This window comes from Phoenix dactylifera, chromosome 17, assembly GCF_051530095.1.
Source record: "Phoenix dactylifera cultivar Ajwa chromosome 17, Ajwa_hap1_PhDact_Kaust_v1.1, whole genome shotgun sequence".
NCBI lineage: Eukaryota > Viridiplantae > Streptophyta > Magnoliopsida > Arecales > Arecaceae > Phoenix > Phoenix dactylifera.
The window spans coordinates 18912505-18983035 of NC_143206.1; the positions used below are offsets into that span (position 1 = coordinate 18912505).

General features: G+C 43.7%; 6 protein-coding genes and 1 pseudogene across 16 annotated transcripts in view; 4 read left to right on the plus strand and 3 right to left on the minus strand.

Annotated features, from left to right (window-relative positions):
• Positions 1–1735: 1735 nt before the first annotated feature.
• LOC103699288 (dof zinc finger protein DOF3.6-like) lies at positions 1736–4009 on the plus strand. Of its 2 annotated transcripts, none has more exons than XM_008781324.6 (2): positions 1736–2165; positions 2356–4009. In XM_008781324.6, the coding sequence occupies exons 1-2, from the start codon at positions 2115–2117 to the stop codon at positions 3361–3363; spliced, it is 1059 nt and encodes a 352-aa protein (XP_008779546.3). In that variant the 5' UTR covers positions 1736–2114; the 3' UTR covers positions 3364–4009. The 2 variants fall into 2 exon arrangements, with proteins under 2 accessions (XP_008779546.3, XP_008779547.3); XM_008781325.6 differs by having other exon boundaries at positions 2359–4009.
• A 9444-nt stretch (positions 4010–13453) lies between these two features.
• On the minus strand, positions 13454–17795 carry LOC103721975 (U-box domain-containing protein 13). Its single transcript, XM_008812370.6, is given in 8 exon segments — positions 13454–14346; positions 14349–14474; positions 14477–14581; positions 14584–14694; positions 14697–14865; positions 14958–15389; positions 15566–15682; positions 17294–17795. Coding segments are annotated over 8 exon segments (1992 nt in total). The 5' UTR covers positions 17603–17795; the 3' UTR covers positions 13454–13723.
• Positions 17796–21664: 3869 nt separating this feature from the next.
• On the plus strand, positions 21665–27233 carry LOC103721976 (putative clathrin assembly protein At2g25430). 3 transcript variants are annotated; one of them, XM_089928191.1, is made up of 2 exons: positions 21665–22282; positions 24800–27233. In XM_089928191.1, exon 2 carries the CDS (start codon positions 24946–24948, stop codon positions 26842–26844), a length of 1899 nt encoding a protein of 632 aa, XP_089784317.1. In that variant the 5' UTR covers positions 21665–22282; positions 24800–24945; the 3' UTR covers positions 26845–27233. The 3 variants fall into 3 exon arrangements, with proteins under 3 accessions (XP_089784317.1, XP_026666180.3, XP_008810593.3); XM_026810379.4 differs by having other exon boundaries at positions 21703–22282; positions 24612–27233; XM_008812371.6 differs by having other exon boundaries at positions 21786–22282; positions 24792–27233.
• An 810-nt stretch (positions 27234–28043) lies between these two features.
• Positions 28044–31574, minus strand: LOC103721977 (large ribosomal subunit protein eL36x-like). Of its 2 annotated transcripts, none has more exons than XM_008812373.5 (4): positions 31418–31574; positions 30996–31094; positions 29039–29238; positions 28044–28277 (listed from the first exon to the last, which is right to left on the minus strand). In XM_008812373.5, exons 2-4 carry the CDS (start codon positions 31092–31094, stop codon positions 28247–28249), a joined length of 330 nt encoding a protein of 109 aa, XP_008810595.1. In that variant the 5' UTR covers positions 31418–31574; the 3' UTR covers positions 28044–28246. The 2 variants fall into 2 exon arrangements, with proteins under 2 accessions (XP_008810595.1, XP_088569996.1); XM_088713870.2 differs by lacking the exon at positions 31418–31574 and adding an exon at positions 31284–31308.
• Positions 31575–50764: 19190 nt separating this feature from the next.
• LOC103721978 (E3 ubiquitin-protein ligase XB3-like) lies at positions 50765–53943 on the plus strand. The gene is made up of 8 exons (XM_008812374.5): positions 50765–51123; positions 51226–51285; positions 51385–51456; positions 51565–51686; positions 51803–51943; positions 52059–52166; positions 52791–53049; positions 53258–53943. Exons 1-8 carry the CDS (start codon positions 50941–50943, stop codon positions 53633–53635), a joined length of 1323 nt encoding a protein of 440 aa, XP_008810596.2. The 5' UTR covers positions 50765–50940; the 3' UTR covers positions 53636–53943.
• Positions 53944–58471: 4528 nt separating this feature from the next.
• On the plus strand, positions 58472–62224 carry LOC120112917 (very-long-chain enoyl-CoA reductase-like; annotated as a pseudogene). The gene is made up of 4 exons (XR_015974484.2): positions 58472–58647; positions 58759–59235; positions 60935–61627; positions 61923–62224. The product of XR_015974484.2 is annotated as a very-long-chain enoyl-CoA reductase-like (transcript).
• A 7774-nt stretch (positions 62225–69998) lies between these two features.
• Positions 69999–70531, minus strand: part of LOC103721981 (pectin acetylesterase 5-like) — an 11208-nt gene continuing 10675 nt past the window's right edge. For all 6 annotated transcript variants that reach the window (XM_089928197.1, XM_089928193.1, XM_089928194.1 and 3 more), the window contains one exon: positions 69999–70386. In XM_089928197.1, coding sequence (XP_089784323.1) covers positions 70264–70386 — 123 coding nt within the window. In that variant the 3' untranslated portion in view covers positions 69999–70263. The remainder of the gene's footprint in view (positions 70387–70531) is intronic.

Below are 70531 nucleotides of genomic sequence, written 5' to 3' on the forward strand. Positions count from 1 at the left end.
GTTCGGCGGTCAAGTGGTGGCGACGGCAGTGGGGCTTTTCGACAGCCAAAACAAATCTTGAAACAGGGGATGGCCCACGAAGGGGCTTCGGATGGTTGATCGGGCGGGAGGGCATGCCGGTCACCAAGGAGAGGAGGAGGAGGGAGGAGGGAGGAGAGGCTCGGGGTGGCCCTAGGGGAAGGAATAGATGGGGTTTTATCGCCCCATCGTAACGGTCCTCCGCCGCGAAAATCGCGGCGGTCGAGCGAGATCCACGGCCGTGAATCGGCCGCGGATGGACTGGGAGGGGTGCTGCGGGATTCCCGCGGCGCCCTTGCCCCGTTTGCCCCCCCGGAGGAGCCGGAGAGGATCGTCATCGCGATCCTCTGTTCTAGCTCCTTTTCCTAATTGAATCGGGGTTGAAGTCGATGAGGGCTGCCGACTTCAGCCTTGTGTCTCACAACTGGGTTGCCTCCTATGTTGCCCGGCACTTCGGAGAGATCATATGGACATCGGTCGGAGAGATACCTCCTACTTTGTACTCTTTTCTTTCTTCAGATATGGCTGGATGTACTCACGTTAGAGCTATATGAAATGCCATTTTTATCCCCCAAAAAAAAAATATGTATGGTGTTTGGCATCAAACTGGTAAATTATCATGTTGAGCTATATGATGTTTGCTCAAGTTGCCAATGTGGATTTTTTAAATTCTTTGTGAAGCTATCTGGATTTTGTTACTTCCTAGCACTCTTGGTGTAATGATACACATCTGTGCTGTTTCTGCGCCATCTGTTTCGAACTCTTTAGGAAAGAGGACTCTACGATAAACTTAAAAGAGAAAAGTTTTATTGATTAATATAATCTTCTAAGGCTACTGCCCCATTCTTCTTAGAATTTGGAGTTACAAATCTATAATAAGAACTTGATTAGCGAACGTTCACAAAATATATTTGTGCTGCTGCATCAAATATGTAGTGAAAAAATGGAGACAGAGTTGCACCAAAGCAGAAAACTTTCTAATGGCCAACAAAGTCAGAAGAAAAAGAATTTAGCTTTGAACGAATTAAGAACTCTTAATAACATATATACATTGAAGCATATATTGATATTTTAGGCTTTCCTTCTCAGCAACAATAGTCTAAAGCATTGGATTTATGCTGGACAAAGGTAGCTCCTCGCCCTTATCTATTAAATTATTTTTAGGAGCAATCCCTGCAAGCCTTCTCCATTTTTTCTTCCTGTTTGCTGCTGAGTACAGCTTGCTTTTATTCACAAAAAAATGAGTTAGATCAAGTGAGGATATGTTATGCTGCACTTAGCTTAATATCACATTCATAGTTACAAGTTACAGTCATAAAGCTTTATAATATGAATATTTTGCAATCGGGATTTCCACGTTCCTGACTTTAGCAAATAATTCACACAGAGCATGACATGTAGAAATTCCAGGTGTGCATTGCTTTCCGAACATTTTCTTAGAGAACTATATATGTAGAGTTTGGAGAAAGGAAAAGAATGAAAAAGCAAAAGCACAAAGAAAACATGGTAGAGGGCTATGATCTTCATATATATATATATATCCTACATGCAAGCTAGGAGAGAGGAGAGAGAGTCGAGGATGACCCTTCCACACCCCACCACCAAGCCCAACCTTTTTCCTTTTCGTATGTTTGCTTACTGTTCCACCATTTTTTTTACCATTTCTCATCAAATAATAATAATAATACTATTAGGGCTTCCATGGACCCTCCCCCTTGTACCCGTTTCCTATCTCAACTTTCCATGCATGAAGTATCCACTCACCCCTCCCACTGATCCACAGCAATTCATTTAGAAACTTAGTGACTAAGGAAATCTCTCCCTCTCTCTCGCTCCGTCCCTCCCTCCCTCCCTCCCCGTATCAGCTCATTCAACCCTACCTCAGAAAATAAAAATATAAAAGCCACCACAGAAGAAAGGAAATAAATTCCCTCCTTTTCTTTTCTTTCTCCTTCTCTCTCTCTCTCTCTCGTTGCTTTCTTCTCTCTGAAACCCCTTGTGCGTGTGATTCTCCACCATCTATAAACCCCATCAACCTTTTGCAAAAAAAAAGAAAAGAAAAGAAACAAAGCCAAAAATAAACCCTCCATCCAACCATGGTTTTTCCATCTGTTCCTGTCTACCTAGATCCGCCTAACTGGAACCTGGTGAGTCCCCTCCTCTCCTCTCTTCTTCCCTTCCTTCTTTTTCCCCAAGTTTCAACTTATTCCGTAGCTTCTTCATCAATAAAGCATAAAAAAAGCCAGAAATATTCTCACACTTTTCTCTTCTTGAATATACCAGTAACCATAATTTCCTTTATCTTCTGTTTTTTTTTGTTATCATCAATTGATGTAGCAGCAAGCGCATCATCAGGCCGGGAGCAGCAGAGGTGGCGGCAGCGGCGAGGCTTCCCAGCTCCCTACGGGAGCGGTCGCACCGCGCCCGGAGGGCCCGATGGCTGGCTCGATCCGGCCTGGATCCATGGCGGAGCGCGCCCGCCTGGCCAAGATCCCCCAGCCGGAGCCGGCGCTCAAGTGCCCGCGCTGCGACTCCACCAACACCAAGTTCTGCTACTTCAACAACTACTCCCTGTCACAGCCCCGCCACTTCTGCAAGACGTGCCGCCGCTATTGGACACGCGGCGGGGCGCTTCGCAACGTCCCAGTTGGTGGCGGCTGCCGCCGCAACAAGCGAACCAAGTCCGCCGGCAGTAGCTCCTCCAAGTCTTCAGCTGCCGCCACCACCAGCGCTGCAGACCGCCAGGCCTGCGCCTCCTCTTCGACCTCCTCCACTGCCGCATCGGTCGGTATCGGCGGTGCAATCCCATCCAACCTCTCTATGCCGCCCCAGCTGCCGTTCATGGCTGCCTCGTTGCACCCACTGGCAGACTACGACGCGCCCAACATCGGGTTGAGCTTTGCCGGGATCCAACCGGCCGATGTGGTCGACTATCAGGTGGGGATCAGCAGCAGCTCGGGCGGTACTGGCGTTGGGTTGGAGCAGTGGAGGCTTCCGCAGATCCAGCAGTTCCCTTTCTTGGGAGGGTTAGAACCCACGCTGCCACCACCGGCACCAGCTCCTGGGCTTTTCCCTTTTGACGGAGAAGGTGGCGGGATCGTTGGCGGAGCGTTCGCCGGGCCGGTCCACATGAAGGCAACTGGCTCTGGGCTCATCACGCAGCTGGCTTCAGTGAAGATGGAAGACAACCGACGGGGGCTCAGTTTGCCTAGACAGTACCCAAGCGTTCCCCGAAATGATCAATATTGGGGCGGCGGCGGCGGCGGCAGCAGCGGCGGCGGCGGCGGCGGCTGGGCAGCAGACCTCTCGGGTTTCAACTCTTCATCAGCTGGCAATCTCTTGTAGTTCGTGGTAACCATATACTTGGAAGCTTAATTTTTTCAATGGCTTCACGGAAGGAACTGCTTGACTGGAGAAAGGAAGAAGCAACGGTAGCCGATTAGTACTACAAAAACCTTTCTGAACTTGCATCGATCGGTCTCAATAGGTCTAAAATGGTGGGTGACATCCGTTCAACAAGTTGTGAAAAACTTTAGAAACGGTAGGCAGCTCTTGTCTTTGATTTATTTTGGGTTGGTGTTTTCCTACGTCTTTTTTCCCCCGTATCTCATAGTATGGTTGCAAAAATGTGGTGCATGCGCAAGTTCATGGAACTTGGTATCTCTGACATGCAGAGCTAGTTGTTACAAATGAGCAGGAGCATTGTATTTCAATTGTTCTGGAATAGTTATTTCCTGTGAACATCAGCACTCATTGTTTTGTCATGTGATGATCTCTGTCAACAGTAGCACCCCAATAGTTTTACAAGTATCTCTATGCGAATTGTTCATTGAAGTGTATGCTTATTTATCAGATGCAATTATAACTAATGTGGATGTGAGAAGCAGGAGTTGTGTCTGCTCTGGTGTGCTCAAGCAGGCTTCAGCATTTCATTGACTATGGAAGCTGGAAAACATAGGCTTTCTCAATTTAGACATCATTTGGGAGTAAATGTCATCTATGTTAGTATAATTTGAATATGGATTGGTTTAGATTCTTTTTTGAGATGGTTTGGTATAGGAGTAGCCACGGTTTCGGCATTTCATGATCTTGCAACTTTAGTATTTAAAATAGCGCTCTCTCTCTCTCTCTCTCTCTCTCTCTCTCTCTCTCGCTGCCTATTCGTTCTTTGGAGTCTGGAAGGTGCAGCTACTCCCCACACTTTGGTATCTCTACCTTCACAGAAAACTCTAATTTGAGATGATGAAGCCTAATTTGACATAAAACTCTAATCTGAAATACTTCTCACAACTTTAAGATTGATGCAACCTACTTTGAAGCCTTTCCTGGTCTTTAAGTATGACCGCACGCAGATTAAAGCTCTGTTGCAGCATTCTTCTCATCTTTTTAACACATTGCCAACTCGCGCACTCATCTTTGACCAGCATTTCTTTCATGTAACTTTGTATTCATTCATGCGCTATCATGCATTGCACATTTGTAGTATTTTAGAGATAGATTGCCTGCAAACTCAGTTGGTCTATAACGTTATGTTCTGATCATTTGGAGGCGGAAAATTCCCTATTCCGCAATCGAACAAAAAAAAAAGAAGCCCTAGTATTACAGATCCCACCATTTCAATGTTATGTAATGTTATATTGAATCATCGAGTCTGTCTTTCTAATTCCACTTAGCATTTTGTAGGGCATGTTCTTATATAAATACATATAACATAATACGTACATACATTTATATAATGTATGTATATATATACTATGTCTGAATGTAGAGAGAGAGAGGAGGCGGGGAAGAGAGAGGGGGGCATGGAGAAAGGGTTGGGGGGGGGATGATCAATTATTTGATATATTTAAGTTTGTTTAAAAGATTAGAATTAGTGCTAGGAGGAAAGTATATATATTGCGGCCATGGACTGCATCTGTTCTCTTTAATCTCCAATGGCTATTTGTGCTCATCGGCTACCAAACCTATATTGATGTGCATACATGGACATCCCCACACACAAACAGGAGACAGAGCGGCAACCACTTTATTTGAGCAGTACGTTGTTGGATTGATTTGGGCTCTGCCTCGAATCACTGCTTTTCCTCACTTTTTTCCTCTTTAATCTGACCCATCATTTAGACTCTTATTTATTTACTCGGCCCTGTACCAAAGCCGCAAATGTGGTGACTGAAAAGAAGCCAAGATCTCACTAAAATCCATGCAGCCCCAAGAATCCGTTAGAATATGTAACCTAAGACCGATGCCAGTCGTAGAAGCATACCCTCACGCACACATGCACTGAAACAAAGAAAAGCAAAGAAAACAAAAAATACCAAAGAAGCAAAAGAATAGGGAAAGAAAGCGCAATGGTGAAATGCCCAAAGACACCCTCCTTTGTTTTTATGGGTCCGTGCCACAGGGAATCTGGGTTCTCGTCTGCTTTCGCGAGGACCAAGGCAGTCTCTCCCTTCCCCCACCCTTAGTGAGAATAAAGGCAGACTGCCCACGTACAACTAAAAAGGGAGGGAGGAGGGAGGAGAAGCGATATCAGTAGAAATGGAAACCTGGGGGAGAAATGAGAAGAGAGAGAGTGAGGAAAATAAAGCAAGGGAAAGAAAGGGGTGTATGAGTGGTGCAATCCAAAGGAGAAGAGGCTCGGAATTTCAAGGTAAATGCCAAGATGCAACCCTTGTTGGGGCTGCGAGCAGTAGCCCACACGGTTATAGAGAGGGGATGATCTTGGTGGTGGATTTGTGGGGTTACACCAAGAGAGAGACTAATAGGCGTGAGAGGGGGCCGGTCATCTTCTGTTAAGGGAGCAGCTTTAGCTTTATGAGTTGGCCCTCCTCTCCTTGGTGAAACAGGAAAGGAAAAAAAGAGAGAGATGGAGAGTGGGAAAGAGATTCCCATGCTCTCTGCTTCACGTTGCCTCGCATGAGCACCATCATGGCCGTCATCGTATGCGATCCGGTCTGCATTAGATTCCAAGTATGTAATATAGTATATATTATGCTTAACGATGGAGATCTATCTCCCTGTATAGCTCCAGGAGAGCTCACGGATGGTGGTCCGCGGTCTTTATCTTATGTACATTAGTTGTGTTGGTTTCTCTTTTCTTCTTCATATATGGGGTGTCGTGCCTAAGATGAGAGTAAGTTGTGAAATATAAAAATAAGGTGATATTAAAGAATGGAATGTAGCGCTGACAGTGTTCAGGTATTTCTCTGAACTGAAGGAAAGTATGCAAGAGAAATAAAGCAAGAGCAGCAGGAATAGACGAACTGTTTCGTGGTTGGTCGTGAAGCATGGGCCTGGCCTTAATTAGGACACCCTTTTATACACTAGGAAGTAAACAGATATATGGTTGTCAAGGGGTCTTAATTAACTACACTGTAAGCCGAGTACTGTTGTTACTGCACCCGAGCAAACCGGCAACCAGCACCAACCAGGTTCGGTGAATCATCTCTCCATGGGTTCTTCCTTGCATTCAAGTATCAAATGGTGTTTATATTACAACTATGTGCGGTTGTTGAGCTCCCGTATTGATTTCAGCAATGGACTGTTATGATTGTATGGATGTAGACAAGTGAGTATCTGCATTACAGAGAGTAAAAGATAGGAAATGTAGAGAAAGAGAGAGAGAGAGAGAGAGAGAGAGAGAGAGAGACCTTGAAGAGCTATTCAGTTCAATCAATAGACAGGATATGATTCAATCAATGAACTGACCTTTTATTTTACCATCCCGTATCTCTCTCTTCTGGCTTCTTGCATCCTAACTCTCTGCAAAGGTGATATTTTCGGAAGCTTCGATCAGAAGAATTCCCTTGCTATAATTACTAGCACTACGAAGTATTATTATATAGAAGCATGTGCTTAGTTGGCAGTTGACTCTCATTGTGACATGGATGTTCAGTTAGACGTTTTGTCCAACAGTAGAATCTTGTAACCTTTAATTGAATTGTCTCAGGGTTAGTCGATGAGAAAACAAATAAATAAAGGTGGCATATATCGATAGCAATCCTAAATTTTATTATCAGAATTCTTAATTCTTAAAGAGATTTGAGTAGGTGAAGGATGTAAAAGGGTTGCCTAATTATTTAATTTTTGGGAACATTTTATTGCTGTCCAAGGATGCCTTGAGCCAATTCATCGTTTTTAGCATGGACTAAGTATCTTCTTTCTTTCATTGAATATGAATATTTTAAGTCTAAGAATATTAATCTTGTTCATTTTCAGTAAGATCCAAAATCTTTCGTTGATTACATGTAATCTTTCAAATAATGGGTATGCTAGGCATGTCACCGGACCGCAAACTTAGACTTCAAATTAATACAATAGCCAACCATATATGAACCCTAATTAAGCCGATTTCCACTGTATATATAGGCCGGTATCGCTGATACTAAATTAGTTTATATAAAACTAGAACAAGTTTAATTGGATATATTTGGCAAAACTTGTTCAAAAAAACAAACTAACAAATCATAAAAACCTCAGTATCCAGCTTTTCGAGAACATACCGAAATCAAGTTTTGTAGTCTAGATTTGGCTGTTCAGCTGTCACTGTTGCATGCGACCTTTGGTTAGGTCTCCAAGTATCCTCAAGGAGCCAAAAGATTGGGATAACAAATAGAGGACTTAGACGTCAAGAACAATCAAAGCAAAATAGAATAAGGCAGGCCAGTCCAAAACAAGAGCTTTGTCGTCTCCACTACTGATTTGATGGTGGAATGTTGGATCGTGGGGGTTGCTTGGAAGGAGCCTTCACGTTGATAAGGACGGGGTTTGAGTGTCGAGGGTTTGTGGGGTTGATGGCACCCGCGAGCTTTTCTTCTGTTTATTTGCATGGCATCATCCCCACTATAATCTTGTAGGCCATGAGGCCGATTGCATGTGTGCAGGACAAGCAAGTTTGGAGGCAATCAAATATTCTTAGGCATATATCTTCTCATCTATTTAGAAATTAGTGGCTGCATGGCCTCTATCTTTTAACCCATCTACATTAAGTAGTTGATCTTTGATCACAAAGTTATATATGTTTTAGATTTGTTTTAGAGGTTTGCAAGAAAGATCGAGTACATACAATATCCTTTTCCTGATGTACAAATTTATATTCACCTTAAACTCGAGAGGTACAGGTCCTGAGTCCTAACACTGAGCGCACATAGCCCGATTGGCTCTATCAGTATTTGCTACGTGCACCAAGAAATCCTTCACTGCCCATCTCGGTTCATGTCAGCACGATTCACTCCACATAACCTTACATATGTGTAAGAATTGTACATCGATAATTTGAGAGAAGTTTCTTTTAGAATTCCTTATAAGCTATTGCCTGACCCAGTCAAAGAGCATCAAGATCTCCAAGAAATCTTGGCCGCTTTTGAGTCAAAAAGAAGGAACGTAGAGAGAGAGAGAGTCTGCCATGGCATTGCACTCGTCCTGTAACTTCTTACTGCTCAATGCTAAATCCTTTTCTACCCAAAAGTTAAGTATCGTATTTTTATGGCTTGGCTTGTCCTCTTGTGTCTGCTTGCATGTTTACTTTTTCTTGCGACAACCCTCTTTTTTTTTCCTCCTCTCTTTCTCTTTTGATGTTAACTTTTTTTTTTAATTTTTTTCCTTTCTTTTATGATAAAGATAGGCTAAAGGGGAGCCATCCGGCTTTCATTAATATAGACAAAAGAATTTATAACCCGGAACAGAGAACAAAATCACACAATGGAAGGGTCTTTTGTTTTCAGTTGGGGCATATGTATCCCACATTCGCACTCGATTACCATCTCCTATTTTATTACCATCACAAAGTTGGTCACCATGGGATTGAGATCGAGCGGTCAGTACTGTTATAGGATCACTTTTGGATCTCATCGCCCTAAAGTTTCTTTTGGTGCACCGAACCTGTCACGATGTAACAAGTTGGGCCAAGTGGACCCTTGTCATGGATGATGGGTGTGAAGGTCGGTGCCGTATCCTCCACATTACTTGGCTTCTGATCACCCTCTTGAACCTTTGTGGAGTTTGTAGACAGGGAGAGCTCTCGTGGCCCAACCAGCCACCTGGCAGCTGGGAGGACACATTTTGATGACAAAATGCTATGCTTAGCTGAGACGAGTGTGGATGGTGGGGTGGAACCACATATATTCTTGTCGGGTTCGACAAAGATCATGCATGCATATTCAGTTGCAAACTAATTAATTATACCAACAAAAATAGTAGTTTAAGATTGAAGCAATTAAATAAACAAGGAACAATAAATATATATATAGAAGGTGCATTATATTTTCTCAAGATGGATATGGTTGTAAGGAAAGCAAACAACCTTGCTGGTATTGTAAAACATATGATATAAGGACTAATGCATCGCAGGAGCAAAGGGTACAAGATAAGATTAAGTTCAACAGCAAGGCTGGCAGCGTGTCGAGAAAAGAGAGAGTCTTGATTCTCTTGACTCATTTTTTTTCATCCAATTATTGCTTTTCTTGGAAGAGTGTGGCATAAATAATTCGACATGATTGAGCTTTTAGCATTTTCTTTCTAACTTGTGAACAGCGCAATGTAATACAATTATGATGTTCTAAGGTTTGTCCGAGTGCGCGAAGATAAGTTTTTTCTATTCATGACTTTTACCCTGAAAAACAGTAATTTCCATTCCTGATTTTTACCCTGAAATGCATGATTCTCCGGTCTTTCTCTAATCTAAGTTGTCTTGTAAATTTTTGAACTTTCGTGGATCTTGTAACTTCTTGTTACCCCGGCATCAAATAACTTTTAAACCCAAGATACGCCAAACCAGACCGAACCGTCCGATTTGGCCTGTACCAAGCTAACCCGGTGCAAAATCGGGTCAGTTCGTTTATTAGAATCGATTCCGGCCTCAAACCGGCCGGAAAAGGCTGGAACTGGCTAGAACCGACCTTGAACCGGCCGAAACTGGTTGGTTTTGCTCGAACTCGGTGCGAACTGTCTAGTTTGTACTGAGTCGACTTAGATCGAAATCGGGCCCCCTCTCTCAAAGATATAATCGAGAGATGCTTAGACAAGGCCACTACGTTACCCAATTGATCGATCAAAAGGGTGACATACATCATTCCAACATGGTGAGGCAGAGAGTGACACAAAGGGTAAGCAGGCAGCGAGTGACACGGAGGATAAGAAGGTAGCTGCCCAGCACACCTAAAAAGAAAAACAAAAGGCACCTGTAGCCTCAATGGAAAGTATCGAGGAAGAGCTAGTTCATTGATCTGCTGGCTAGGAAGAAAATGGAGAACATGAGACTGCCATTTATGAAACACAGTCGTAGGGTAGTCTTCGATTCACCAGTGAATCCTAGTTTATGCATGCTATACAGGATAAGGGACCACGGTGCATGATTTGGTGGATCCCATGAGGATCTGATTGCATATAAAAGACAGGCTCCTTGAGGTCATTCACGAGATCACAATACAGTTGTAGATGACCTCATACGTAAACTAGGATCCATAGACGTATCATATTTCAAGTCGTATACTAGATCTTATTACTGCAGCCACAACAATCTATGATCCATACGAATATAGATATAGATATGGTACGTCTGAGGCATCTTCCGGTAGCTACTATCCTATGCAGTCTGGAGTATCTTATAGATCGGATTTTGCTGCAGATAGGCTCCTTTACAACTATTTTATCAGTCAGTTTATAAGTCATAGGACATCTCTCGGAGCTAGAACTTTAGCGAGAAATCCGAGAGTGCTGATAACCCGAAGCGCGTTCCTTATAGGATGAATATATAAGACTACAACGCTGCTTCGTTAGAGAGATGAGCTGATATGTCTTCAGACTGTACTAATAATCTGAATATCTACAAAAGGCATCGCCATTTGATGAGTTTTTAGATAATCGTATATATGTTGTACTTTAAATATATGTAATTGATTGTATTATTTTAAATTTTTACCTCACTACTTGATTTGAGAATATTTCTTGTTGCTTATTGTAGTATGCAACATCTCACTAATCATTTTATGTTTTGTATCATTTTGAAACAATAAAATACATTATTTAGGTTAAACTAGAATCATAAAAATATTAAACAAATATAAAAAATAAAAAATAAAAAATTAGACTTAAAATTATTGAAAACGTTTAAAAAATTTGATTACCAATTAAATCAACTTGAAAAATTTCCAAAAAAACGAATGTGTCGGTGTGGAACCAGCACTCCCAAGCGTACCGTGTGTCGGTACAATACCGAACTGATATTGTACCGACCCGTCCACCGACTGGTACGAGTCTCGGTACTGGTTCGACGGACCTTACTAAAACTTCTTATTCTTCCCCCCCCCCCCCCCCCCCCCCCCCCTCTCTCTCTCTCTAAAAAATAAATAAATAAATCTCTTTTGTTTTTGTTCTTTTGTTTTTTCTAAGGGAATTAACTCTAAAACTGTAGAATCATCCCAACATGTCATGCTTCACAGGGCCAAGCAATATGTAATTTTTACACATCTTTTGAACGATTCCATTTCTTTCTATGTAAACAAAGGACTAAAAAACATTCGACCATTTTGATCATCAACAAATGATCGAAAACATCACTTCCATTGTTCACTTATGCAAACTCAAAAATTTTGGCATTTAATATGCTTGGACTTGCTCCGAACAAGAACACTTCTTCCAACAACAACAGCATGACAACTGCCCTATTATTTAAAGTTGGATTACATTATCTTCGTTTAGCATATGCCTGGGTCTGTTGGTGGGCATTCCTTTCCTCGTCGAATGCACTGGAGGGAGATCTCAAATTGGAACCCAAATGATAGCATTTCCCAACATACTTATCAAGAAAAAAGAGAGTGAGAAATTCATCTGTTCTCACCCAAGGCTTGGGAACAATGAACATCACTTTTCTTGGTAATCATGACATGCCATTATATGGTCAAACCACAAAGGATAGATTGTTAACTGTGTGAACGAAGTGATGTAAAAGGCAATCCAGGATCACCCTTTCTCCACACCTGCATCAATTAATGCTTCGCGTAAACTCGATATCCAACACTTCAAATACTCTCATCCTTCTACCTACTTCAGTGCACCAATGATACTAATTCCTACTCTGTTCTGAGTTACTCCACTGTGGCGAAGACCAAGCCATTTGGCCCTTTTGGAATGACCGTAAGTGAAAGAAAGCAGCCAACGGTCCTTATCACAGCTAGTTGTGGCTGCCATCAGCTTTACAAATCGATATGTGCCATTCATCCGCATGACCCCTTAGTGATCACCAAGCTTCAAGTCATAGCGTTACTTCAAAATAGTCAGTTGACAATTCACCTGACTTCAAAGAATACAGACAACTTTTATCCAAACAAGGCTTTGGACTTGTACGTGACATAATTGTCGCAAGTGTTTTGCAGTAATCTTGCTTGATACTGTGAAAATATGCATCATACGCATATGATGTCTTACTATTTTACCTAACACAGTATCCTGACGTTTCACCTGGAGTAAATAAATCCAAGTTTCCATTTTCATTTCCTTCCACCAGCCCAGCATCAAAAAACTCAAAACAGAACCATAAACCGCCAAGCAAAAGAGGGAGAAAAAAAAAGCAGTTACATATTCAAATGATCGACTTTTATTAGCTGAGTTGCGAGCGGCATACCGATGAAGGCAGGCTGCATGGCAATGCGAACAGTAGTTGCTCAATCTATGCTTTAAGTCCAGAAATCATCAGCAAGTCTTTCCTCCTACCTGTCGTTTGTCCTGAATGGACCACAGGTGTTTCTAAAACTCCTATGAACTCCTTTATAGCCTTCAACCTGAATCATGATGGTCTCACTCTCACAGGCTGGTTGTAACAGCCACTTCATTGTATGTTCCTGTACTCAACAGGCGTATGATGATTTATTTGCCAATCACCATGGAAACTTTAGAAAAAGAAAAATCCAATAAATATTGCAGGTTTTTTGCCCAGCACTGCCAAAGAAGACCATGCAGTTTTCGACCATGTCTTATTATCAGAATCTTTATTGCATGATTTCATAACTTACAACAGTTGTTGGTGCAGTTCAGTTTCTTAAGATCACCCGGACAATAGCTTTCCTGGAATGAATTTCAAAATGTTTACCTGATACATACAATCAGAATCTGAATTTAAATCTTCAAGCTATTCCCTGTTTGTTCCTCCTGCCTTTCACTTGTTGCAATAATAAAATAGTTGATCGAACCCCCAGTTCCGAACTGGTCATCAAATTTGAGACAAGCATGGAAGGCAAGTTTAATCAACCATCCTTTTAAGCCAGCTGCAGCAGGACAGAAAAATCCAACCAGAAAAAATAATGAATCAAAGTAACTCTCATATATAAAAGAATCAAAGTAACTCTCATATATAAAAGAATCAAAGTAACTCTCATATCTAAAAGCTTTCATCAGTATTCCTTAAATAGACATTTGGTGAAACCTTAGATCCGGATCCCAATTTGGCAAAATCGGAGGCATTTTCTCCATAAAAAACAAGGATGCTACCTTACAACATGGACATAGTACATTCCATGGCTGACTCTTCAAGACTCGTTATCCTTCCATTTCCTTACTCTTGAAGGCTCTATAAAGTTACCCTCCCCAGCTCAAACATTACAAGAAAGCATAACTTAACAAATCAGACTGGCAGGTGATCTTCCACCTCCCAGCGTCCAAATCAAAACAACCACCCTTTTCACCACAACAAACAAGCCAGCAATAAAATACCTTATCTATCAAGAAAGGCCGCCAAAGATGGAGACCTTGACTGCTCCGCTCGAGTCTGTGCCTGTCCCCGTGCCTGGGACTGAGCCTGAGCATGAGCTTGCTTTTGCTGTTCCAGGAACCTGTTCATGCACTGAAGCAACTGTGCTGCTTTTCTTTTACCCCCGTCTGTGCCACTCTGTGCCAGTTCCTCCAATGGACCCATCACCCTGCAGTCCCATGCCTCAGCCAAATGCTGCTGCTGCTGCTCCCCATTACAATGGTGCACCAGAACAGCTGCGGCATTCTCTTTGTTCCTAGGTGACCCACTTCTTATAACCTCCACCAGCACGGGCACTGCCTCATCAGCCCCAATTGCCAAATTCCCCTCAAGATGGCTTGACAGGATGGCCAACATAGCAAGTGCCTCATTCACCATTCCTCCTGGCTCTGTCAATAGTCCCATGGGTGTTGGAACCACGCGAGCGCTCACTGACTTTCCCTTGTTATCTTGGTATATGACCAAGTTGAAGAGTGCTGTTGCTGCATCCTTCTTCCCTCGTTGGCTGCCATCACTTAACAGCATAACAAGGGGTGGGATTGCCCCAGAAGCCACAATTATTACCTCATTCTCATCAACAACTGAAGGCTGAAGAGGGTGGCTGCAGCATTCTCCCATGCTTCCATGCTGCCCCTCTTTAACACGTGAACTATTTCGGGCACAGTCCCTGAGGAGATTATTTTCCCCTTGTTCTCCTCGCAGATGGAGAGGTTAGAAGAGCAGTAACTGCATGCTCCTGGGTCCATGCATCAAATGTAGATGGTAAACTCACAAGAAGAGATATAGCCCTGGCCTCAGCTATACAGACGCAGTTGTCAGCATGCGCTTGGCAAGGAGGCGAAGCTCGCCGGCAGCTAATCTTTGGTCTTCAATGTTTTGGGAAGATAATTTACAGAGAAGTTCAATAATTTTGGCACATTCACCCAAGAAGCAGGCTGAGCGGAGCGCTTAGGTGGATCCATGCCATTGACCTCGCACCACTGAGCTATGAAGCTGCAGAGGACATAGTTTGGGGTTAAGGATGTGTTGGGGAGCTTCTGCTGCTTCTTCGGGCATGTATCATGGCCAGCCTCCAGCCATTTCTCAATGCATCGCTGGTCATAAGTCTGTAAAAATAATGTAAATATATGACTGGAAACTTTGAAGCATGTGAAAAGTGCATGCCAACGGAGGAAAAGATGAAGAATCATTCAAAGACCTGCCCGGCGGCCACAGTTACTGGATCTTTCATCAGCTCCAATGATATGGGGCAGCGAAAATCATCTGGAGTGACAGGAATTTTGGACTTCTCATTGGAGGGAAGAACCTTGAGATCTGCTGCTATTCCTATTTCTGCATTCTGAGTCTGCACGAAATCTTTAATAATCTTCAATAGCATTGACAACTTTTCGATGATCACTTGGGGATCTCCACCATTGGCAACAACAATTTCATGCAATGCAAGTGATTCTTCTTTGAGATCAGATATGGTCATTAGCTGTAACCTTTCTGCTAATCTCCTTAGGACAGCTGGTTTCACATTAGCATCACTGCTCATACTGTAAACAGATAAAACATCATTGTAAAGCTCATCATCAGGTGTCTCAAACTGTTCTTTGGCCCTTTTGAACTGAGTATGGACAAGTTCAACCTGGATAAAATCACATACTCATTAAGCATCACTTAAAAAAGGATCTGGGTCTCCAGTCATTGCAAAAGTGCGGAGGGAAAAAATTGAAATTACGAAACCACGTCAAGCTCCGTAGGAACAAGTGTTTGCCGATAATAATGTTAAAAGGGAACATGTTTCTTAATGGATGATTCTACCTGTTCTCTAACTTCATTTGATATGTCAAACTCATCCAAGGAAATCTCACGCAACACTTGTTCCAGTTGAGCAGTAACTTCCAGGAACTTTTTCATTATTCAATCCCTCTCCAGAACCTGCAAATATGTAGACAGATATCGGTGATTATGGCATTGCACCAAATATGCAACATGCAAGCGCAAGCACACAGAGTAATCTTACAAACACATCATCATCTTCTGTTCACGCTTCCCTAATCAGAGGGTAGTTCACACAATCATGAGTTACACATTGAAATTTAGCATGTTTACAAAAGAGAGGCTGATATCTCCTTTCATAAGCTTCAATTGCGAAAATTACATTCACTAAAAGTCTGAAAGATGTTGCAAGAAGACATGCAAACCAGCACAAGATAGTTAAACAAGGAACTCTATGCACGCCAAAATGCCATTACAAAGCTTAATCCATGCCCACAGCAACAATCACAGAGCCTTTGTTTCTGATACCGTATGATCATTTTAAAAGACAAAAAAGGGGAAATTTGTATGACATGGAAACAGTCTTTTCATGGTAGGAAATTGTAGCTTCTAGCTAGTCAAAGATGCATCTGTTTGAGTAAATGTGCTTGACAATATATAACTATGTAAGCCACTAACTTGCACCTTTCATTCTATATCATGTGCTTTTCTTTAAGCTTCTGATGGCCGTTCAAAAAACTTTCTTAACGATGTACATTATAACAGAAGATGAGTCGCAGAAAAAGGTCAGATATCACGAGACACTAGATTAATGCCCAAGCACAACCCTTGACCTACCAACCTATTCAATTAAAGAATGACACTCCATATGCAAGTCAAATAGTGCAACAGTTGCCACACAGCACAGTAATCCAAGCTTCAAAAAAAAAAGAGCCCTTTAACATTTTAACATTTTCCTGAAGCAAGCTTTACATAGACATATAAATTTCTAAGCCTGAAAAGATAGCATTTCAATAAATCCACTGTCAGGGAGACTATCTTCATGATCAAAACATTTCCAGAAAAGAACCATAGAAGCTCCGACATTATGGCACTCTGGATTTACAGTGGACTCACAAAAATTCGCTCAAATTTGATAATCTAGAAGACCCCAAATCCAAAATCAGGGACACAAAAGTTGAATTAATATGAAATTTTGTTGTTACATCCAGAATCAAGTTTCGGCATCCTTCGATGTCGACCTGTTTAAAAGATTCTTCTGACAATTAATCTCATCTTCAACTTACATCACCATTTTTGATATTTATAAGTTGTCCTGGACCGGATTCAAAGTCGAAATCTATGGAATTAATGCCATCAAAGGCAATGGAAACACTACAGAACCACAACATGAAGTCTTCTCTCCCTTGAAACTACATAAGTTGCAGTCTAGATATCACAAGATATACAAATTTTCAGCCAAAATACCTCCAAAGATCGGCATCAGCTGAAAACCCTAGATACTCCCGACCCTAGTTGCAGCGAGCGACAATTCAAGCAAAAGCCAAGAACCCCTTTTTTCTTTGCTGAAATGGAGACGCTTTCAAAATAAAAAAGAAAGAAAAAAATATCAGATCGATCATGACCGAATTCAAAGTAAAAGTATTTTTTTTTTTTTTATAGCTGAAACAATCAATACGAAGATTTCAAGAAAAGAAAAGATAAAAGAAGCCGCATTCCACGGAAAAGAGAAAAAGATTAACTGAACAATACCACGGGTCATCGGCATACCAGGAAGATCTTGCTCCCTTCGCTCCCCAGCCGGAGGAGCTCCTTGGCCGAGTCGAGAGCGCGCTTGAGCGGGGCCAGCGACCGTGCCGCCCGATCGGGGACGGGGTCCTTTCTCTCCTTGAGCTCCTCCAGCATGGGCGGCGGCAGCTTGATCCGCCGCGCCAGGTTACAGAACTGCTTCTCGTACGCGTTTCGGTAGTCGGAGACAGCCGGGATCTCTTCCACCGCCTCCACCAGCTTCTCCACCACCGCCACCGCCTCGGCCCCCGCTGCCTCCGCCACTGCCGCCCCATTATCTTCGTCCTCCATCGCTCTCGCTAACAGCAGACCGCCGCCGGATCAGATCGGGCTCTGCTCCACCGACCAAAATCTATAGACCGATCGAAATCGACGTAGAGATAGAGGGGATTGCCCCCGAGTTCGGGAAGGCACCGGAAAGATTATGGCTACGAGAGGGTTTGCATGCCGAAAAGGGAGGGGAAGAGGAAGAGCAGCAGGATCAGCTGGTTTTTTTTTTCTTTATTTATTTTTTTAAAAAAAATTTGTTACGTGGAAATTCTTTCAATATTAGAGGTGGCTTTTTATAAAATATTTGTTTTGTATATTTTTTTTTCCCTTTTTGTGTATCCATATCATCACCGAGAAAAATAACAGTTTACCACCAAGGTGGTAGCACATTAGGAACAAGGCTTTGATTTCACCAGAGTGGCCCAGGCTTGAAATACACGGGCATCGATTAAATGGAGGGACCTAATGCTCCCCGCCTGATTGGCCCACAGGTAATGTTCTCCTCGCCTTCCTTCCCTTCTCTTAAGCAAAAAAAAAGAGAAAAAAATAGAATTAAAATAATTAAAATATTTTTAATGGTTGTATATATAAATAAAAATTATTTATTATATATATAATAATAATTTTGCAAGGTCTAAGAAGTTGCTATAATTTTATAGGCGCGAGATTTTGACATCGAATCATTAATATACGGTCGATAAAAAAATGGCACGTATACCATTACATATTTGCTGTACGTCGAGTTGTACGGTTAGTACGATAAGAATATAACCCATGCAAATCTAAATTATCCCGCGAACATCGATATCGCTGGATCTGTATAGTGGCTAAAATTTTTGGTGGGCTAGAAAACACTTTTTGACTCTCTAAAAGTACTTTTAAAAAAAATAGAAATATTTATTAAAAAAATTAAAAAATTATTTTTGCTTTGCAAGAAAGCTAACACAGCTTCTTGAGAGAATTTCTAAAATGGAGCTTATTGGAAAAAGCTTTAAAATTGAGTTTCTTTGGAAAAACACTTTTAGCATGCATCGTAAAGCTTTTGATTTATATTTTTTTTTTGAATCAAATACCCATGATAAAATATTATAATTATAGAAAATGTCCCTTTATATTACAGAAATCTGCAGAAGTCCCAACAAAAAAAACAAAAAACCCAAAAATTAGTTCCAAAAAATATTATATTAATAAAATATTAATATATAATGATAATAATTATAATATTTTATATATTTGTTATTATATTATACTGTATATATAATATTATATTACATTATATCATAATACATTGATATGTTATATTATATAATATCAAATTATGTTATATTTTTATGTTATAGTATACAATATTATATTATTATATTATCATAATATTATACTATATTACAGTAATATTATATTATATTATATTTTTATGTATCAATATAAATTATATATTATTAGATTTTGTTGTATAATACTATGCAATATTTTTTATGGTCATTTTGTAATATCAAAAATATTTTCTCAGTTTGCTTATCAAACATATATGAAAGTTTCATAACACTTTAGAAATATAATTAGCAAACAACAAATAGCTTTTTATAAAAGCTCTACTGCCAACAGATTTGCCAAACGAGGCTAAAAAAAACATAACAACGGTTTGCTTGAATTGGTTGGACCGTCAACTGATCTAGATTCCATTGTATTTTCAATGAATCGCATAAAACTTGTGATTTATTTTAATAATTAATGATTATAATTTCTCTACATACTTATAGCTATAAGATATTTTGTATAAATAATTAATAATTAATATATTTATCATGTTATCATGAAGTTGATTTTGGCACGGGTTGTACCTAAAGTGAAACAGGCGACCTGTGCTCCAATCCCTTTTTCTAGTTCGACAAACCGTCCAATTTTTGCTCTTGCCATTAAATAAAAACTTAATAAAAGATTCTGCTTTGGCTACTGTGAACCACACCCGGGCCGGTAGATTTTTTTTTTTTTTTTTTTGCATGCATAGAATTTAACGATGGAACAGAGGTTGCAAGCATCAGTTGGATGCAGAGCATTTTACGCATTTCTGGACGAGGTACAGGCTTTGTACAGCATTCTTGACCCGATTGCACCATTTTGTATAGCATAAAAGACACCTCGAGACACCTCGAAACTCACCATTGATAAAGTAAACTGGACCATAAAAGCTCGCCACGTAGCTGCAGACTAACCATTTAAATTTATAAATGCTTGTCTTATAATAAATTTATAGAAATAATATCTTAGAGAGTATATATATATATATATATATATATATATATATATATATATATATATATATATATATATATATATATATATATATATGCGCATATATAATGTATAATACATAGCATTGCATTTTGAGGTTTATATTATCTTAGCGTATCATTCTAAATTAAAGCGTGCTCAAGTATAAACACATCTCTCCTCGCAAATTAAAAGAAAATGTGCGAGAGAGAGAGAGAGAATAACTTGAGCACTAAGATACCATCTCTTTTTAGAGTGATCGCAGTATCTTTATTGTATAATCATGTGTGACTGGGATGCTCCCAATGATACCACCTGGGAGCATGCTTTTGTTTTTCTTTTTTTCATCTTTTTTGGATTGTGGTGGGTTGGGGAAAAGGAGGGGACCGTGGGGAGTGTTTCAAGGACAAAAGAGGTGATGCGATGAGAATGCTTTATCAAGTTGTCTGTAGGGCAAGTGAACTTTGCTAGAGACGGTACAATCCCCTGTTTCCTAACCTGCAGGTGGGTTCCATGCCGCCAAACCTTAACGTAGATGCATGTTTAAACACATCACCATCTCCCATATGCATTATGAACTTGGATCAATTTTTACCGTTCTAGCAGCTGATTGTTCGATTTTAGTAGCTCAATCAGCTCAACATTTCGCTCGGACCTATTTCCAATAGTAATACATACATGCATGCTTATGTGTGTGTATATATATGTATATATGTATATATGTATATATGTATATATATATATGTGTGTAGGTTGGTGAGAGCTGTCTCCCTCTGCAATTTGTGGTTGAGCAGGCCTGGAGCTAGGTAGCTGAGGTTATTCAGTCGCATTTATCGGATGGACCATTGATAGCTCGGGACACTTGGGCTCCTCTTTTGCTTATGGAGCACTCTGTACGATGTTCTTCACCTAGGAGCTCCCACCCCCCGAGTTTTCTCAAGGTAAACTTCGATGGATGTGTACTGAATGGCGGGAGTAGAGGAGGGGCGGACTTTGTCACCAGAGGTTCAGACTCCAAGGTGATTGCGGCTGGTGGCTATTAGATCTTCGACATCTCGTTCCGAGAGTGGAGCTGAGGGCAGTCTAGTCCGGCTTGAGTTATGTTCAATACTTTTTGCTTGCAAGTGCGATAGTGCTGGAGAGCGACTTGATGACAGTTATCGATTAGATCCAACGGAGTGTGGATAGTGTAGGAGATAGCCATCCGCTGCTTATGAATATTTGGGCCATGGTGTGTAAGGGGATGGTTGTTCAAGCGAAACATGTGTATCGCGAGGCCAATGGGGCAACAGATTGGGTAGTCTCTTACGTATCTAACTATTTTGGAAAGACTCTTTGGCTGGGCGAGGAGGACTTATCTAGAATTCGAAAACTATTATCTTTTGATCTTTTAGGTGTATTCGTACTTGCTGTGTATGATGCATCCATTGTAGAAAAGAAAAGAAAAGAAAAGAAAGAAAGAAAAAAAAGGAAAGAAGGAAGGAAGGAAGGAAAGAAAAAAAAGGAAAAGAAAAAAAGGAGAAAAAAAAAAAGAAAAAGAAAGAGAGAAGCAGCAGCAGCACCAACGGCATCACTCTTAAATTATTATCATATTTTTTACTCGCAGTCTGCCGGATTCAGCGAGCCCAAGTGGAGGACAGCGATGGGATTCTCTTATATTGTTTTGTTTTGCTTTTATTCTATTGATTATTATTTTTTTTAAATGTATATATTCTTTGTCGTCGTCTCCGTTACGCCTCGACCGTCTCCGTTTGTCGCTCTCTGGTGCTCCGTGCTCATTTAAGTCCACTGGCTTCTGTTGGCGGGATGCTTGCTTATTATTGGTGGATCACGGTTGGGCGTCTCGTTTTGTCCGAGCCTGACGCCACGCGGAGGGCAGAGATGGCTGCCGCGTGGAATATTTTTGTGGGGGCATCCGGACCACGGTAGTGATGAGGATGAGGTCAGGAAGGTTATCTGGGAGACTGGGGTCGGCGGACGGTGAGACGGAATTAGAAGGAGCGAGAAGAGAGAGAGAGAGAGAGCTGGGGAGTGGGGGAAGGTCGGTGGACGGCAAGAAGGCGATCTCCTCTCGCGCTCGCATTGTCTGGGGAGCAGCTGTCGCCCTCCCACCTAGATTTCCGCCATCCGCGGCCGCTGCTGGTGCCGAGGCCGTACCCCGATCTCGTTCCGTTCCGATCCGATGTGCTAAGAGCGAGAAGAGAAGGAGATTATTCCTGGTCTTCCTTCTCGAGTCTTGACTTGGGATTCGAGAGAGAGAGAGGGAGGGAGGGAGACGCAGATCTGAGCTGATAGATAAATAGGTTTATTTGCCTCACAGATCGGAGGAGAGCAGATTCACGCGCCCCATCAACACGGATCGCTGCTTTCCTCCCAGCCCTTTCCCTCCGCTTAACTAAGAGACGTCGTATATGCGCCGCCGGAACAAAGGTACTTCTCTTACCCCTTCGCCCCTTTATTCGGTTCATTCCTACTTGGTTTTGGACTCCATCTTCCTTATGGATCTCCTCATCTCAATTTCGTTTCATTTTATTCGCTACAAATTCTCAACTCCTCGGTCATGGCGCACATTCTTCTTTTTTTTTTTTTTTTGCGTGTTGTTGGAACTAAGAATATGGATTGTAACTTTAATTGAAGGAAACCCATTGCACCTTTATAACCTAATTAGAGGAAACGCCGCCCGGGGCGACTTCTAGATCTGGTGCTGCAAGGACCCAGCCATTAGACCATCGCATCCTTCTCTAGCCAGGTGGGGAATCCGCTACGAGATCTATCTCAGGGTAGTTTTCTGAGTCTGATGTGATCCAGAGATCTTCCTTTTTTTAGCGGTGGATTTGCAAAATACGCAGATCATATGTATGTATATATGGACCAATGATATTTCAACATCATATTCATCCCGATTTTGGTGCATCCGATGATACCACCAATGGTATTCTGATCGGATCGGTCAGAGTTAATCCTAGCCTGCCTACTCGGTGCAATTACCCAACCCAGTGGTATTGCCGTCTTATTAGCGACCATAATGTATCTAAACGGTGGTTAACAAACTACTGTTAAAATAATTTCGTTCCCAATTTTTTTATTGTCTTGTTATTCTGGTTTGATGTTATAGATCAGATCTTCACTGCTTCTTGACTTCTCAACTTACTCTGCGCTCAAGTGGAATCAAACTATGGACTTGTTTGGTTCGCAGAAAGAATTTTCACTGATGACCCGTTCGGTTTGCGGGAAGAATTTTCTATTATTGGAATTTTGTTCCTAGAAAGCTGTGCACGATGCCTCGGAAAGTGGTTTTCCACTGTTTGGTTGACCATTGAAAAGTGGCACATTTCAGAATGACTGATATTTGGTTATCTACTTTTCTAGAAAAGTAATGTAAATTACCTGTTATATCCTTAATAAAAGGAAAGACTTTATCCTATTCTATCTAAAGCTTAAGAATTCTTTTGAAAAAAAATTTATCGCAATTCCCAACCAATGGGAGTTGGACTTTTCTATGTCTTATATAAATTTTTCTTTCTCATGAAATATGGGAATCTTATCCTATAGAAAAGCCACTTTTTTGTCTCTCTCCTTTAAAAACTCCAATCAAACATGAGGCATTTCTACATTTTTCTGTTGAACCCACTTTACCCTCTTCTCTTCTCTCAAACCAAATGAGTTCTATATCTTCATATAGTTTTTTTTTTCCTTTACCATTCAACAGCCTATTTGGATGTTCTTCAGATCACATATTCAAATTCAGACCGAACCAGAATTATACCTAATGCCAATTCTTTCATCGATGTTACTGTCTCTGATTCAGACTATGAGTTGCTCTAACTGATCCTCAGCTTTCAACTAACGACTGGAAATCATCAAGGTTAGATTTTGGGGCATGTCATCCTTGTGCAGTCTTCTAGGAGACAATCATTGGTGTTCTCTTTGATGGTCTCAATACCTCAATCACCCATGTACTATCATTGGTGCACTATCCAATTTTTCCCCAATACTCAGCAAATGTGGGATGTTTAAGTGAGACTGCAGTAGCTTAAGCTACTCCCTGTGACTTGCTTCCATTTATGCCTCTGTCAGCTTTGACCGCAAATACACACCCCCTGAAATTCAGGGAGCTCGCTGCTAAACTCCTCGATCAAAGAGTTGTGTCAGGCGATAGGTGCTGGGATAAGGACAGCTGGGCTGTTGTTAAAATGGAGAGTTAGTAGCTTGATGTTGCTACCTAGGTCGCATATAATCCACTCCCTAGGCAAACAAGGTTCTTTATTCAAAGGTAAACAGTCCATCCAAAGATCATCCTGATTAGAAAGATCGGTATGGATGAGCCCGCTCCAACTTTCCTTTTTTATACTGGCTTATAGAATGTTTAGATGTGCTAAAACCCTGTTTTATGAGAGAGAGATTCTGTTCTTTCTTCTATTAGTTGTGAACTCCCAAATTCCAGTCTTGATGATGAAACACTGATCTACCCTCTCCATGAGTTAGCTTGTCGGACTAGCTGCAGTGTAGGTACCAGATTCATGTCTATGCATTCTTTTGTAACATGAAGCCTATTCGCTTGTTTTCCCCTTCTAAGCTAAAAAATACTCAAGCTTTAAGTTCTTTCTCATTCTTGTTTGTGCCTTTTCGCCTCTATTTGTTTGCATTTTGTTATTTGTTACGTTTTTGTTGAGTATGATAATCAGAATATTCATCTAAATTTTGTATCAAAAGGTAACAATTTTCAACCCAGTGGTCATTGAAAGTTCTGTCCTTGCAGTTAAAGATTGTTTAAAACATCAAGATGTCATAGCTCGCGGTATTGATCAAATACCCTTCCACTAAACCTTGAAACCAAATCTCTCTTTGAATGAGCCACCATCCATGCTTGACACATTCAATTGGCAGCATCTATTTCCAATTGCTAACTACCTGCTTGCTGGATTTTGAGGGGATGTAGCATATCAGCCTATCAGGTCAGGACTTGTGGTGCAGGAGGTCCATCCAGTGCATCTACTTCTAGCAACCAGTAGCTCATTGCATTCACCACAGCAGCACAGAGCATTTGGGAGTGATTGAAAGGAAAAAAGGATTAACTTGTCGTCTTAGAGAAAATGGCACCCAGCACCATCAGAAAGGCCCTTGGAACAGTGAAGGACCAGACAAGCATTGGTCTGGCCAAGGTGTCCAGCAATATGGCCCCTGACCTTGATGTGGCCATCGTCAAGGCTACGAGCCACGATGACGAGCCTGCTGATGAGAAGTACTTGAGGGAGATCCTCAACCTGACCTCCTACTCCCGTGCATATGTCGGCTCCTGCATTGCAATGGTGTCCAAGAGGCTGGGCAAGACCCACAACTATATCGTGGCCCTCAAGTGCCTCCTGCTTGTACACCGCCTCCTGGTTGATGGAGACCCAGCTTTCCAGCACGAGATCCTCTATGCAACTCGAAGGGGAACTCGCCTCCTCAACATGTCTGACTTCCGTGACGACGCTCACTCCAACTCATGGGATCACTCTGCCTTTGTCCGGACCTACGCACTCTACCTGGACCAGCGGCTTGAGTGCATTGTCTATGAGCAGAAGCAGCTTGGTGGTCGCAATGGTAACAGCCGCCCATACCAGTCACCAAGGGGGGAGCCTGATCCATACACCTATGGGAGTTACGGGAGGTCCTCATACTCATCCCCACCAGGAATTGGGAGCGGTGGGTATGATGAGAGGCAGAGGGGGGAAGAGAGGAAGCCACCAACTCCCCTGAGAGACATGAAGCCAGAGAGGGTGCTGGGCAGGATGCACCATCTGCAGCAGCTACTTGATCGCTTCCTTGCCTGCCGTCCCACCGGCGCTGCCAAGCACAGCAGGATGATCCTCATCGCTCTCTATCCGATTGTCAGGGAAAGCTTCCAGCTCTATGCTGACATCTGCGAGATATTAGCTGTCCTTCTGGACCGATTCTTTGACATGGACTACCCAGACTGCGTCAAGGCATTCGAGGCCTATGCCAGTGCTGCCAAGCAGATCGACGAGCTCTGTCTTTTCTATGGTTGGTGCAAGGACACAGGTGTGGCCCGTTCATCGGAGTACCCAGAGGTGCAGCGTATTACAGACAGGCTTTTGGAAACATTGGAGGAGTTCATGAGGGACAGGGCAAGGAGGCCCAAGAGCCCTCCGAGGGAGCCAGCCCCTGAGACTGGGGATGAAGAACCGGCACAGGATATGAACAGCATCAAAGCTCTCCCGGCACCTTCAGATTGCGCAGAGCAGAAGCCGAAGCCAGAGCCAGAACCAGAGAAGGTGGCGGAACCGCCTAAGAAGCAGCAGCAGGAGGAGACTGACTTACTGAATCTCAGGGATGATGCCCCTTCTGCAGAGGATCAGTCCAACAAGCTTGTATTGGCTCTTTTCTCGGGTCCAGGGGCGGCAAACCGTGCCAATGGGTCATGGGAAGCCTTCCCCTCGAATGGTGCCCCCGGACAAGGTGAGGTGACTTCTGCATGGCAGACACCTGCAGCCGAGCCTGGGAAGGCAGATTGGGAGCTTGCCCTCGTGGAGACAGCAAGCAACCTTGTGAAGCAGAAGGCGACATTGGGCGGTGGCTTCGACCCATTACTCTTGAACGGAATGTACGATCAAGGAGCGGTGAGGCAGCATGCGAACGCCCAGATGAGCACCGGGAGCGCAAGCAGCGTGGCCTTGCCTGGGCTTGGTCAGAAGACTACTCCGGTGCTGGCCCTGCCTGCACCCGATGGCACCGTCGAGACCATCGGGCAGGATCCATTTGCTGCGTCTCTCAGCTATCCCCCACCTTCCTATGTGCAGATGGCAGACATGGAAAGCAAACAGCAGTTTCTGGTGCGGGAGCAGCAGATGTGGCAGCAGTATGCGAGGGATGGAATGCAGGGCCAGGCGAGCTTGGCCAGGCTCAACAACAGCTACTTCCCCAACCCAGCCATGCCTTACGGAATGCCACGAGCCTATAATGGTGGATACTACTACCCGACTTACTGAGTCTTGGTGCTCTTCATTCCTTGTATTTATGGTTTTGGGTTGCCCTGCGGCGTCGGTTAATCTCTCATCTCTGGATTGAACTGTTTCGTCTGTATTCATGATCGCTTGGTACATGCATTCGTTGTTGGGACTCGCTTCGGATGGAGGCGATTTGAGATGTTCTTTATTTAGTTTCTTCCTTTTATTCCCGCTTTTCTTTTTATTCCAGAGATCTTGTTTGCCTGCATGAAAGCGGGATGTTGGGATTGACTGGGTTCGGATGTACGACGATGTGAGGCATGGTCTCCTGCACTTCCAGTAGGAGTCTTCCCTCGTCATGAGTCGAACATCTGGCAGACGCTGACCATGTATTATTATACTCTGTAGTGCAATATCTGGTGGAATTTTTACCTCTCCTGTTTGTGAATCCGATAGTTTATTATGTAGTACACTCGTAACACAGTTCGTCCTTTCTTTGGTTGTTAATAGAGGGAAAGGACCTCTCGCAACGGAAGATATATTATCTTTTGAACCTGTTACCACCTCATTTACTAAAAAAAATTATAATTGAGACAGTTCTATAGCTATGTAACTAAATAAATTTGCAGCAATGTCCAATAAATATTTGAAAAAATAAAGACTTGTTTCGTATCTGTTTTTTTTTTGTGATTTTTTTCCATAATTAGTGAAATTAGCAACTGAGATTGATGATGAAGATGTGATCTTCACAAAACTACAGCTATTCCTAGCTTTTATATTCACTATTTTTTGAAAGCAATAAATCTTTACTCACAAAAATTCTAAAAATTTAAGAAATGGTTTCACAAAAAAAAAAAAGATTTCGTCCAGAATAGATTTCAGCTCATTTTCTTCTTAGGCTTCATTAAAAAAAAAAATCTTCTTAGTGGACTAGAAGAGGGAGAGAGAAGGAAAGAGGCAATGAACCATGGCACTTGCGAAGAGGGAGAGGAGGCGCGAAGCAGCCGACTAGAGAAGCTCCCATGGTGATCGCTGGGGCCTCCGGAACCCTAAACCACAAATATAAGCATGCTAGGGAATCTGAATTCTTTTTATTTTTTTTGGTAAGCACTAAACCAACTGGGGAGTATGCAATCACAATACATAGCTCATTCAGATATTGAAATTCAAGTCAAATGGTAATATGGCCTCTTCCATTCGGTTTGAACCATAGCTGCAACCATCCATGACTAATTCAATACTACCAATCAAACAACAATGCTCTCAAATATCAAAATAATGATTTCGTACAAAATAGTCAAATTTCCAAAATAAATTTTCTCGCTGTCTTGATCAACCTACATTAGAGGGGCAAACAATGAAACCAACTGCATAAGCTAAAAGACTCAATAGCTGAAACTTTGGGATACTCTATACCACGACTACAGGAGTCCCCCAACAAAATTTATTTCTTCTTCTCAGTCACTCCAGCAGACCTGCATGTGGTAGGGCGCCACAAGAAACCACAAATAATAATAATTAGAATTCCTACAAGCTGTAAACAGGTCATTATAAAAGTTACAGTATTGGATGTGATCAAACAAGACATTCTTTTTTTTGAGTGAAAACTGAGGAAGTGAGACGCTTCCCCCGAATTTATTTATTGTAGAAATTACTTACAATAGCTGTTAAAAGATGATGAATACAAAAAAATCATACAAGACATTCAATGGATTTTTTTATGTCATGTTTGACTTAATATGCTAACAATAGCATAAAATCTGAAAGTTTGAACATAAAAAAATCCAAAAATCTCAACTCATTGTCGTAATTTACTGAAGAATCTAGGTTCAATTGATTAGAAAGTTCTTGCTGATAGCTATATGTTAGCAATTAAATCAGTTCAAATGCATGCAGACCAGCTAACATGTTGGATTACAATTTCTCACACTCACACTAGAACAAGACCCAGAGTCAGAACCCACAATCTGAATTTGGTTGTCTCCCCAGCCACCAAAGTAAAAACTGACAAGCTAAATAGATAACCGTGACATAGTCAGGATTGACGTTATGGTGCTTATAATACTAAAATCTATCATCAACTTATATCTACAAGTAAATAACTACTCTACAACATGCTGCCCTGAGAATTTTTCAATAGAACCTTACCACACGTTTCTTGAATGGAAAATACTATATTTTGATACAAAGTGGAAAAAAATGAAATAACAGTCAAGTAAGAACAATAAGCAATTACCTCATCTTCCTGAGAACATTGGCCATCTCCTCGCGCTTCTTCTTGGCTCTCTTGTGTGTACCCAACTTTCTCTTTGCTACTTTCAATGCACGCTTGTCCTTTCCAACTTTGAGAAGCTCAGTGATCCTCTTCTCATAAGGAGCAAACCCAGCAACTTCCCTGATTAAGTTCCTCACAAAGTGCACCCTTTTGCTGGTTTTCTGGAATGACACAAAAAAGTCACAAGGCATCATACTACAATTTTGTAGGATACACAAAAAAAAAGGAAAGGAAGATAACATATATATAGCAGAATTATGCATCCAGTAAACCTCCCATAACCAAAAAAATCAATATTTATCAGGTCAATAGAATCATTACACGTAAACATGCATAACATTCTCCAGCATGCACATAGCTGCATCTCATTTTAGGCAATAATAATTTTCTTTTGCCCAACTAAGATAAAATCTGAACAGAACACAAAGCAAGGCCTAAGTGAGACATTTTTAACACTCCAGAACCATGCACAAACAATGGATCTGTCATCTTGTCACATCAGGTAAGTAAGCAAGCTATGAGATTAAAGGCTTGATGTTCTGAAATGGCCACTGTTGAATACTTTCAGTTTGTGAGGAAGAATTCCTATATACTACTGCTTCAAATAGATCAAACAGGAGAAAAAAGTATGAACACCGAGCAATATCGGATGCAGCATTGGGTCCTTTCCAATTATAATATCTAGATTGACATTCCAAGTAGTGAAATAAGGTTTTCTGCACAGGTCATTGCCATAATTTTTCTAAGCAATGGAAGACACCACATGGAGTTTTCCAAGAACTAGGCTTTTTTAATGGAGGAATTAGGCTTCTTACAAATATGAAACCAATGGAAATGCGTATCATGACAACTTTCAACCATTTCATATGATTCAGTGGAAATTAAACAAATACAAAAAGACGCATCCAGGCTATCTAAATCAAAAGGACATATGTTTGTTTTCTTAAAGAAGAGTTTTTAAACTGGATTTTCTCAAAATGCAAAACGAAAATGTCAGAACACATTCTAATCAAACTGAAAAGAAACTACCAGAGTCTTATTTCTTAATTTTTCTAAATATCAGCAAATATTAACATGAAAATGAAGCAAATCATGCTCAGCTATGAACAAGGATCGTAATTCGTTTTAAAAAAAGTTTTAAGTTCGGCATTTTTTTTAATTAATCTCCTATTTTGAATAACCAAAAAATAATAGACCTGTATGAGACAAGTCCAATATATATCAGTTAAGACCCACTTTAGAATTAGTTTTGGCTCAACACTGCATCCTTACATGTCCTAAAGTTCCTTGGCCAAAGTCTAGTAAATGAAATTATAACTTTTTCATACCCATCACCAAACAGAGCACCTAATTCACTAGGGATGGCACAAAATTGAAGATAAAAAAAATTCACATTTGGGCACTATCATATCAACGTCATTTCAACATGCAAAACATGCCTAGTTAAACATTCGTTGTAAACTACCTGCATTTCCTATTATCTTACAGAGAACCAGGATCTGGTAAAAGAGAATAACTAAATGGGGTAATAAAAGTCATTCTCCACTTAAGCAACATCCATCTTCATCCTAACGTAAATTAACAACCAAACAATCCATATTAATCCAAGATAGTTTCTTTTGTACATATATAAAAAACCTTCATCAACATACATGCGTTCTGCCATTTGGGGATTCTGATTACGGTTCATTCAAGCATAGACTTCTAGCTTAACTTAGCCTAGTGATAAACTATGCATGTCTCTGCGTCGATGTATGATTTAAGTTACAGTAAGGATTCCCTACTGTTGTCTTTTTTCCATCTTTTTTCGTTTCACATAAAACTAAACATAAACAAAAGGTAACTCTTCCATGCTCTGTTTTATATGACCCAGAGAAAACAGTGAAATCCGTTCTCAACGTTGACTTGGGATTCTTACTCCTTTTCTGCTGGAAGGACGAGGAGGCAGCTCCCGCTTGGTGACGATGTGGCCTTTGTTCAGCCCGACAAAGAGACCCGTGTTCGGCTGCGGAGCCATCTGTATAAAATCCACCAAATCCAGCATCAAAAAAGCGATCAGCGTCTCCTTGAAACAGGACCTTAAAGCAAACCGTGAATAGCTACGAGGCCAAAAAAAAACTACTAAAAAAATCCATCGAGAAAATAAATAAGAACTACAGAAGAGCGGATCGGATAATCAAGGATTTCCCCTGAGATATGGAAGCACCTTCGAGAGACAGAGAGAGAGAGATTTCTAAATGCCACCAAAACTAGGGCTTTGAGATCGGAAACCGGAGTAACAAGCATCACTACGAGATAAAATATCGAAGAGAAGGAATGGGGGAGGGATCCATCTCTCACCTCTGGTTCAGAGCCGAAGAAACCCTAGCGGCCGTCGAGGAACCCTAATGGCGGAAGAGGGAACCCTAATAAAGACCGCCGCGCGCTACGTTTCCATAGCTCGTTATTAACGAAAGTAACCTTTCCAGATCACGACCGTCCGATGCTCGCTGGTTGTCGAATTGGACGGCCCACGTTACTAAAACTTCTGCGATTCGGTTCGAGTTGAGATGGGATGTGCACAATGTTTCGAATCGGCTCCAATTTGGGTTGAATTCCCACCAAGAGGCTAAAATTAAATGATGTTTAACGAATACAAGCACATAGGGACGTGACATATGGGCTGTTGCGTCAAATGTTTCGAGCCCACTCCGATCCCAATAGGGCCGGGCCGCTCAAGCGTGGCCACTTGATGACGTAGATGTGAAATCGGCAATCAAGCCTGGAGCTGATCACAAGCCAGGTTTGGGCATAGAAAAATTAAATTTCAAAAAAATCCGGCCCAAAATCCTATTAGACATAAACATAGCTTAAGGTCTGGCCCGTGATCAGCTCTAAGATTAAAGGTCTAGCCCATTGCCTTTGAGATGCCAAAGGCCTTGGTAATCAACGATGATCGAATATTAAAAAAAAAAAATCATCAATCGACTTGTTTTTTGTGTTTTTCAAAAGACAGCAGATTCAACCTGTTTGGTTACAATGTCCAGCTCTATTCGATATAGATTGGGCATAGGTTAAGCAAATTATATGGTAGGTTTTATTATAGCCTGCATTGTTATTTTTAAAAAATTAAAGAGGTCATTGGGGCAAGCAAATAGCCAAAAAAAGTTTAAGGCATTTTAACCTCCCGTCTGCTTCTTTCTCGATCTCTTTGATATGGATCTTGTTAAAATTATAGTTTGTAGGAGATTGGTTAGCTAGCTTGACTTCGAGGAATAACTACCAAGCTCATTCTATATTTCCTCCGAATCTTTCGCCATTGCTGCAAATGGATGTTGTTGATGTTTCTTATCTTCATCCTACCTGCAAATAAACGACAAAGACAATTTGTGCATCAACATGAATTAAGGTGGTGCTTGATATGGGGGATGATTCCAGGATTAATGGCAATGTAGATGGAGATAATGAGATTATCGCGTTTGATTGTAATCTTACATGGCAATAATCTCAGACCACTATCATTTTTAAACTCACCATCCAACCGAGTGATGCTAAGTACATCTTTAAGAACAGGTTTGCAATATCCCCCCATGACAATTATATAGAGCTAAAATTTGGGGATAAAAATACCCCTTAACCTAGTTCAAAAATTTGGTCCAACTCTTCTCAATCCCTTCATTTTCAATTAAAACGTATGGAATATATTGAATATATTAGAGATAGTTTGGGTATTATTATGGAATACTAAACAAATTAATCATTGAAACATAGCATTTCAAATACGATAATCATAGGTCATAGGGATCTGGTTACCTTGGAATAAGGATAGTGACCCCATTTGGGTCGTCAAATGCTACCTAAACTTTTTATGGATAAGAAGATATAGTTGCATGGATTATTAACTTCTTCTCCTCAATCACCTACCCTAATTCCATTAAATTTTAAGCTTTATTATAAGTCATAGCTACCCCTTGGTTTCTATTCTTCCATGCAAGTTTGATTTTTCCCCTTCCAAAAAATTAGGGGATGCTGTGGTTGAATTTAGTGGGATACCCAACTTGACCTAACATCAAGTTGGAGCGCTTCAACCAACGCATACTTGTCTATTGGTCAAGTACATACTTGTCCATTGGTGAAGTAATCTTTAGTCGGATGTCCGACCCTTCCACATTGCAACCTCGTTTACCAAATACTGCACTCCATGACGTTTATAATGGATACGATTTAGCCTGCCTGACCTAACCCTTCCAATTCTTGATGACTTTATTTTTTTTCGAGATGAATTTAACAACTAACACTAAAAAGTAAATAAAACCACTGCCAAAAATAAATACTCATCAAAGTTCATAATTAAACATGAATTTAACTAGTGAGCCTCAAAAAAAAACTATGGTTCTGGGTGTGGTCAAAATTCTAAAATCTAGTTACAGTCTGTATCATATAATTTAGGATCTTTTGTGCACTTATCCTCCTAAAATATAAAATTTTACGTGAATACCCTTCTAATTTTAATATTTGCATATATATTTTCATAATATTTAGAAGGGTATGTATGCAAAAAAAAATTTATAATTTAACATGTTACAAAGATCAGAGTTGGGATGAGCGAATTTTTGCCGGCCTTTCTAAAACTCTCTTAATATCCATCTAAACGCTCCGAAGAACACCAACCATGCCTAAGAATACAAATTAAGATGCTTGCAGAAAGCAGAGGAAACAGAGAACAAGCGATGATTGATCCGTAGAACACGAGAACCACACTGTTCGTTTAGAAAGCTGGAGTCCTTAAACTTCTCTGCTGTAATCACACTGTAAATATCTCTTCCGTTCTCCTGCATTGGTCTGAGAAAGATGAAGCTTCTTCTCAAAGCTGAGTAAAAATCCCAGATCATGCTTAAACGTGGATATTCCTTTTAAACTTCTATTAATAAATCGGGGTGGCAGTACCTCCCTTCTCATCAAAAAAAAAGAAAAGAAAAAAGATCTTGTTCCTGAAGCTCTCTTGCTGAAGTAATTTTTCTCGTGATTTGAACATAAGATTCATTTTGATTCAAGTGTCAGTGCATTGTCTGTCTTTCCCTTTGTTTGCATCAAAAATCTTATCAATTCGTCTCTTTCGAGCACACGAATATGTTTCATAGGAGCCCATGCAAGATTAAAAAAATGCGATAAATTTATATTTATTCTTTCGAGCACGAGTCTGTGCTTATTGTAATCTACTTGGACCGTTACTCTCCTCATCCTCGGATACGAACTACTTGAAATATAGATGGGTCCTAAGCCTTTCCAAACAAAGTAGGTAATGAAGGAGGCCAAGAGCATATAAACAAGCAACTGAATATTTTAGTTATGGTTGTAACTGATGATCAGGTAGGGATAGGTGAGATCTTTTTAGTTCCCCTTGTTGAAAATTGCAAGTTGTACTGAGAGTCTACTCCCACTTGTTCTGTCTTTTTTCCTTAATATTTAATGGCCAATTTAATAGATAATTGTTCTAATGCCTGAAATTTGTGATCATATCTATAAATGCCTAGCATGGTTGAGGAAACTTAGATCACCACGATAGGTCCGTAGTCAGCCTCTATAAACCTGGGTTATAGTGTTTCCTAGTCCACATAGACTATGAGTCGAGTTCGCTTTGATATCATTTGTCACAATTCAGAATTTCATTAAAAAAAATGTATTTTTTTTAGCTCCTTAGTTCTATATAAATACCTAAGATCTTCTTGATATGAACAAAATATATGTCTGCACAGATTGTTACAATAGAACAATGGCATTTTTCAATCTCTTTAGTCTCTCTCAAAATTAGAAGCTACTTTTTCCGTGCTTTTCGCCTTTTCACCACAGACATGGTATGAGTTGCTACATTCCAGCTGCTTGATTTTCAAATAGTTTTATCATTTATTATTAAGAGAGGGAGGAATAAAAATCTCTAAGGTTAATAATGTAAGGATGGAACAGACGGCATTTTTCAATCTCTTTAATCTTTCTCAAAATTAGCAGAGCTCCATGGGCGGTGAGTAGCGTTACATATTTGATCAAAGCTAATTGGGTTCTTTGAATTTCCGATAAATTCTAACATAGAGATCATGATTCAAATGCGTTACAGGGAGATATTAGAAAACAACCAGAGTCTCAGAGCCTTTGCACCAATTGATGTGAATGCATACTGTTGGGGGGAATAAAGTTTCCCCCCAAATGACATAAATGCCCCAGAGAAGCCGTACAACCTCCGACCCCGGACAGCAGAAGTCAGCGTCCGACCTCGGAACACTCGGCCACGAGACGACCGACCCCGAGACCTCCGACCTAAGAGAAACCCCGATGTCCGAGGACCGTACTCTAACATCCCTTCGGCATTTATTGCGCATGGCCGCTGTAATCTTCCGGCACACTCAACAATAAATGCGGATCTCCGGCTTACTCCACCATTAATGCGGATCTCCGGCTTACTCCACCATTAATGCGGATCTCCGGCTTACTCCACCATTAATGCGGATCTCCGGCTTACTCCACCATTAATGCGGATCTCCGGCTTACTCCATAATAAATGCGCGTGGCTCCTGACATCTACGGATCCCCAGCTCTCCACGGCAAATCGACCCAGCAGGGTCTAGTCGACTATGATAAGTCTCTGATCTCGGCCATACCGCCAACATCAGTGCAATGATTCGCCTGACCGAGCACCGACCTGAACAACATGCCGAGCCATACTACGGCCTCTCCCTGTTACATCACAGGTAAACCGACCCCCGCATATAAAAGGGAGCCTTGGCCTCTCAAGAGGGGATGGGAACATTGGTACCCCCAAAAAATCACTGTTTATCTTCCTTCTCCATACTATTTGCCCCCCTCACTGACTTAACCGTCGGAGGGCCGGCGCCGGAAAACCCGGCCACCGGTTCGTGTGCAGGCACCCAGACAGAGGACGCCGCCAGCCGACGGATCGCCACCCCGCAGTGAGAACCTGCTACTCCTTCTCACCGACCGGCCCCGACGGAGGACGCCGCCCGCCGACGGACCGCCGCCCCGCCGTGAGGACTCACATCCGCTCCCTCTCTTCGACCGAAGATTGCCCCCGGGTCCAATTTCCAGCAACAGTTGGCGCTAGAGGAAGGGACCGAGTAGCAGTCATGAAGTTGAGAAGTAAGGGAGCCTCTAACATCTCCCGGCGTCCCCCGCAAAGTCCTGGACACTCCGTCCAGAATTCTCCAACTCCAGCTGATCCAGTTCCTCAGGTCCAGCCGGAACATTTTAACGCCCTGGTGCAGCAAGTCCAGGCCCTGGCCGCCGTCGTTCAAGGCCTACGGCGCGAGGAGGCTTTACCCTCACTTCCCCCGCAGGCCCAGGCCCCGCCGGAGTGTCTCCCCAACGGCCCGGTTCTCCCCAGCCAAAATTTGCATGGCTCCTCCAGAGCCAACAATGGAGAACGAGCTTCTCCCCAGAGAGAGTCACCGGGAGAAGGTTTCGACCGGAGACCCCAACTCTCTGAGGCGGAGTCAGCCCCGGACCGCCGTGGGCTGGCGCAAACCACAGCGACAATCCCACGGGTGGGAGAGCTTGACCGAAAAGTTGAGCATCTGGAGCGCCAGATCGCGGCACTCCACAGCAAGAAGGCAAGACAGGAAGGGGACTTTGAGTTCACTACCAAGTCCCCCTTCTCCCGCCAGATCGAGGACGAGCCGGTTCCCGCGAGGTTCAAAATGCCTCAGGTGGAGCCCTACAGCGGAATCACCGACCCCCTTGACCACCTGGAGAGTTATCGGGCCCTCATGGCCCTACAAGGGTCCTCGGAGGCCATACTCTGCAAGGCCTTCCCAGCAACCCTCCGAGGGACCGCCCGGCTTTGGTTTTCTGGACTGAAGCCGAACACGGTGTCCTCTTTTGAGCAGCTCGGCAGGCAGTTCGCCACCAACTTTGCTGCCAGCCGGCGCCAGCGACGGACATCAGACTCCCTCCTGGACATTAAGCAGAAGGAGGGGGAGTCCCTCAAAGAGTACCTGGACCGCTTTACCGCCGCCACATGGGAGGTTCGCGAGCTAGACCAGTCGATAGCCATGTCGGCTTTGAAGACTGGGGTTCGTTCTTACCGATTCCTCTTCTCCATCGAGAATAGCTTCCCGGCCGACTTCACCGAAATGCTGGCCCGAGCCCGGAAGTACGCCAAGGCCGAGGAGGCAGTCGCCTCCAGGCGGGGAGCAATTAAGCCCGCCTCGAAGAAACAGAAGAAACGCCGTGAGGAACGCGGCCGACAAAGGAGCCGGTCGCCCCGCAGAGAGAAAAATCTCCCCAGACTGAGGAGCCCGCCCCGTCAGCAGGGGCGACCCCAGCAGAGGACACCTCCTCGTCCGAGGTCTCCACCACGGCCCCGGACGTACCAGGCGAGGTACGAAAACTATACACCCGTCAATGCTCCTCGGGCCGAGATCCTGATGGAAATTGAGGGTCGGGACTTCTTCCGACCCCCGCCTCCTATGCGAGATACGGGGTTTCCCCGAAATTCCAGGAGGTACTGCCGCTTCCACCGAGATCGCGGGCACGACACGGAGGACTGCTTCCAACTTCGGGACGAGATAGAAGCGCTCATCAGACGGGGAGTACTCAACCGGTTCGTGAGGAACCGACATGAGGAAAGGAGGCCGGCGGAGAATGTCGCACCAACCGAAAATCCTAGCGGCAACAGGCCTATCGCCGGCACCATCAACATGATTGGGCGGACCTCGGCAGGAACAGCCGCCCAGGGAGCACCCCCGAAGCGCCCACGCACTGATGAAGTCATCTCGTTCTCGGACGAGGACTTAGAAGGGGTCGAGACCCCTCACGATGACGCTGTGGTCATCTCAATGATCGTAAATAGGTTTGATGTAAAGCGTGTCCTAGTTGACAATGGAAGCTCAGCCAACATTTTGTACTACCATGCCTACCAAAAAATGGGGTTGACAGAAGGACACCTCCGGAGAATCAATGCCCCGCTGGTCGGGTTTACCGGAGATGCGGTCCCGGTTGAAGGTGAGGCTAGCTTCCTTGTCACAGTTGGCCTCGCCCCCCGGGAGAGCACTGTGAGGATGGACTTCCTGGTGGTCCGTCTGCCCTCGGTCTACAACGCCATCCTTGGGCGCCCAGGGTTAAACACCCTTCGAGCCGTGGTTTCAACTCGCCATTTACTCATGCGGTTCCCCACCGGCCAAGGAGTAGGCGAGGTCCGCGGAGACCAACTGGTCGCCAAGCAATGCTACATGGCGGCCCACACAGTGAAACAACCAGCTGAGGCGCCAGACCGCCCGACGCGCCCTTCACTCCCCATAGAAACCCTCGATGCGAGGGACACCCCCTGGAAGAAGCAAGTAGAGCCCGGTGAGCTCCTTATTCAAATCCCACTACGAGAAAATTTTTCCGAGCTAACCGTGCAGGTCGGCTCCGGCCTCGGCGCCCATGAGAGGGATCGCCTCATCAGCTTCCTGCGGGATAATGCCGACGTCTTCGCCTGGTCGCCCGCGGACGTGCCAGGAATTGACCCTGAGGTCATGGTCCACCGACTTCAGGTGAAACCAACCAGCAGGCCTGTAAAGCAGAAGAAAAGAGGCTCCGCCCCCGAGCGACAACGAGCTGCGGCCGAGGAGGTGGACAAACTCCTCGGAGCCGGCTTCATCCGGGAGGTCTCCTACCCGGACTGGCTCGCCAACATAGTCCTCGTAAAGAAGGCCAACGGAAAATGGCGTATGTGTGTGGACTACACCGACCTGAACAAGGCCTGCCCAAAAGACAGTTTCCCCCTCCCGAGCATCGACCAGCTCGTCGACTCCACCTCGGGACACCAACTACTAACTTTTATGGACGCCTTTTCAGGATACAATCAAATCCGAATGGCGCCAGAAGACGAGGAGAAGACGGCCTTCATCACCGACAAGGGCACCTACTGCTATAAGGTGATGCCCTTTGGCCTGAAAAACGCTGGAGCCACCTATCAGAGGCTGGTCAGCCAGATTTTTAAAGACCAGATCGGCCGGAACATGGAAGTCTACGTGGACGACATGTTGGTGAAGAGCCGAGCGGCGGAACACCACATAGCCGATCTCGACGAGACGTTCGCCAAGCTCAGAAAATATCAAATGAAACTCAATCCGGCGAAGTGCGCGTTTGGGGTCACCTCGGGCAAGTTCCTGGGTTTCATAGTGACCCAGCGCGGAATTGAGGCCAACCCGGAGAAAATTCGGGCACTGCAAGAGATGTCGCCTCCAAAGACAGTTAAGGAGGTGCAGCGGCTCGCGGGGCGGGTAGCCGCCCTGAGAAGGTTCGTCTCTCGGTCGGCCGAGCGTTGCCTCCCCTTCTTCAAGAGCCTCAAACGGCCGAAAGATTTCCGGTGGACAGAAGAATACCAGCAGGCCTTTGAAGAGCTTCGGAGCCTTCTGGCTTCTCTCCCGCTGCTCACCAAGCCCCGGAAAGGCGAGGTCCTTTACTTATATCTGGCCGTCTCCCCAGCCGCAGTGAGCTCAGTTCTCATCCGGGAAGAGGACAAGCTCCAAAAGCCGGTCTATTACACCAGCCGGGTTCTCAGGGATGCCGAGACCCGATATTCTAAACTTGAGAAGACCATCTTCGCTCTCATCATCTCGGCTCGGAGACTCATGCCTTACTTCCAAGCCCACACGATAGCTATATTGACCGACCAGCCCATGAAGCAAATATTGCAGAGGTCGGATCGTGCGGGGAGGGTCGCCAAATGGGCGGTCGAGCTCGGGGAATTCGACCTCGAATATCGGCCCAGGCCGGCTATCAAAGCTCAGATACTCGCCGACTTCATCGTGGAGTGCACCCTTCCGGACGACCCCGAGCTGCCATCTGAGTCCGTGGAGGAGACCCCGAAGCAGCCATGGGTCCTGCACTCGGATGGGTCTTCGACCCCGGGGGGCAGCGGGGCCGGACTTATCCTCACCAGTCCAGATGGAGTGGTGGCCGAGCAAGCTCTGCGCCTCGAGTTCCCGGCCTCGAACAATGAGGCCGAGTATGAGGCTCTCATCGCCGGGCTCAAGCTGGCGAAAGAACTAAAAGTGGGAGATCTGACGGCCTTCAGCGACTCCCAGCTGGTGGTGAACCAGGTCCAAGGAGATTTTGAAGCTAAAGGGCCATCCATGCAAAAGTATCTCCAAAAGGTGCGGGAACTCACATCTGCCCTGAATTCTTTTAATATTCAGTACATTCCCAGAGCGGAAAACCTCAGGGCAGACCAGCTATCCAAACTGGCCACCTCCCGCATGAGCGAGCTTCCCAAGGGAACAGCACTCGAGTATCTTCAGACCCCCAGCACGGAGGAACCCGAGCCTACCATGTACGTCGACTCCGAGCCAAGTTGGATCGATGGGCTCGTCTGCTACCTTCAGGACGGAACCCTACCTCATGACGAGATGGAGGCTCGCCGAATCAAGCGCCAGGCCCCCCGGTATGTCCTATACGAGAACAGGCTCTATCGACGATCATTTACTTCCCCCCTTCTCAGATGCCTCCGCCCCTCCGAGGCGGACTATGCTCTCCGAGAGGTCCATGAAGGGATCTGCGGAAATCACCTGGGGGGCCGGGCCTTGGCCCATAAGATCCTGCGGCAGGGATATTACTGGCCCACACTCCGAAAAGACGCAACAGATTTCGTCCGCAAGTGCGATCGGTGTCAGCGAAACGCCAATATCCAGCGCCGACCTTCAGCTCTGCTGACCTCCATCATCGCCCCCTGGCCGTTTGCCCAATGGGGGATCGACATCCTGGGGCCCTTTCCCCTCGCCACCGGACAGAGAAAGTTCCTGGTCGTCTCCATCGACTATTTCACCAAATGGGTCGAGGCCGAACCTGTCGCCCGGATCACCGAGCAAAAGATGCGGGATTTCGTGTGGAAGTCTATAATCTGCCGATTCGGACTACCCCGTATCCTTATATCTGATAATGGTCGACAATTTGACAATATTCATTTCAGGGAGTTTTGCTCTGAACTCGGCATTGATCATCGCTTCACCTCGGTTGCCCATCCCCAGACAAACGGGGAAACCGAGGTAACTAACCGAACTATTTTGCAGGGACTTAAAGCTAGGCTTGATCGGTCCAAAGGACAGTGGGTCGAGGACTTGTACAATGTCCTTTGGGCGTACCGGACCACGTTCCGACTACCTACGAGAGAGACCCCCTTCAACCTAGCATACGGCACTGAGGCCGTCATCCCGTTGGAGATCGGCCTGCCTTCTCCCAGAGTGGAGCATTACGACCCCGACACCAACTCTTCCCAGCTAAGGAACAACTTGGACCTTGTCGAAGAAACGAGAGAGGTCGCCCGGGTTCGCATGGCGAGATACCAACAGCGAACGGCCCAATACTACAACTCCAGAGTCAAGCCCAAGCTCTTCAAAGTAGGGGACCTCGTCCTCAGGAGAGCCGAGGCTTCTCAACCGACCGAGCAAGGAAAGCTCGCCCCAAATTGGGAAGGGCCGTATCAAATCGCCCGGGTACAACGACCAGGGGCGTACAAATTGAAGTCCCTGGAGGGGACTCTGATCCCACGAAGCTGGAACTCCGAGAATCTACGGATGTATTACCAATGAAACCCTAAGGGGTTCAAAACAATCAGGACAATGGACTCAGCTCCTTTTTCTGCAAATATTTCTCTCACCTTGATAACTGTAATCCTCTTTTAATATTGGGTCGTCTGTGATCCTCAGATTCCCCGGCCAAAATCGGGATGCCTCGAGGCTCGACCGTAGAGTCCCAAACTCCCTCGACCTCGGGAAGAATCGCAAGACGATGAGACGTGGAATGGAGCAGGATTCCTCGACTAAGGCCGAGATGCCCCGAGTGTCGACAGTGCGTGCCCAGACCCCTCGACACTTCGGGAAGACGGGGTAGTACCTTCGCGGCCCCCCGTGGCGCTCATCACCAACAACGGGGTAGTACCTTCGCGGCCCCTCGTAGCGCCTCCTCGACTAAGGTCGGGATGCCCCGAGGGTCGACCGTAGAGAACCAGACTCCCTCGACCTCGGGAAGCGTCGCAGGTCGACAGTGCGTACCCAGACCCCTCGACCTGACGAACGATTCCTCGACCAAGGTCGGGATGCCCCGAGGGTCGACCGTAGAGAACCAGACTCCCTCGACCTCGGGAAGGCGCCGTGAGGGGTGGAAAGGGTGGCTCCACCTGGGGCGCCACGAAGTGGACCCCCAGGAGCGGTCGACGATCCCCGATCTCCGAAGCGAGCGATCCCTCGACTAAGGTCGAGATGCCCCGAGTGTCGATAGTGCGTACCCAGACCCCTCGACACTTCGGAAAGACGGGGTAGTACCTTCGCGGCCCCCCGTGGCGCTCATCACCAACAACGGGGTAGTACCTTCGCGGCCCCCCGTAGCGCCTCCTCGACTAAGGTCGGGATGCCCCGAGGGTCGACCGTAGAGAACCAGACTCCCTCGACCTCGGAAAGCGTCGCAGGTCGACAGTGCGTACCCAGACCCCTCGACCTGACGAACGATTCCTCGACCAAGGTCGGGATGCCCCGAGGGTCGACCGTAGAGAACCAGACTCCCTCGACCTCGGGAAGGCGCCGTGAGGGGTGGAAAGGGTGGCTCCACCTGGGGCGCCACGAAGTGGACCCCCAGGAGCGGTCGACGATCCCCGATCCCCGAAGCGAGCGATCCCTCGACTAAGGTCGAGATGCCCCGAGTGTCGATAGTGCGTACCCAGATCCCTCGACACTTCGGGAAGACGGGGTAGTATCTTCGCGGCCCCCCGTGGCGCTCATCACCAACAACGGGGTAGTACCTTCGCGGCCCCCCGTAGCGCCCCCTCGACTAAGGTCGGGATGCCCCGAGGGTCGACCGTAGAGAATCAGACTCCCTCGACTTCGGGAGGTACCACAGGTCAGCAAAGCGTCCGCAGACCCGCCGACCTGACACAAGACCCCTCGACCAAAGTTGAGGTGCCCCGAGGTCCGACCACAGGGTCTCAAACTCCCTCGACCTTGCAAAGAGCTACAAATCAATAAAGTCTCCCCAAGCCCTCTCAACCTCGGCGGGTGCTGTCGGGTCCGTGAGAAGCCCGAGCCCCCTTAAAGTCAAAAATGACTCCGCAGGTCGACGAGGAAGGGAAGCAGCCTACTCCACCATGCGAAGCATAACTCTGAGAATGAAAGAGGTACATTCAACTGGACGCCCTCCTTGTCAAATTTTATTTACATATTGCTGAGCGGAATCTTAATGTTGGAGCCTTATCTCGCCCCAAAGTCGGGCCTCTCTAACGGGTCGGCTTAGGATCGACCTCCTAATTACATTGTGCATGCACCGTTCGTCAAGTCTCCGAAACTGGTACAGAGGATTTCATAAATTAGTGCCCAACTCGGCTCTTCGACGTAAACTCCTACGTCCGGCTGAAAAAGTGGTCCCGGCCACGAATGTGCCAGCCAAACACGGGTACCAAGGCAATCTCTGGAAATCCCAGCCTTGCTCACCGAAGCCTCGGCAGAGTCCGAGAACAATAACTACGAAAACCTTCGGTAATAACCTGCCTATTGGCCCGCGCTCCCTCTGAGGGGTTTGGAGTTAAGTTCGGAGACCCGACTAAACTCCCCGATTAGCGGCACGCACAGACCTAGTCCGGTCTTAGTTAAAGGGCTAAGGCCCGACCTCGACGCCTTGGGACTTCCCTAAAGGCTAAACGCAATGACCTCCACGACTCCCAAATCCGAGCTATAGGACTTAGAGAAATTTTCTAAAAAACTCAAGACTCGGAGCTCCTCTTCGTCGGGATGACTGGAACCCGAGAAGGCTAAGACGTAGCCCGGGAAGAAGGGCAACTTCGTTAAGCAGCCCGGAAATTAAAATGCAAAGCTAGGCCATCGAGGCGGTTCGCTAAGGCCCTGGCCTCGGTCACGACAACAGAGGGAAAGATGAACACGGAATGGCAAAAATACTTTTTCATTAACAAAGGGCCGGAAGGCCAATTACAAAATTGGAAGTCGGCCGCTCAAGGGCCGACCCCGGATACAATGAAAAAGAAAAGAAAAATATGCTAAGTCTTAAGCGGCGGGAGCCACATCCGGGGGGTCGTCCGGCACATTGATGACCTCAAGACCTTCCTCCGGAACAGGCTCGGGGTCGGGAGCAGGAGCTTCGGGCACCACCTCCGGGACAGCGTCCGTCTCGACCGCCAGAGCCACCTCCATGACACCGTCCGCCTCGGCTACCCCCGTCGAAGGCTCGGCGGGGTCTTGCTCATATATTCCCGCCTCGGATGTCAGGATGGTGGGAAGGGCTCGCACGTCGGACCCCCAGCCCCGGTCCTCCCTCGGACGGACCGTCGAGAAGTCGTACTGAGGGCAGTACAGGCGCACCTGCTCTCGGAAGTTCTCGAAGCCTCGAAGGAAACCGTCGACCGTCTCCTCCTCCAACATGTCGTGGAACTCTTGCGACTCTTTGAAGAGCTCCACGGCGTGCTCGGCTCGTTCGAGAGCCCTCCTCTCCCGGGCCTCAAGTTGCTCGAGTCGGAGGCGAAGGGCCCTCTCCTCATACTCGAGGGCCGCGACCCTGGCCTGGACCTCCCCCAAGCGCGCCTCCGTGCCGCGCATGGTTGCCTTGGTCATGGCGTGAGCCGCCTTCTCCTCCTCAAGCGCCCCCACCACGGCAAGGCGCTCGGCCTCGGTGGCCGCCCACCGAGCCTCGGCCGCGGCCGACACCGCTTCTAGCTCGGCGATTCTTTTCTTGGCCGGCTCCAGCTGCTGGCCGAGCTGCCGAACTTCTTCCCGATACCCGTGGGCGAGGAACGCCATGGTGTCGAGCTCGAGAATATGCTGAAAAAAAAAAAAAAGAAGAAGCGAGGGTATTGTGAGTTGAAAGGCACGTATGCACGCTAATAACTCCGGAAAATTAAGAAGGGAACTTACCCGGACCGTGCTGCAGTAAGCACTGCCGGCGACCTCCTCCAGCGAAATCCTCCGGAACACGGCCCGGTCCGCTGGAAGCACTGCACGCCGCAACATGGAGCGTGCGACCTCGGCGTCCTGAAAGGCCGAGCTCCCCTCAGGAATGGAAGAGTCCGGCTCAACCGACTCTTCTCGGAAAGCTCGGGAAGAGCTCGGCACGATCGAACCCGAGGTCCCGGAGCCGCTCGCCTCGGGGCCTCGGGCAGGCCCGGGTCCTGGCTGCTGCGGCCGGGCCACGGACGATTCCCCCCGCCGGGCAAGGGGGGCAGGGCAAGGAGGGGCCGATGGGCCCGCACCACTGACCACCCGCTCCCGCCTCGGGTCGGCCGCAGGGGCCCCCGCCTCGGGGCCACTCGTCCCGGCCGACGAGGAAGCGCCGTCTGTCCTCGCCCTCCTCCGAGGCTAGGGATTAGCCCCCCCGGCCTCGGCCTCCCGCCTCCTCAGGCGGGAAAAAAGCGACGTGTTACTGGTCGGCATACGGGGAATATCTGAAATCAAAAATTTTGTTAAGTGTCAGGCCAGTGGCAGTAAAAGCGAAAGACAAAGAATGAAAATAACGTAGCCGCCCTTACCCTCGGGGCGCGCCGAGCTCAGACCCACGCTCGCCAGGGCGTCCTCCCGCATGAGCTCGGTCAGGTCGTTGCCCCTCCCGAGGGCTCGCACAGAGTCTAGGATCCTCAGCTCCCTCCCCGTGGGCTCGGAGAGTCTGTTGAGGGCCTTCAGCCGTGGGTGTCCCCACCTCGGCTCAAACCCCCAAGGCGCCACAGACGCCAGAAAGAAAAATTTCCTCTTCCACTCGTGGATCGAGGAAGGGGCGCCCCGGAAGAGTGACATACCGCCCCGAAAGGCGAAGTACAACCACCCTACGTCCGCCGGGTTTTTCTTTAACAGAAAACACCGACGAAAAAGGCCTACCGAAATCGGGATCCCGTGCCCGAGGCACAGGGATAAAAACCCGATTATGGTCCTCCATGAGTTCGGAGCCAACTGCGCCGGGACGAGCTGGTACTCGGCCAGTAAGTCGCTCACGAACTCATGGGCAGGAAAATGCAGGCCCGCCCAAAGTGTCTCGCGGTAGACCGCGATCCGACCTGGGGGCGGCTGCGTCACCCTGTCTTCCGGCCCTGCGGTTTCAAGGCGAAACCCGGGCTGGAAGAAGAAACGGGAGCGGATTAACTCCAGCTCTTCTCCCGACAGACTCGACCCAACCTCTTCGGGACTGGAACCCATTCTCACGGAAGAGTGGAGCAAAAATTAAGAGTAGAAAATGGAAGTTGACGAGGAGGAAAAAAGAGGAAACCCTAGTGAAAACAGGAAGAAAACCTACTGGACATTGCCGGAAATCGCTCCGGGCACCACCAGCAAGATTCAGCTGAGGGAGGAAGCAGGGGGGAAAGACGACGAAAATAAGAGGCAGCCAAGCAAGACCTTTAGGGCAGACTCGTGGGGTTTATATGGACCCCCCTGACGGCCCAGATCGACGGGGTCGGTTCTCATCCCCCCGACCGAGTTGCGCCACGTGTCGACCTCGGAAGCCGAGGCACCGTATTCACTCCGGTTTAATAAATCGGATACGAAATCGAAGCGTTGTCCCATCGGATCTCGGGGCCTCATCATGGGTCCACAGAATCAAATCGTCTTGAGGAACGAGCGGACGTAACCCCCGCTCCCCTCGTTTAATAAGATCTGGGACACGTGGAGCCCCGATGAGGCCTCCACTTCTTCGGAATTATGATCCAGTAACATGAAATCGAAAGCGTCCGACCTCGGGTCGCGCCGCGTGTCCGTTTCAAACCCCGTAACGGCACACTCATTAATGAGCCAGAAGCGTCGATTACGGAATCGAGACATCGCCTCGACGAGCTCGAGGTCCCCCCTCATTAATCCGCCGTAAAATGATCCTGGCGATTCAAGAAGCATGATGATACGAGCCCCATCATTAGCTCACCGAATAAAGCAGCCTCGAGACGCCAAAGGGCGCATATCTCACCATGAAGACTCCGGAAAGCACAAGGGGGCGGGCGAGACCTTCCCCCCAACCTTAGTGACAGATTTTACTTCCCACGTCCGAGCCCCACAAGCCGCTCGAACTCGGAAGTCGGGGGTAGTGTTGGGGGGAATAAAGTTTCCCCCCAAATGACATAAATGCCCCAGAGAAGCCGTACAACCTCCGACCCCGGACAGCAGAAGTCAGCGTCCGACCTCGGAACACTCGGCCACGAGACGACCGACCCCGAGACCTCCGACCTAAGAGAAACCCCGATGTCCGAGGACCGTACTCTAACATCCCTCCGGCATTTATTGCGCATGGCCGCTGTAATCTTCCGGCACACTCAACAATAAATGCGGATCTCCGGCTTACTCCACCATTAATGCGGATCTCCGGCTTACTCCACCATTAATGCGGATCTCCGGCTTACTCCACCATTAATGCGGATCTCCGGCTTACTCCATAATAAATGCGCGTGGCTCCTGACATCTACGGATCCCCAGCTCTCCACGGCAAATCGACCCAGCAGGGTCTAGTCGACTATGATAAGTCTCTGATCTCGGCCATACCGCCAACATCAGTGCAATGATTCGCCTGACCGAGCACCGACCTGAACAACATGCCGAGCCATACTACGGCCTCTCCCTGTTACATCACAGGTAAACCGACCCCCGCATATAAAAGGGAGCCTTGGCCTCTCAAGAGAGGATGGGAACATTGGTACCCCCAAAAAATCACTGTTTATCTTCCTTCTCCATACTATTTGCCCCCCTCACTGACTTGACCGTCGGAGGGCCGGCGCCGGAAAACCCGGCCACCGGTTCGTGTGCAGGCACCCAGACAGAGGACGCCGCCAGCCGACGGATCGCCACCCCGCAGTGAGAACCTGCTGCTCCTTCTCACCGACCGGCCCCGACGGAGGACGCCGCCCGCCGACGGACCGCCGCCCCGCCGTGAGGACTCACATCCGCTCCCTCTCTTCGACCGAAGATTGCCACCGGGTCCAATTTCCAGCAACACATACCCTTATGAAATACTAAATTCTTAAGTGGTGGAAAATTTTATATGACGCCAAAACCCAAGAGAGTCTACTTGGAAGCCACAATGCCCAATGTTTTGCGACTGAAATGAGGGCAGGTTTTGGAGCACCGCCATCTTTGTCTTCCATGCATTGAGGCTCGAAAAGAATACGATTGAAGATAAAATTACTATTGGTCTAAAAGAGTGCAGCTCTTAAATTACTGAAGCCCGCAATAAACTAAAGTTTGGTTCCAATTACATTACAAACAACTTAAAAAAGACAGCCATCTTCTTCTAAGTATTTAATTGCCTTGATTGCCTTCTTGGTTTCTACTTTTTATTTTTTAATTTCTAGAAGTGGGTGCCATGGTTTTACTCGTTGGGTGGGCAAGAGGAGATGGTATTGCTCTTTTTAATTTTGGAAAGTAGGGGTAGAAGGCAGCATAAACAGTTGAGTATGGTATCAATTGCAAGCATGTTCCTTTATAGCTGTCTTTATTTTTTTTAACAAAAGGGCTATAGCAATAAAATTTTGTCACATGAATAAAAACAAATTGATAAAAATTAAAAACCATCCATGACCTTTCTGCTAGCTTTTCGAGTCATAGAAATTTCATTAAACATAAATTTATCCTTAAATCAGCCAGGAAAAGTTCAAGTTTCATCATAGTCACACATCCGCCGCGTAATAATGACAGCCTTTTGACCTTTATTTTGTTTTCTTAGATGGCCAATAAAGCAAGTTAAAGGAGAGATTAGAGAACAATTAGAAGCACTTAGCTTTTTGCCTCGAAGTTATATTGTTTTATAATGTTTCCCACGTGAACTAAAGGTGACATATTAACTAGTTGTTAACTTTTTTTTGCTTTTTATTTTTATGAAAAAAAAAACAACTTGAGTCCACTACGGCATGCAAATTGGATGGTGGCAGTACCATCATATATCCCTTTTTTTTAATAAATAAAAACAGCACCTAGGCCCCAGCTGTAAGGATAATTCGATTTTGGTGCACCAAAAGAGGTTAAGGAAAATTCCAGGGACATCTGGAACCCCTATTTGCTATCACAATGCTCAAATTTGTTCTTATTTTTTGAGAGCCCCCACCCTCTAGCCATTTTAAGACGAATTATGATGGGAGTTTGCTCGCTGGTAGTGATAGTGTGGGAGTGGCATTTGTGATCAAGGACCACGACTCTAGGTTGATTGCTATAGAAGGACGTCGTTCTTTGGAGGTTTCAGCGTTTGGGGCGGAACTCACGGCAGCATGAAAGGGACTCTCTTATGCGAGACATGTGTTAGAGGTTGGGTGTATTATCCTGGAGGAAGACTCAGCCTCATTGATTGAGCACTTACTGGAAGAGAGGCGGGGGGAGGCAAAACACCTGCTCTTAGGCGACACACGACGAATGTTGCAGAGTGCCCTGCATTATAGGTCATGTATGTATTTCGAGAGACAAACAAAGTTGCTCATTAGGTCACCTCATTTACTACCCATTATTCTGGAGAATTTTTTTAGACCCAGCAAGCTCCTGTTTCTTCTTCTTTGTATAGCCTTCTTGCTACCGATATAGCTGGCTATGCTCATGCAAAATCAGTGTAAGTGATCGATGTATAAAAAAAAAATAAATTAGAAAGTATTATTTGTTTTAGAGTAGTAATGGACAATGGAATTGAATTACGGTTTTGTTTTGTTTTTTTTTTGTTGTTGTTGTTGTTTGTTCTTTTCAGAGCGAGAATGGGAGGCAATCTTTTTCTGTAGACTGGCGTTCCAAATTCAGTGGGAAGGGCGAAATAATTGAGGGCACGGGATCTGAAGTCGGCACTGCTAAAAAGGCCTCTTTTTAGTAAACGATTCATAAAAAAGGTCTGCAGAAAACGATTGGGACCGCGTGGAAACTCGGGATTAAGACTTTGGACTTTCGAGGTTGGAAGCTTTTCAAATGCTCTTCTTCCTCCTCTCGTCGCAGAGGAGATGTCTCCCTTAAAATATCTGACGGCTCGCCCTCACAAGCCCGATTTGCCACCTGGAGCACCAGCTCAAGTGCTTCTGGTCACCTGAGGTCAAAATAACTTAAAATTTAGAGATCACCTCTCAAGCGGTCATAGCTGAAAAATATACTCATAATATATATTTTATTGCTAAATGTTGCGGATTTGGAAGCAGAGACGGCCCGATTACTAATTTTGTAAAATTAATATTGGAAAGAGAACACTCTGATAAGCACTTTATTTACTTTTTTTATTTATAATATCTTACATATAATGATATCAATTAATATAAAATATTGTTTTTTATTTGAAACTAAAACGAATAGGTCATAATTTATTAGTAAGTGAAATAAATTTTTAAAGTCATAAACCCTTATACAAAAGTCGTCTAAATCAAATAATATTATTTTATAAATAAAAAGCAAGTGGATGAGCTTTTTTAATTTTTAGTTATCTTTTTTACTTTAATTTTATCATTGCTTTCTCTTTTATATGCAGAAGATTGTACATGTCTTTATAGATTATTTTGATATAGTATATAGCATTTTTCAGTTGAAACCTAGTTTTATTCTGTATCTAAATAGATTTGTTATAATTGTCTATCTAAATTTCTGCGATAAATGAGCCAGAGTTAATCATCCAATAAACTTTAATTTACTTATTTATTTTCTAAATCTGATTTTTGACCGAGAAAGAGATAGAGGTAACCACACCGGAGAAGGTGAGCAGATCTTCATTTCCAAGAGGTAACCGCTTAAATTCTTATTTCCGCTGAATCCTAGAAAACCCCCACTACTTCCCTTCCGGTTAAACTCGCTCGCCCTCCTCCCCGCCCCCTTTCCCACCTCCTCCTCCTCCTACCTCCGCGAGCGGCGCACGCTAGGACTGGAGCGCGCCGTTCGGGAGCTTGGGTCGCCGGAGCCGGAGAGGTGGGGAGAGGGATGGGTCAGGAGCTCAGCTGCGCCAGATCGAGCCAGGAGCACGAGTTCTTCAGCGCCGTCCAAGCCGGCGACTTGGAGGTGGTGGAGTCCGCCCTCCACCTGGATCCCGCCCTCATCCACCAGTCTACCATCTACGACCGCCTCTCCGCCCTCCACATCGCCGCCGCCAATGGTCGCGTCGAGGTTGGTTTCTTGCGCGCGCTCTCCCTTTCTTCATCTCAGGCCCTTTTTGGTGGAATTTTGGTGATTCTCCGGTTTTGATCTCTGGATTTTGGATGCTTTCAGGTTCTTTCTATGTTGCTGGGTCGATCTGTTAGACCTGATGTCCTAAATCGGAACAAACAGGTGAGGAGATCGTTTCATGGTTTTCTTTGTTTCTGCTGGTGATCTTTATGCATAAAGGTGTGACCTTTGCGTGTCCTTTGTATGATTTTGTGGTAAAAGACTCCCCTGATGCTGGCTGCGATGCACGGGAAGATTGCCTGTGTGCAAAAGCTTCTCCAAGCCGGGGCAAATGTATGCCAAACTTCTCCCTAATTCCGTATCTTTCTCACGTTCTCTGTGCCCCTGAAGTCTTGAGCTTCGCTGGCAATATTCATCTAGATTTACTTTTATTGGTGTTAGATTTTGATGTTTGATTCGTTGCATGGAAGAACATGCTTGCATTATTCTGCTTATTACGGCCATTTGGATTGCTTGCAAGCGATTCTGTCGGCAGCTCAATCCACTTCTGTAGCTGATTCCTGGTGGGTTTTTCTTTACAAGTCTTCCATTCACAGTTGGTTGGTGGCTATGATAGATCTGGATCTTAAGCTTTTCGGATTCTTCTAATCATTCTCTCTTTATGTGTTTATGTTTTCAGGGGATTTGCTCGATTTGTAAATATTAGAGACGGCCATGGAGCGACTCCTTTGCACCTGGCTGCGAGGCAGAGGCGGCCTAATTGCGTCCATATTCTTTTAGACAATGGTGCTCTTGTTTGTGCTTCCACCGGTGGATATTGGTAAGTTCACAGCTTCACCCTTCCCCCTTTTTTCATGTGCCTGTTTCCATTGTTGGGGTTTCGTGGTAGAGGGGTTGTGAGAGTAGCTACCAACTCAGTAGGTCTTGAACTGCAGTTGCCCAGGAAGCACTCCTCTACACTTGGCGGCCCGCGGGGGATGCTTGGATTGTGTCCGGGAATTGCTTGCATGGGGAGCTGATCGGCTACAAAGGGATGCATCCGGGTAAAGATTCTTTCAACACCATTCGTGCCACTCAAGTTGGAAAGTCTTACAGTTTGATTTCTTATTGTGCTAGCCTGGTGTTTCGATAAAAGTTACCAACAAGTTATCATAAAATTATTTTCAAGCTGTCGAGTAGACTGTCTCTCCATTTCAAGATTTTGTGTATGAGGAGCTCTAATTAGAGTGCCCTTCTTGGATCTACTCTGCAGATCTGGATCTCTTTAGGATCTCGACGCTGGCAATGTTCCCAAACTCTATATTGACATCTGTCTGTTGTTTTAGAACCGCCGAACCGTGAAATTTACTGAATTGGTTCCTATTATGTCATCTTAGAAGCTATAGATTATTGTCACAAATGTTCCTTTATCCTTTTCTTGTCCTACTCAATTATGAGTCTTGACAAACCTTTTTCTTAAGAGTAATTCTCCATCAATTTTACTCATCCCGATCTTATATCTTGCTTGAATCACGAAGTCGTTCGCTTGAAATGATCATTCTAACCATGGGGTTTTGAATCTGGCGAGCTCTTTTGTTAGCTGATATCATATAATTGCTGATATCTTGAGGGGGAATTCTTTTTTGTTTTCCTTTTTTTAATAAATTTACGCTGGTTGGCATCTGCAGGAGAATACCATATGCTGTTGCTGTGAAGCGAAACCATGGAGCATGTGCGGCCCTCCTAGATCCAACATCGGCAGAGCCTCTGGTTTGGCCTTCGCCATTAAAGTTCATCAGCGAGCTGGATCGAGATGCAAAGGCTCTGTTAGAGGCAGCTTTGATGGAAGCTAACAGGGAAAGGGAGAAGAAGATCTTGAAGGGGACGGCGTATTCCTCGCCATCCCCTGCACATTCAGAAGATGGAATTGATGATGATATCTCCGAGGTAGCCTATGATCCTTGCTTTTAGTTTCATTCTGAATCGAATGACGACCACCCTATTCCCTTCTCAATAGATCAGTAATTACCATACTTTTACTATAATGCAACTAGGATGCATGCTGGTTTAGTGGTAGGCGTGTTGTGTTTGAGGCGATGATAAGATGAACCGAACTCTGTTAGTATTTGATTCATCTGGTGAAAATTTCCTGCAGACGAGCGACGCGGAGGTCTGCTGCATCTGCTTCAGCCAAGTCTGCACCATTGAGGTCCAAGACTGTGGGCACCAGATGTGCGCACACTGCACATTGGCTCTATGCTGCCACAACAAGCCGCATCCGGCGACCTTGTGCCGACCAACTCCGGCTTGCCCCTTCTGCCGCGGCAGCATAGCCCGGCTGGTCGTGGCCAAGGCCAGGGATGATGGAGACAAGGGCAGCTCAAAGCTGAGGCGGTCGAGGAGTTCTTGGAATTTCAGCGAGGGAAGCAGCAGCTTCAAAGGCCTATCATCTTCTGCCATGGGATCATTCAGAAGGATGGGTCGTGGTTCAGGACGGATAGACGATAGCAACGATATGTTGGGCAAGCCTTAGCACACCCCAATACACGAAAGCTTGAACAGTCAGTCCATGGCTTTTCTGCTGTAGATTCTCTCATTCTGAAGCCAAAAGCAGATGTCAAATAAGCACCCCAATACCATCGTGCTTTTGCCAAATCCCCGGGAGTTCATGTCTACTTTCGTAGCATTGTTAACCTCCAGATCCACCGCGATTAGGGTGGTCTTCTTTCTTTGGAGGGTGGAGAAGATGGGCTGCACTTCTGCCTCTCTCTACTTTCATAGCTTCAGAGATGTATGATGGAACTATTCAAATCTAAAAGACTGTTTGGCCGTCGGCTATCATGTGGCTGCTATGATATACCACAGTTCGGTGGTTCGTCCGTATTAGCTTTGCATTGCTCTCGTGTGGTCTGTGTCCCAAAATTGGCTTTTTAGGTGGCCGGACTTGTGGGATCCCTTGGATGATGCGGGCACCTGGCCGAACTGCTCGAGCTAAGCATGTCTCTATTATTTAAAGATAGCGTGGCACCTAACTTTGTCGGGGGTGGGGCCCCCGAGATCTACCAAGTTGTCGAGGTGTATTGGAACGTGGAGGAGCCTCCCGTACCCTACCTTTGGAGATTTCTCCTTGTTCTTTTCTTCCTTCCCTCCGTGTGAAGGTAATAAAGAAAGACCTGGCTTGTGTGGATCCCATCAGCCTTACTATCAGATGAATGCTTTCTGGGTCGAACTTCGGTTGGAGAGCGAGAGATGGGCTGGTGCTATTGGGTCGATGGGTTGGAGTGGGGCCCAGTTGCCGTGTGAAGGAAGGATAAACATTTTAAAAAAAATAAAATAAAGGAAGAGAAAATTATCATAAAAGTCCAAATGGCAGCTGTTAAGCTCTCTCCATCATCGCATTGGTGTTGCTGGTTAGCGGCATCCATAAAATCGACGGGAAATTAATTCTCCACCCTTCCGAGGACTCCTCTGTAACAAAAAAGTCCTAAAATCAAAGCATGATGGTTCTTTTTTTCGGTTTCCCTCCCCCTAGCTTTTTAGATCCCGAATCCATCAAAATATCTACTTCACCAGTCACCCTCACAATTATATCGTAAGGATGAGGCTGGAAGTTCAAGCAAACCACACGAAATTGAGAGTGTAGTGGCATGCATGTGAAATAAATGAAGTTCTTTTTCTTTTTTTCTTGGTAGAAGTAATAAAGTTTTAATTAGCCAAACATATGTACATCTAATCATCAGATTATTAGTTTAATGAACAACAAACTTAATGAGCAAGATGTATCCATCTACACTTTTTATTTTCTATATATACAATGTGCGCGGCGGATAAATAAAGATATGAATGTAGCCCAAGATCTCTACTACTTAGGTTGTAAGAATTCGAGCATCATCTGTCATTTTTATTGGCAACATAACTCTTTCTCCATCCAAGTCAACTTTGTGGTAGGTTTTATTAGGAAAAGATAATTCTGTAAGATTATTTTTTGGATTGTGAAGATATTCATAGAACAAAGTCGGTAGGTATATAGCGAAATTTTTTATGCTGTGAAACTCTGACCTTTATCCAATTGATCATGAGGTTGGTATTAAATGGCAAGTGAACCTTAGATTCGTTTTCCATCTATCAGAATCTTGCATTTATTTACATTTTCGAGCTGTCCACCAGTCTGTAAAAACTCATACAAATTGGATTGTGAAATATCTGCTGTGGGCCCTAATATATGCACAAAATAGCAAGGCCTAGGGTTTGTGATCGAAATATCTAATGTGCCCCATGGAAGTTTCCGTATGATATCAGAAAATGTAACTTCCTAGCGACAGTTTTTCTTAGGATATTTTTGGGAGCCTATCAAGACTCAAATGCAAAGAATAGGTGGATTCGTCCCTACGCCATTGCCTTGGACACGGTAGCTCGGTAAACTCATGACCGCAGGACCACGAAATTAGAATGCCTGCAACCAAGACCACATGGGTAGACTATTTCATTTTCTAGGGATAAGTTGAGTAGGCAATTGTCCGTATCCACTCCGTAGTTATCTTGGAGCAAGGGAAGATAGGTAAAGTTAGACGAGATGGTTGAATCAGATAAAGTTGCAGCAATCAATTTTCTCATACAAATCAAATAAATAAATAAAATATAAAAATAAATATTGATACTTCACATACATTAAACAAAATAATAGCCGAAGACTTAGAACATAACAAACCAAATTTTTAATCATAATAGAAACATAATAAACAAAAATATTATTTTTTCAAGAAAAGATGCCTTTGAAATATACTCTTTTTTTTGTATAAACTATATACAAACTTAATATATATAGAATTCGAGAAACATTATTCCCTCCGTTTCTAATCAAGGATATGTTATAAAAATCAATCCGGATAGGTCACAATCCTGTACCTATATCCAAACTTGACGAAGTAATAGAAGACGGACTTGGGGAACAGAGACGAGAGCACCGAAGGAAAGAGAGCCAGAGAAAGTCAAGGTTCCTGGTTAGACTAACCATCACATATTCAATGGCTGCCAGCCACCTTCCTGTCATCGAGTCAATAGACAGAGGATCAGAAAAATAAACATAAGGCGCCCAAAATGACGCAGTAGCCTGCATGGAAGAACAGAGCGAAGAGTAGTACGAGAACATTCAATGAACATTCAGTAAAACAGAGGGTCCGCTTCTTACTGTTTGTTAACGGAAAGTAAAAGAAGGAAAAAAAAAGGGGGGAAAAGTTTCAGTAGAAGAAGACGATGCCTTGGTCCTGGTTCACCTTTCCCTCACCATGCCTTGAAGAAAAAGCTCTTGCAAGTTATTGCCACACCACACGCCATGCGTTGGGCCAAACTATGCACAAAGCTCACCAACTTCCATACTTTGTTTTGAGAGGAAACAAGGCTTCATAGTTTATTATGGATGAGAAGTGACAAAAAGTGTGGAGATCCTCGATTCTCCTTTTAGGCATGCGCATCTCATTTTGGAAGCAAAGCTTAGGGATAAGAAGGATCTAAGCAATTTAAACCTTTTGGGATGTCCATGCTATGCTTGGAGCTTAGTTCAATGATTATTAGCACTATGGGGGAAAGAAAACGACCATTAATGCTCGAGCATTGACGAGTGCTCAAACCAATTACTACGACTGCTTACATCCACTACGACACGCAGAACGGAAGAAATGGAATAAATCACAGCAGGTATTTGGAGGCGAGCTAGTAATTTATTAATAATTTCAGGCTTCGGACAGTTCATATATAATTTCTTTTAAGCTGGTCTGGAGAGGATGGAGCTGGATATATGTGGGGAAAAAACAGTAGCATTTGGCAATATGAGACATCTTTTCCTCAGCATTTTAAACAAAAGAAAAGAAGCTTGATTACAGCACCCTCCAAACGATTAAAACGCGCGCACACAACAGAGAAAAACCAAAATAAAGGCTTTACAAGGACCAACCTACACAACTATGTGAGAAACGTATGTAACAAAGAATATAACAATCTCAAGACAGCGTAAGCTTCATCTAGCAAATCACGAAAGTAAAATGGAATAAAAAAAAATAACCAATACATGCAAGGAAGAAACGCCAGAATATTTTCCTTAAAAAAGGGCATGAAAAATTACGGAATTATGTTTGCCCAACGCCATGCGCGTCAGCAGTGCAATACTAATGTTTTTTCTTTTTTACACCGAGAAAGACTGCAATACTAATTGAATAGCACAAATAGAAACAAAGCTGCATGCAGATTGTGGACTCCTTTCATAATGGTTAGGGGGCATTTGGTATGGGATGATCTTCCCAAGATTAATTGTGATATAGATAGAACAGATGAGATCATTGCGTTTGGTTGTACTATGACGATCTTACATGGTAGTGATCCTAAATTATCCCCATCGTTCAAATCGCTGCTCAACTCAGTGATGAGATACTCATCATTGAGATCGAAAATTCAAGATCACTCTAGATCAGTGATCTTAGACTGAAAGTTGAGGACAAAAATTCTTTTCGAACTAGTAAAAAAAATTGATATATCAATGTACTGTTAATATATTATATCAATGTTATATTTATGATACCATATTATATTATTAATTATATTATTATCATATTATTATTCAACAATAATTTTAAATTATAATAGAAATATATTATTATATTTTATATTCATATAATAAAAATATTTAATATATTACTTCAGTGGTGATCGGATATGGGGGCACCAAATGCCACCTTAACGTTTATGGAATAACCCCGGCAAAATAAAATAAAATAAAATAAAATTTGTGGCATGACCTCTCGGAAAGCAAGAATCTAATGAAGGAAAAGAGGATGCTTTAGCTTTCCGGCAGACCTACCCAGTGCTTTGAGCCTCTGGTCTTTATCACACGGCTTCAAACTTTCAATTGGCCTTTGGCCCACAAGATTTAACACAGCACCTAAATCTGGACTTAATCGATTATTTTGTACTCATCCCATCGAGTCACATAAAGATTGGGCATCACCTAGGAAGAGATCAAAGCTCTCCTTCCATTTGCGTCACAGATCATGAAGCTGATGCTATGCTTTAAAGCCTGTGTAAAATGCGATCCAAGGGAAAGATACAACCCGAACCCATGCCCTCCTTGATGAGCTGGGCGGCCCAACTGCGACCCAACCCAGCTGGCCCAAAATAAGCACGCTCAAGTGCGGCGACCGGGCAGGAGAGAACGCCGGTGCTTGGTTGGAGTGCAGGGCTCGCCGATTTCACCCTCTGGGTCGGCTCCTCGGCGCGACATGATAGGTCATCAAGGGCGGAATCGAGGTCAACAAGACGGTAAGTTTCCCCTCGATCTTCTTCTTCTTCTTCTTCTTCTTCTTCTTCTTCTCTGTTGGCTTCTGCGTTGGATCCATTAGCTTCCTTCTTTTGCTTTGCTCGTGAGTGCGATGACTTGAGGATGTATAGCTGTTTGGTGGTGTGTTCGCAGGCCACTGCGAGGAATTTGCAGCAGGCGATTCTTTTGCTCGAAGTAAGTGTTATCCCATAAGGCCATAACGTTCGCAGATAGAGCAGGTATGTTATTGCTTAATTTTCTTGTTGAGGGTTTGACGTGTTTTTCGGAAACCTCCATCATTATCCTCTTATCATTTTTCGGAATCCTCTATCCAACATTCCGACTTCTAGAAGCGTTTTAGAGAAACGTCTACAGTTTGGAATTATAGAATGGAAAGCTCGGCCCATGAAAGATGACAACAGTCATAGCAAGGGAGAGAGCGGTGTCAACTTTTTGATGCGGTTCGTATGTTGATTCTCAATCCATCTTAAGATCACAGATGTGGAGGATATGTTTGATACATGTCGTATTTGTCTGTAATAAAGACAAACTCAGGGTTGGTTCTCCAAAAACAAAAAGGGGGAAAGAAACTCAAGGTCGAGAAGCTGTTTTGAGTAAATATAATGAAGATGTTGGGAAGGGTTGTGCTGCATTGCGTGTAGCCTTATGTTAATCGTTTACATCAACTCATCAAGAAAAGTGCAGAGGTGGTCTCTTTACATGTGCAATAAAGATTTTGGGATTTGTTTGAGATATTAGTCTGATGAATCATCAACTACCGGCAACTCATGTCATCCGAAAGCAGTGCTAATTTGTGCATCATAAAGGTAATATTAAATTCTTATAGAAAATTAAGAGCCATTTTATTCATCACTAGAAAAATTTGTATTTTAGTCATATGATTTGAATTGCTTGTGCTCTTATGATAATTATATCAACGTAAAATATTTTAAGCTTCTATTTACGAGATTGTCGCACCACGCCTTGTTTATTTATCTTAGGGGCAGGCATTACTAAAGGTGAACCTATACAAATTAGGTCTGTAGGTTATGCTTGAGACTTGTCTTAAAGTGTCTCCTATACTACTGGTTTGGATATGCAATTTTCTTGATACTAGTGTGGATTTTCTTAAATTCTTGATCTAAAGACAAAAAAATATCTCCATAATTTACTTTTTTACCCTTGTAATATACTAAAGACCAACTTTAGATCATCATGCTCTAGTTCAACCACTCTAGAGAGTTAAGGTACTATAGTTAGTTGTAAAATTTTAAATCCTATGGGACGGAGATATCCCGGTTCCTATAGAACAGGATGCCTCACCATCCCACCTCATCGCAGCATCGAGAGTCCTGTAAGTACCTTTCTTCTTTCCTCTTTCCTCTTTCCTTTTCTTTCTTTTTCTTTCCTCCCTTTCTTTCCTACCTTTTTTTTCTTTCCTTTTTCTTCTTCTTTTTCTTCTTATCCCTTCTCTTGTTTCATCTTTCTCCTTCCTTTTTTTTATTCTTTTCCTTTTTTTCTTCTTTCTTTTCTTTCCTTCTTCCTCCTTTTGACTTTTCCTTTTCTTCATCTTTCTTTCTTTTCTTTCTTTCTCTTTTTTTTTTTCTCTTCTTTCTCTACATGGATGAGTTTCAGAATTCCGACCCCATGCCAATCTCGTTTTCTCCCAAGAATGGGAGAGGATGGCCCCGACACTCCGTCCCGCCGGCATTTAAAACTTTGGTTGGCTGCTTACATTGCTTAGTCTATAAGATCCTTAACTACAAAAAGACCTACAATAATTATGATGAAATTGAAAATTTTGGATTATTTGGAAAACTGCACTGATGAACAGAAATCCTGATTCCGTGTTCTGAAGAGGCCACAAGGTAAATGCAAAGAATCCAAAACCTTTATTTCGTTGGTGGAATCTGTTTAAATTAGACGCTGTTATCTGTGTGCCCAATTTGTTCAAGAAATGACTGATAATTTTTTTGTTGGGATTCTCCCGACTAGCTTCTTACCAGATGCCATGAAGAACTTCTCACATATTTTGAAACAATAAATACAGAATTACTGATTGAAATCTGAAGATGACATGGTATGAAGCATGTAAAATGATCTCAATTACTTGCAAGAATTATATGTGTATTGGAATCCATAGGATCGTGCTCTGACAAAGCATGTTACCTTGCAAATTATACAATGATACATGCAAACGGCTTGATTTTGGTGATTAATGGTGGATGTTGATTTTTCCATGAAATTGAAGTGCTATCAGGCACAAAAGCATGACTAGGTTATTTGTTTAAAACAATACACATATAATTCTTGCAAGTATTTGAGATACTTCTAAACTATTGATATATACTTCCCATCTGTCTGGCCTTCAGAACAGCTCTAACAAAATCAGAGACTTCTCTTGCATCTAATTCTTAATGCTACAGTGCAGTTCTTGCTTACAAATGTCCATATAAATACATACTTACATACACGTAAGCTATTACTTAATTGTTGATTCCTGACACATTGTTTTCTATAAGACAGCAAGAAAGTTCTGTTACTTCTAGGCTACATCTTACCCTTCCCTTGCAGCAGAAAAGCCAGGGGAAGACAGTCGTCCTTAATTTGAAGTCAAGCATGCCAGATTATTTTGATAAAAATGCAAAAGTTTTGACTGTGGGAGTACTTGGGCCCCTCAATTATCTTCCCCATCTTCTACTACCATCCAGTGTACAAATATTTCGGCTATGTGGGCGAGCATGCCATTAATCTGTCCAACCTATGCTCTGTACTAGTGGTGCTTCCACTGTTATCATGGAAACATTCTTCATCCATGGATTTAACCATGCAACCTCACCTTCGACTAATGCATTCAGAAACTGTGCCTTCTACTGGACTTTCTGCATTCATTGCTTGCTATGCGAAAAACCACCGGCTTTATACACCTGCGAGTGATACGCAAATGAACATTGGTTTTGGATATGGGTTGATTTGCCAAGTTTCGAACTTCTATTGCCATCTCTTGTTAAGGAACCTTAGAAGCCCTGAAGGCAATGGTGGGTATCAGATTCCTCATAGGTTGTCGTTCAAAATTTTGACATGTTCGAACTACACTATGGAGATCTATCAGTGGCTTGGTTTCAGTATTGCGATGCAGACAGTAGCAGGTTACGTTTTTCTTGCAGTAACTGCTCTTATAATGGCTGATTGGACTCTTGAAAGCACCGCCGGCTGAAGGTAAATATCAGTCTCTTTCATGTTCCAGATGTTATCAAGTAATTCTACGTCTACATTTTCAGTTCAGCTCTACATAATGGATGGTCATATACCACCATTATAATGTCACATTAATTTCCTGCACACTAAACAGTCAAGACTTTTATTTTTATTTTTTAAAATTCATATTATACAAACTGATTGAATTGCTGGACTTTGCATGCTCTTAATCAAGCTTTGGTTAATCAAGCCATCCGCTGTTTGGGTTGTCAGTCTCGGGGCTACAATTTCTTTACACCTGCTGCTTTTCCTGCAGTTATTTGAAGGGAAAGAAGGAAGAACTAGGCACCCATGGTGCTGGGTTATACTTCCTCCATTGATCTGAGCGACGGCTGTTTGAGTTGGTTTCTCTATTCTTAAGACCCACTCAGTCATGGAACCTTGTTAGTCATAGCTTAATATTTCTGTTCCAACGAGTTTGTATTTCCGGAACTTTTAGTACCGAGCATAATCGTCTGTTGTTTATGCCTTCCACTGCATACCATTTTTTGTTTTGTGAATCAGTTTTTGATGTGTAATTCTCATCCTAGGATTTCAATCAATCGATCCTCTTGATCATGAGTGTTTTTAATTTGTTTTTAGATAGACTCGTGTGGGCTTGTGTTTAGTCCTATATCAGTTATTTGTAGAAAATCTTGCGTACTTATACAGAATTAAAGAACCTAAAAATATCTTCTGGCTAGCTTTTTTGGGTGAGATCCTGGGTTGTGACAAATGATATCAGAGCGGACAGGGCCCATAGGTTATGTGGATTAGGGGACACTGCAGCACGGGTTTCTGGAGACTGACCATGAGCCTATCGTGGTGCTTGTAATTAAATTTGAATGGATTTGAACATTTAGATTGACGAGAATGTTAAGGCTTGAACGGAAGAGTATGTGAGGACATATGTGGGCGTGTATTTAGTCCACATTGATTATTTGCCGAGGAGATCTTGAGTACTTATGTAGGACTAAAAAATCCAAAAAATATCTCCCTGAGTTGTGACATTTTTCATCCTCAATGTAATGTCAATAAAATATTACCAAAAATTCAAGCATGGTTGATACCATGAATTCATCTGTGCCTCTTCTCACTGGTGGCTATATATGGCAAATGTCAAAGCCATTATACCTTCCTGTTTCATGTGGAGGAACAGGAGAATAGCAGGTTCTTTCCCATGTTCTATCTACCATGAGAACTGTTGTTATTAAGTGAAGGTTCATGCGTGCTCGAAAAGCTTGTTGCGTCATCAATTTTGGGGCTTGCCATGGCTGTTAATTCAGGCTACTGTATATTGGTGTCCTGTTCAAGAAAACTATGCAAGTCAAAAATAATACTTGCTGGAGAATGAATTTTGCTCTGCTTTCTTATGAGGCAGGAAAGTCAGCATTAACATTGATTGGATGATGATATATGTGGCAAATCATATAAAAACTACTTTATGGATTGCATTATCGGACATTCCTTCTGTCTTTCTTATATTTTATTTTCTGATTCACATGAATTTATTTTCTCTAGCTTGGTATAAATAAAAAAAAAATCCGGCTTCATCATAATATATTCATCCATTTTGCATTGTTGAGGATGAGATCATTCATCTTCCATCTTCCTCCCCAAATTGTATTGTTGAAAAAGAAAGCAAATTTCTTTTTAAAAGCTTATATAACTCAAAAAATCAAGAAAGCAGCACCCCACACCCCGTTTCTGTATATGAGCTTTATTCCTCTTATTTCTTATTTTCGATCTGGCGGCACAGATGCTAGAACTTGAGAACTTGCATGCCCCGTAGTTTGCTTATCATGAAGTCGACCATTTGATGCATGTAAAACCACAATAGAACAAACCTTTTTCTTCCAAGAAAAAAATGGAAAAATTTCAAGCAACTTTCTTGATTTTACTAATACCTGTTCCCTCTCCTCCGGGCTATATCCAAGTCAATGGAACAGGCCAAGATGGAAAGGAACCAAAAGGAGAAAGAGGGCACCTCAACATCAACTAACAAACCACACAAGCTTCATGAGAAAGTACTTCATCTATAGAAACTTCTTGCCTTATAGCACAGATTGAGATCTAGTCAACCCCAAGAGTTCCAAAGGCAAGAAAAGTAGTGCCAAAATTTAATCTTTGGCTTAAGAGAGAATGAACAGAAATAATCAAAGAAAGATGATAGCTTCCGAAACGCCGACCGGATTCATGTCAGTATCCAACATAAACGCAACCAGAGCCATGCGTATATATATCAATAGATTCTCTTACTAAAAATTATACACGGAAGAGTCAACGGTAGGCGGTGGCATCTTCTCTGGCCTTCTTCTTCCTCGTGCTGAGATCGTCGGAATCGGGGAACAAAGCCGATCCAGTCTCGATGCGGCGACGCACAAGACCGGTTCCTGCCTTGATTCTTATGCAATGCCATCGTCTCAGCATCTTTGGCTTCTTCGGTGCGGGCGGGCATTTAATGGCCGGCGGAATTCTCCGTCTCGGAGACGCCGGAGTTTGATAGCCATCGTCATCATCCTTGGCCGCCGCCGCTTCTACTTGTTTCTCCTCGTTATGTATTTGGTTCTCTGAAGAACAAGAAGAAGAGGGTGGAGGAATGGCGCTGTCTTCTTCTTGTTGTTCCATGGCGGCTGCTGCTGCTAGTTTGTGGGTGTTCTCGAACTCATCTGGGGTTCCTAATTCGGATGGATATGGATTCCGTTGGAATGAGTTTAGAAGCGTTCCCGCAGACTGGGATACTGGTGGATTGGACGTGCCGAAGATAGAAACGTCGTCGAATTCGGAATACATGAGGAGAGATCGAGAGGAGATTTGTTTATGTAAAAGAGAGAGAGACAAAGAGGACTCGTTTGCAGAAAACGTGAGGCAGAACGGAGAGATGCCCTGAATAGTTTTCAAAAAATATTTTATTATTTTTTTAATAAAATAATTTTTCACTATTTAAATAGAATGGAATAAAATCTATTTTTTATTAAAGATATAATAAATATTTATACAATTTTTTTTCGATGATCAACCAAACATATAAAAAATATTTTTTAAAAATATTATATATTGTAGTTTGTTTCTTTAAAAAATAAATATTTTTATAAAACAAAAAATTAGGAACCAAAGGAATCTTAAGAGAGAGAGAAAAAAAGAGAGAAAAAGGATAAGGTTGATCCGAAATATTATATATTGTAGTTTGTTTTTTTAAAAAAAATAAATATTTTGATAAAACAAAAAATTCGGAACCAAAGGAATCATAAGAGAGAGAGAGAGAAAAAAGAAAAAGGATAAGGTTGGTCTGTCTCCGCTTGCTGGTCGTTTATATCCTTTTATATCATTGGGAGTTTTGGTTCACAAACCAGGGGTGAGGGGCCTCATGTCTCCTCTCTCTCTCGACAATTTCTATCTCTACCAGGCGTACACCTCTTTTGCTTTTCAGAACGAAAGACAGCGGAAAAAAAAAGAAGAAAAAAGAAAGGTAAACCGGACAAGATGGAGAGTCCTTCTGCAGATAACGGACATGATTACCACAATTCATGGATATTTCACAACACTTTATTTTCATAGCAGTATCAACTATTATTTATGACATGTAGTAACATTAATTTTATAATAGTATAAGGTACATGAAAACAAGTGCCATCAATGTATAATTCTTAATTTACTTTTGGACTTTTTTTTTTTTTTTGAATTGGGAAAATGAGATCAATGTAGGGGGTCTGGCAGGATGGATGCTGAAACAAATCAAATAAGTTGATATTTTTTTTCATCTTTCTTTTAGTAAATTGGTTCCAGGGGTTGAAGTAGATCATATGGCAGCCACACAACCTACATGCATCATTATATTTTTTCTCCCCATTCAATTGTATATTGTTGTTAATGCCAAGTTCTTCAAAACAACTTCCATTTATCATCTTTTTATTACACAGCCATTCTTCAGCACTTCATTTGTTTTTCCTTTCCTCCTCCAATTCTTTGGAGCATGGAGATCTAGATTTTTACAAGACTAGCTTAATCTGGATACAAGGAGGTCCTCTTTTAAGTTTTTATAGTTGCGGTGACAAGCTTTCCACGAATATATCTTAGGAAAAAGATACGTGAAAGCACCTCTGCTTCGTCTTTCTTTGCCTTGTTAACAAGCGCAAATGGGTAGCTACTTGGGAATTACCCATGAGATCGCCTATGTACGACGAAAGATATAGATGAATGGTTAAAATCAAACAAACATTTTGCCCAAGCCTCTAGTACCGTTTTTTTATTTATTTCTTTTTAATATAAGATGGATAGAACATACACCTCTAACATGACTACATCCACGAAAGTCAGAAAATAAGACATGACGAGAAGAAAATAGAGTAGCCACATATCTGTCCCACAAACATCATCCCGAGTGTTGAGCCACATAAGAAATGACCCAGTCAGCTATTCTTTTCGCTTTCGGTACACATGGTTGATACGAAAGACAACATAATCAATCGCCTGCCTACGGATGTTCTGCAACAACAGATGCTCCCCACCTGCACCAGATGAATTCTAAATTCATTCAACCATCATCGCCGAATTACCTTCAAGGTGAATACAGTTTGCTCCTCGGATGCTTCTTGCATAAGTGGTGCCCTTCCAAGTAGCCCTCAATTCCACTTCAGGAACCGAGACATCATAGATGCACCGGGCACCTGCCACCAGCAGTCTAGAGCCGGGATCCCTGATCACGAACCCCACTCCAACCCTACACCCACCATCAGAATTAGAAATCATACTGGTTCTTTATTTGTCATGGTCTGTTGGTGAAATTGGTCAGGTTAAAAGAATTAGAAATCAAGCAAGATGTCCTATAATCCAGCTTGTAAGTTTCACAAGAGACTAATAATGTTGGAGAGGGAGAGGTAACATGGAAGGCCCCATAACGCGTCACCGATGAATTCATCTAATAATCATGAATGACTCCCTTGCTTGCCTTTTCTCCTCTTCCTTTCCGATCTATCCATAGATATCGATGCATGGATGCCCATGGTTTCCCTTACAAGGACCACATTCCCAGTCTTTTGCCCATCCAAGAACATGGAAGCTGCTGGGACTTTAGGTGGGAAGCTTTGGTGCCGATCGCAGGTCACAGGCAATTGGCAGAAGGGAGGGGAGTGACCACAAGCTGGCTTCATGCATGGGTCCTCATAAAGACACATGCATGCCCAGGTGAGAACAGGCTTTCCACTTCTGCAAACTTCGGACCTCATCATTTTTGTGCTACGTAACTTGATGCGAGGTGGCATGACCCTGCCCCCTTCTTTTTGTTAAGGAAGCCAGTCAGTCAATGAAGCATGATTATAAAGTGGTCAGGAAGAATTCTTTGTTCATAAAAAAACATCATGATAGATTGAACATCTCTTTTGCTATTTAAAAACCATTCAGACTACAATGAGCTGGAAATCTCTCTGAAATAAATCAGTGCTCCAATGTGGAGCTTTCCTATTTCTCCGCTGCTTAATTGGCATGCTGTAGAATGTCGGGTCGAAAGAGAGAGTGATTGGAAGATTCCACATTGGTTGAGTGATTTCTTTTTCTTTTTCATAGAATTTTTAGTTATGCTATGAGAACAACTCGACAATTTGATCAAAACAAAGGTTCTTCATGGTTATAACTTCGGCGCACACAACCTAGAGGCTTGTGCAGGTAGCACAGTCAGGTGTAAACATAACGTCCTGCGTTAACCCACAATACTTCCACATCTGCAGCACCCAAAATTCTAATGTTTTGTGTTGCAAGTTGCAAATGAAATTTGATAAGATAGCCATTCGATGCAAAGCTGTAGATCAATTAATTGCTGCTATCTATTGAAAAATAGGAAAGAAGCGAAAGGCTCGGATATTTTTTAAAAAATCAAGTTCTATCTATTGTATTTTGTAGAAAATCTTATCACCTTCTTCAGCTGAAAGCATCTGTGTTCAGAGAAGCTGCTTGATCCTCACCTCAAACTTTAGAATAACCTCGCAATATCGGCGCCGCATGTTGAGAGACATAGATCTATACTTTTAGAAAAAGCTTATCTCACATCATGATACAAAGCTTATATAGTCGAAGATACAGAAATCCTTCAAATTACTTATTAGATTTTTTAACTTCTTGAATAGTTTTACCAGGTTTATTTATAGATCACTATCTTTTTACAAAAAAAAATTACTTTTTTGTGTTTTTCTTTCTTGCAAATTCTTTATAAATAGTTTCTATAAACTTATTTTTTCTAATAAAGGCCAAGTGGCTTTGCTTCCCTCCTCCTCACAAAAAAAAAAAAAAAAGAGATTGCCATCCGATGGGAAAATACATTGCCCAAAATAATCAAAATAATTGTTGATAAATGGGAGGGGAATAGGGCATGGGGGAATGCATGATTTCCATCAGTATAAAGATATATCCCACTTTAGAAGAAAAGCACACTTCAACCCCACTTAGGCCCTTTTTATATTTTACAGGGGGGAGCAATCCACTTCTCTCTTTGCTCTTCTCATCCTCCTGCATGCCTAATGATGCATCCAATTTTTTTGGGACAGACGTATCACAGAAAAAGGTCCATGGTGGGTCTCTCCTGAGGCTAATTATTAAAAAGGCAATAGAATAGTTCCAGTGCACCTGCTGACTTCAACCAAAGAGTCATCCTTTGTCGGGACCACGGGAAATAAAGAGTAATTTATTGCCTTTGGCCACGGTTGCTTCTCCTACGTATCGTGTCAGACAGGTATTCTTATCAACATGGCCTCTGCTGTGAAAACAAGCCATTAATTTTAAGCTCCCAGAAAGATTGATTGCGTTTGGCCATTGTCAAATTTATTGCAAGGAGGAGGAAGAACAACTCGTCTGCAAGAATGACAAGTAGCAATTACCAATGTCAGTGAAAGAAAGAATGATACCAGAGACAGCAATAGCCAAAGAGAATGACAGTGATCTCGAGATTAATTGCAGCAATAAAAAGGGGGAAATGGAATAAAGCCAATGGCAGCACCGATACAATAAATTCATGAGGCAATTCAATAAAGCAGAAATGATTCTTCAAACTAGCACTCGAGATCCAATTAGTAAAACGATATTTTTCCCACATTGATGATAATCCAACTTAAGGAGGCTAAACATTTGATAATTTTTCTTTCATATGGGTTCATATGCGAATAAACCTAGATTCAAGAAAAATATTCAGGGATGATTGCAGAATTATTTATTAAGAAGATACAGAGAGTTTAAGAATTTATGAGGCAGATGGTACATTTTCATATATTCATAGTGCATATCCATCGACACGAGTTGCAAACATACTTCCAAGCAACCAAGTGGCTGTAGATTGGAATTCAAGAGAGAGAGAGAGAGAGCCGACAACGTTTCAATCATATAATGATTAAGAATGATTTCTTCCTACTTTGCAAAGCATAGGAGAAACCAACACTTGGCACACGAATCATAATGGATTCGTCCTCCAACCTGTCTCTTTTCCCCAAACATCAGGCCACTCGATAGTGTTTTGCTAAAAAAAAATTTTTCCAGAAAGGTCACTGGTGATTGCAATTTCCTACAATGACAAATTTGATGTGCAAACCGGAATTGATCGATAACACCACACCGAGGAAGATGGTAGACGCGAAAAGGTTTTAGCAAGATCATGAAAGTGCACTTAACAACTTAAATTCGGCAAACATTTATAGAGACCCCTCCCTAAGAAGGATCAGCAATTAATTGCTGGAATGACAATCCTAAAGAGACATACATGGTGTAAAGAATCATATTAACACAAGATATTTGCAGCTCTGCTACTTTCCAAACTTTAACTGGATTTATTAACTCCAGGTAACAACAAGCTAAGAATACCTGTCAAAAATCAAGCTCATGTTAGTAAAATAGCTGGCACTGAGGAAGGGCCATTGATTAAAAAACCCATATTCTGGAATGGAGACAACCATATTTTCATATACTAGTATTCTAATGCTTCAAAAGCACTTATAATGATGTCTTGAGATTTTTTTCCAAAGAAACAAAAAAACTAACAAAAACTATCTCTAAGCAGTCTCACAGTCGTGCCCGTCCGCCATTCTCGAATCACCATGACAATAAGAAGAAACAGAATCTACTAGTATGTATCACACCATTTCTGATGGATGACAGTTTACACCGGGAAGGTGGGGTCAGGTTTTAGAAAGACTTCAAAGGCCAAATAAAGTTTCCCCTGCCGACTTGAGACAACGTAGTACAGTTGTAGATGATCCACTGCCCAAAAGCTCTCTAGTGGCACTTTTGAGTTACAAAGGCTTTCTGAGAATTCCAAAATGATGAGCAGAGTTAGCATCCATCATATACACCAATTTCTCCTCAAGCACTCACCAAATGTCACTCCAGTAGACGCCAAGGCCCACACAATTTATTAAACAAGAAAGAACAATAACACATAGCCTTTATCAGTAGCATACATGGCATAACACAGCCTATCCATGAACTATGGGGGATGACTCCGAGCCCCATGAAATGCATAAGAAAAAAAGGTAATTTAATGGCACATCATGCCCTGCCATCCCTCGGCGAAATCAAACAACTAGATGGAGGAGCCAGTGGAAGACATTTTAGGAAAACATTATCCAGCTTGACCCCCAAACTTACATCTTGAAAGGATGCATAAGATTCAAATTGATACATGTGGGATTGCACGGATATGCACAATCAATTTCCTTCACTTCCCTTCTATTAAAGTACCAGTCTCCCACTGCTTCTGCAATTGTCTGATCCTCGAAATAAATATACAATTAAAGTCAGAATCCATGAATAGAAGTTACAATATACTCATGAAGAGTAAATTACATAAACATACAATTCAACAATGTTATAAGTTTCCCAACACGAAGAATCACATGACTTTCATGTCAA

Bases quoted from the DNA above. Each gene is read 5' to 3' on its own strand.
- LOC103699288 (XM_008781324.6), top strand. From the start codon at position 2,115: ATGGTTTTTCCATCTGTTCCTGTCTACCTAGATCCGCCTAACTGGAAC. The intron at 2,166-2,355 runs GTGAGTCCCCTC...CAATTGATGTAG, and splicing joins ATCCGCCTAACTGGAACCTG to CAGCAAGCGCATCATCAGGC.
- LOC103721976 (XM_089928191.1), top strand. From the start codon at position 24,946: ATGGCACCCAGCACCATCAGAAAGGCCCTTGGAACAGTGAAGGACCAG.
- LOC103721977 (XM_008812373.5), bottom strand. From the start codon at position 31,094: ATGGCTCCGCAGCCGAACACGGGTCTCTTTGTCGGGCTGAACAAAGGC. The intron at 29,239-30,995 runs GTAAGAATCCCA...GTGTCATTCCAG, and splicing joins GTCCTTCCAGCAGAAAAGGA to AAAACCAGCAAAAGGGTGCA. The intron at 28,278-29,038 runs GTAATTGCTTAT...TACCACATGCAG, and splicing joins AATGTTCTCAGGAAGATGAG to GTCTGCTGGAGTGACTGAGA.
- LOC103721978 (XM_008812374.5), top strand. From the start codon at position 50,941: ATGGGTCAGGAGCTCAGCTGCGCCAGATCGAGCCAGGAGCACGAGTTC. The intron at 51,687-51,802 runs GTGGGTTTTTCT...TTATGTTTTCAG, and splicing joins ACTTCTGTAGCTGATTCCTG to GGGATTTGCTCGATTTGTAA. The intron at 53,050-53,257 runs GTAGCCTATGAT...AATTTCCTGCAG, and splicing joins TTGATGATGATATCTCCGAG to ACGAGCGACGCGGAGGTCTG.